This window comes from Camelus dromedarius, chromosome X (assembly GCF_036321535.1).
Source record: "Camelus dromedarius isolate mCamDro1 chromosome X, mCamDro1.pat, whole genome shotgun sequence".
NCBI lineage: Eukaryota > Metazoa > Chordata > Mammalia > Artiodactyla > Camelidae > Camelus > Camelus dromedarius.
The window spans coordinates 80732252-80804340 of NC_087472.1; the positions used below are offsets into that span (position 1 = coordinate 80732252).

Here is a 72089-nt window from a genome sequence, read left to right on the forward strand (position 1 = left end):
CACCTGGAGGTTCAAGGACCCTAATCAGGAGGGACTTCAAATGACCAGAAGATGGCTAAATAGAGATAGAAATAAAATTGTCTCTGTTGGATCCACTATTATTGTGGGTCTCAGTTTCCATGCCCTAAACCATACTGAATATCTTCCGATAAGTTGGGCTGAGGTTCTTCCAAGACAAAATAATTGGGATTCTTTCTGCTTTGCCCAGAGGTAACTTGGAATTTTACAGGCTCTGACCTGACAAAGGAGTCACTATTAGTTTTCTGTGGCTATTGTAACAAATTTCCACAAGTAGTGGCTGAAGGCAACATACATATATTACCTCACTGTTATGTAGGTTAGGCATCTGACATGGGTCTTACTGGTGTAAAATCAAGATGTTGCCAGAGATGTATTCCTTTCTGGAGGTTATAGAGGAGAGTCTGCTTCCTTGTCTTTCTAGCATTTAGAGACCATCCACTTTCTTTGGCCTGCGGAACCCTTCCTCTACTTTCTTCTCAAGGTCAGCTGATTAGCAACCTTAATTCCATTTGTAACTTTAATTCCTCTTTGCCATACGATCCAAGGTATTTAGTTTCCGAAGTTTTGGTCATAGACATCTTTGGCAGGCCATTATTCTTCCTACCTCAGTTTTTTTTTCTCTTTTTTCTTCTGTGCATTCTCCACATTCCAAAAATTCTGCTTTGTATACCTATATGTATGTTTATATGCATATACATACATTTGCTACCTCTGTCCAATGAGAGGGTCTAGAAGCAATGACACTGTAGTAGCAACTGAGTATACCTTGCATATAGCTTTGATTTCTATCTCCAAAAAGAAATCTAGACTCCTTGAAGAAATAGGTGATTCCAGGGATGGGGCAGAGCAACTACAGGATAAATATGGAACATCTTATTTTGCCAGAAAGTAATGAAGTCCTCAAAGAGCTATGGAGACAGGTCAAGAGGACAAAAGAACCACCTTGAGAGGGCTACCACTGGCTAATCTGAGACAATTAGAGTTTAAAATAAACAATGATAATAAAGGATTATAACCCATTAAATAAAAGAAGAATGCATGTGTTCATGTGTCTAGGAAAAAAAACTCTGTTTTCCTTTATTCTCACGCTAAATATTTGACACCAGATGTGCAGGGTTTTTCCCACATTGACCAATTCTCTGACACCAGCTGGGTGTCCTAAAATTCAATTCAGTTCTGATTCTAACCAGAGTTAGCACAGAACCCCCCCCCCCCGGGTTAAGGGCTCAGTTCCACAAGACTGCCCCTACTTCAGAAGCCACTTACACGTAGTGGGTTCCCAGGTTACAACTTTTGTCCAACTTACCTGCAAATTGGAGGTTCCCACGACCCCCTCCTCAGTTTCCATAATTTGCTAGAATGGCTCACAGAACTCAGGAAAATTGTTTACTTCCTATTGCCAACTTGTTACAAAGGATATTTTAAAGGATACAAAAAACAGCCCGATGAAGAGACACATAGAGTGAGGTCCAGAAGGATCCCACGCGTAGGAGCTTCTGTGCCTGTGAAGTTGAGTTATGCCACTCTCCTCCAGTATGACTTTCCTGGCTTCTTCTGGCATTCTGGGTCAAACAGGATATTCCCAGCTCAACCTTCCTTTGTTTGCAATCTTAGCTCCCAGTATAATGACCAGTACCTCTGAGCCTCAATTCTATATTCCTTGGAGAAAGTGGTCCAGGTGAGTCAATTATGCAGCCTGGTCCAATGAGCAGTGGTCAGGAGGGCGGAGTCAACTAGTATAAACATCGTCCACAGGGCCTGTGTGTGTGCGTGTGTGTGTGTGTGTGTGTGTGTACTGGAGGGGGAGACGCCTGCATGTGTGGGTGTGTGTGCATACATGAACATGATGGCAAACAGATACACTAAAAATAACCCTATAACCCAACTCATCTAAGCAATACTAACCTATTTGATCCTGGTGGTGTAACTTTGAAGACAGTCAGAAGAGCAGGACAGGTGGTCCCAGATGCCGGAACCAGGAATTTTGGGAGCACATAGCCAGCTACTCATCGAGGGAAAGCCTGAGTCAGAGCACGGGCTCCTGGGATGCTGCTTCCTGGAACGTTCACACCCCACCCACTCACACTCAGATCGGGAAGTCCAGACCAGTGGGACATTTGGGGCATGGGCATTCAGGAAGCTGAATGTGTGGTGTGGGTGGTGAAGAAATAGACAGACTGTCTGTGTTTAATCTGTCTCTAGACAACACACTGTCTTGTGTTTCTCTTCTCCACCTTTCCTAACACATGTCTCCATTTGAGGAAGCGAAACTCCCACACCCTGTTAATTGTGATTACATCTTCAAAGTGAATTAATTACTGTGACCATAGTCAGATTTGTAATTATACTATTGATACTTCCTTTTTTAAGTAAACATCCCTCCTGGAGATTCCGATACATCTCTCTGGGAGAAAGGAGTGCTCCCTCCCCTGCACCACCCCCAATTGAATCCCACCCCTGGCTACGGATAACTGATTTCGATCATAAAATTGTCAATTCCATTCTACAGACATTCTTACTGGTGGTAATTATTATTAAATCAACACTTTCAAAATCTCAGAAATGGCTTTCGAGTGAAGATTCATGAGGCTGCATTTACTTGCAATGAAGAAATAGCCTTGGGCCATTTCATTTTATTAAATTGCCATTGTATTGGACATTTTTATATCTGCTATTAAAAAGTCAGTTATTTTAGATGTGCCCCCATACTGTGTCATATTTTCTGAAGTATATATAAAATGCAATTTGTGCAAATGAATAAAATCTCAAAGCATATGGCCAGCTGATCTATATACGGCCGGGATAATAAGTTTTCCTGGTGTGGCACGCCTGCGTACAAATCAAGTGATAGTCAAGATCAGGATTGTCTTTATTATTACAACATCTCATCATTCATTTAGAATTAGGTTTATTACAGTCATCTATTGTTGTCTTGAGCGTTATCAAAAGACTTCAGAAACCATGTTAGATCTGCTCGAAAGCTAAGTGGTTTTCAGCAAACACCCAGAAAAGGTTGTTGTGTAAAAAGCTTTTTCCTAGAACAATTAAAACAAGAATGGGTTGGAGTGTTCTCTTCTTGGAAAGGTCTGGAGTATTATTTCCCGAAATGTGTTCTGTGCGATGTTATCAGATAGGATGCAGAGAGCAGGGGATGGGGGTTCTTGTGTAAACAAACACTAAGAGGTTTACCGCAGGACCATTCTGAGCCTTTAATACATTAATGCAGAGCAGGATAGCCAAGAAGAGAATACATGTGCACTGCTTCAAAGCAAATTGGATCAGAGAAGTCCTTTTTGAGGACTATGCTGGGAAACTATAATTCCATGCGATATAAGTTTGAAGAAGCCCATCTATTGTATGGTGGCTTTTTCAAACACTGAGGTGAAATTCACATAACATAAAGTAAACTATTTTAAACTGAACAATTCAGTGGCATTTAGTACAGCGACATTGTTGTGCCACCACCATTTCCATCTAGTTCCAAAACAGTTTCGTCATCCCAAGAGAAGACCCCAATTCTCATAAGTCAGCCTTTCCCTATTCCTGCCTCCCCCAAGCCTCTGGCAATCAGCAATCTGCTATTTCTACAGATTTAGTATGGTGGCTTTGTTTTTTTTTTTTTTTAATAGATTTAACTTTTTAGAGCAGTTTTAGGTTCACAGCAAAACTGAGCAGGAGGTACGGAGAGTTCCCGTGTACCCCCTCCCCCCCCCAGCACGTATAGCCTCCCCCACTATCAACATCCGGCACCAGTGATACATGTGTCACAACCATATGTTGGCTTTTTAATGAGATATTTTAAGTGGTTCTTTAAAGCCTTGTTTTCATAACTCAGATTTTTTTTTTTAATAAGCAGATATACATGGCAAATTTCTACGGAATTGTCCCCAGTGATGTCTACTCATCTGTGTCAAAACATTGTACTGCATGACTGTGATGATGAACTGAAAAGCTATGCCCTTACAGGTGCTCAGATAACCCTTTGGAATTGGGGTCTCTCATCTCTCCAAAGTTGGCATTACGGCTTCCATAACAGTAGAAGACATCCTTCAGTGTACATCACATCTCCTTAGCTCCCTGAAACAAGAAGTCTGGTTTTTCAATAGAGTAATGAATGAGTTGTAAGAATGGAGAACATCTCTTGTAATAAGCATGCAAATGAAAAGTAAGGACTAATAATATTTGCGTCCGAATAAGAACTGGCAAAAAAAAAAAAAAAAACGTATGCTCAAAATCAACCTTACTTTAATCTTGTTTTAACTGGGAGTTCTACAGAGCTGTGTTCAACCATTATTTATTTACTGGTATTTTAGGTGAGCTCTTAAAGCCGTATGTCTACAGAAGAAATGCACAAAAGGATTAGCAGAGAACCAAGCTGCAGTATTAAATTTTAAATTGCATGGCATATTTATAACATCCTTGGATCTCTTTTTTTCTTTTTAAAAAATTCCTTTCTGTTCACCTTATCTGAAAGAAAAAAAAAACTTTCATGAGATTACTAAAAAATGAACTTTGGTTCAACTAGAATGAATGTCTTGAAGCCATTTTAGTCTTGTCTTTGTACTGTATCTAAAGTGAATACAGAAATCTGCTCAAAATCATGAGTTGAAAAAAATGTATAGCTTTAAAGGGCCAATCTAGTTGAATTTACTTACTGAATGATCAATTGGATACGTGATGGAACCTTAAACAACATCAATTTTGAAGGAATTATGTGGTGGACATTTGCTGCTAACCAAATAAAAATTGGGGGGACTTGGTAATAAAAATAAAATCTTTCTCTGAGTCAGGACATGACTAGAGCTAAGTACTTCAGGTGATTGGGAAGCAGATCTCAAAGCAAAATGAGGTGGTGTGTCCTCAGTGACAGAAAGAAGAGGACTATGTAATTGAATGAGTGAACTCGAATGGTTGGTGGATGACTGTGAGGACATGAACAGAATGAAATTTATTTAGAGACGTTCCCAGGTGCAAACTTTCATCCACACATGACCATGGGGTCACAGCCTTTCTGCTCACTCTCCTTAGGCAAAGTGCTGATTTGGTGGCCACATTCTTTCGTGCATTTTACCAGATCAGGCAGTGACCTAGAGGTTTCAGAGACACCAAGAAAGAGGAAAAGGGTTTGAAAAGTACAGCAAACGAGAATTATGGAACACCCCTTTACCATAATTAAGAATGAATTCTGGAAGTTTTTCTATTCTCATCACCAGGCTTTCTGGATTCATGTATCTGTGACTGAAAAGACTTATTTAAATAATGGAGGACTCGATTAAGAAATCAAGACAGTGATAAGTGACAGATCCCAGAACAGGGACTGAGGACTCCTTACACTTCACCACGCCTGTTCGAACACAAGTGACAGAAGACTCTGAGTGGGTTCTGATGTCTGTCGCCAGTGCCTTCTTATAGGACCTATTCACCCTCACTTGATTCTTGAGTTCTCACACCAGCTCAGTCCCTCTCTGCCATGGACCCACACGTGGGGAGGCATTTCCCCTTCTCAGGTCGCTTTCCTTCCTATCCTTCAGCTTGAAGCTCAAACTGTGCTTCCTCCCACCCCACAGTCTTCCCTGGGTACTTGATCTGGAGACTCCACAATTTGTAATTATTTTTTGTTTGCCTGTCCCTTATCCCCTTGATGGGAGATGATTTTGTTTGCTAGGACCACTGTAATCAAGTCCCACAGAGCGGATGATGCTAGTAACAGAAATGTACCGTCTCCCAGTTCTGGAGGCTGGAAGTCCTAGATCAAGGTGTGGGCAGGGCTGGTCTCTTCTCAGGGCTGTGAGGGAGGGATCTGTTCCAGGTCTCTCTCCTGAGCTCATAGATGGCCCTCTCTCTGCGTCTTCACATTGTTTTCCAAATTTCCCCATTTTTATGGACCCCAGTCATTTGGATTAAGGCCCCCACTAATGATCTCATTTTAATTTGATTATCTCTATAAAGACCTTATCTCCCAATACCATCCCATTCTGAGGTCCTGGGGAATTAGAACTTAAACAGATGAATTTGGGGGGAGTGGGTGAAAAAACGCAATTGATCCCAGAACAGCAGGGATACTGTAATTTTCACATCATTTATTGTATGGCTGCCCAGCCCCTAGAACAGTGCCCGGCAGGCACATAACAGACCTCAGCTAATGTTAGTTGAGTGAATGATCTACTCTTCCCAATTGTTTAAGGAACGAGTTCTCTTGCAGGTCTAGCACTGACCCTTCTCTGATGGGTCCTGGGGTTCTTGCATGCTGGCAGAATTCTCTTATTGCTTCAGGGCCCTTAGTGGGTGTACTTATTACTTTATACAGATCCTTCATCTTTCCTGGAAACACTGAAGCTGACATCAGAACACACAAATTCCCAGATGACAATGTTCTTAAGTGTAACAATTGCATGTTACATAGATTCATACCCTTGTTTACAGAGGTGGACATATGTTGTCTCCAGGCTCTCAAGTTTATGTGGTTCATAGGGTCCATCAGATAAAAACCGGTCAACTGCCCAGGACAAGAGCAATTATCATTATTTGTTTGTGTCAAGAATGGACAAGAATTTCTCCTGGGTGTCACCCTGAAAGAGGCATTGTTAGCATGACAAACACATGTCGATAACATAAGGTCCATAAGTTGCTTGTTTCTCTTTTTTGACTTTTTTTACAAGCTAATTTTCATGTATTGATAATTTCTGATCTTAATAGGATGCATTTTTATTGAAGAAAAGAGGAGACTTGCAGGTAAGCGGGAAAAAAGACATTATAAATAATTTAAAATCCTAGCATCTAGGGAAAAAAACCATTGTCAACATTCTGGTGTGTGTTTTTCCTGTTTTACATTGTGCGTGAATAAAATTTTTAACAAAAGGTTCAAACTGCACATTATTTTTCAATCTGTTTTTAATTAAACCATATATCATGCACATTTTCCCAAGCCATTAAACATTCTTTAAAAATATTTTTAATAGCTTCTATGTATTCCATTAGATAAAGGCATTTACTTATTGAGCCAGTCCTCTGTTGCTGCATAGTTAGTTGGTTTCCAAGATTGGCTACTATAAGAAATGATGCTATGAACATACTTACAGATAAATCATTGCAAAAATTTAGACTTATTTCCTTAGGATAAATTCCCAGAAGACCAATAGTCAACATTTAAAAGTTTTCAAACAGAAACGACCACTTTTCTATATAGAATGTTATAAAATTTATACTCTGGCCAGCTGTGTTCAAGGGTACCAGTTGCTTGCACCCTTATCAAACTTTATGTGTCATAATTGTATTTAATTCTTGTCAGTTTGATACACAAAAGGTGATACCTCATTGTTGCGATAAGTTGCAGTGTATTAATAAAGCAGCTAAACTTTTCTTAAAAAATAAAATGATTGGCTCCACAATTTTGTGAATCACACTTTCATGGCCTTTCCCAGTTTTATTTATTTATTTTTGATTTGTGAAAGCTTTTTATTGCATATACTTATTTTTTTTTTAATTCATATGTAGTAGCGAGGTTTTCCTAATTTTGTTTGTGCTCATCCAATAGAAAAGCACTATATGCTTAAGTTTTTAATATATACTGTTTTTCCTTTATGTATAGGAGTGTTAACATTTTTATATGGTCAAAGAAACTATTTTTTTAAATGATGTTGCTTTCAGTGTCATGATTAGAAAAGCCTATTGCACTCCAAGCTTACTTAAATATGTATCTCTATTCACTTCTGGAATGTGCATGTGTTTTCTTAAAATTTTACATTTTTAGCCCAGCTGAAATCTATTCTGGAATATAATAAAGTTAACTTAATTTTTCCACCAATATTTAGTCAAATTATATAATGAGTCTGATTTAAATGACACTACTATCACATGCTAAACTCTTAAACATTCCTGCGTTTGTTCTGAACTATTTTTCTTACCTTGAATTGTTTGTCTAGTCCTGTGCATGTACCAGATTATTCAAATTATTGTGGCTTTATATTATGTTTCAAATTCCTTCTCATTTTTCTTTTTAAAGTTTTCTTGGTTATTCTTGCATGTTTATTCTTCTGGATAAATTTTAAAAGCATTTTGTCAAGTTGCAAGAATGTTCAGTTGGTATTCAATTAGATTAGAAACACCACATTTATAAACCAAACTGGGAAGAATTAATACTTTAATAATAATGGATTTTGCTGTCTAGAAAAACAGTGTCTTTCTCCATTTTAAACTCTTTTTAAAGTATGTTTTTTATTTTCTTTACACATTATTGCACATTTCTTAAGATCATTTGAAAGTATGGTAGTTTTGTTCATTTTGTGGATGAAATATTTACTTTTTAATATGTAAAAGTCATTGATACTTGTACACATATGTTGCTATCCACCACTTCCTAGTAGTTTTAACATTTTCATGAATGATTTTTCTTGAGGTCTTGAAGTAGGTAAAAATAATTGAAAATAGCATTAGTTTAATTCCCTTTCTAATATTTATACCTCCTATTTCTCTTCTTGTTTTGTTATATTGTTTGGAACTTACGAGAAAAAAATGAATAGTGATTATCTCAAGCATCTTTATCTTATTCCTGACTTCAGCTGAAAAGACTGTCAGAATGATGTAAATTGTTGGTTTGCAAAATATACAATTTATCATGTTAAGAAGGTGTTCTTTTAGTCCTAGTTCACTAGACATATTTATAATTCATGGATATTTAATTTTACCATCTATTAATTAATTTGGGAACATCTATTGAAATTCTGGTTTTCCCCCCTTGATGTGATAAATTATGTTAGTAGATTTTAAAATGTTAAATACCCCTAGCATTTTTGGTATAAACTCTTTTTCATTGTGGTGCACAATTCTTTTATTTTCATGCTGGATTCAGTCTGCCAATGCTAGGTTGAGGATTTTTGTTTCTATATACTCACCAGACTATTTAATAAGCTTTCTTTGAGTGTTTAATCTTTATCAGGTCTTAATATTGGGTTTTGCTAACTTCATAAAATGGATTGGAATTTTTCCATCATTTCCTCTACTTTGGAATTATTTAAATAGCATTGGAATAATATGAAAATGAAAATAACTCAATAATTAATTTTTGACAAGGTTTGTGATTTCTTCCAGTTTCTGATCTATTTCAATGTCTTACGTCTTCTTGAACCAGTTCACGGGACTCTTTCTCAGAAAAGTGCTTCTGGAACGTTAATGTGCATGCAAATCTCCTAGGGATCTCATTGGTATGTAGATTCTGATTCCTTAGAATGACACCAAGTGGTCCAAGTATTCCACTCTCTAGTGACATTCACTCACAGAATGATAGAAGAATATCTAAAGAGAAGGATTATGTCTTACGTCTTGTTCTCCAGAATCAGACTCTAATTTGAGGACTCATGTACATGTGATTTATTTTAGGACTATTCCCAGGAGAAACTGGCATGGGAGTGAGCGGAAGCAGGATGGAGGAGGGGAAGAAGCTGAGCAAGGTTGTGAGTCCAGGTGATGTCCCAGCCTCAGCTTGATCCCTGACTTCAGACAAACATCAAGTGTAAAATAGGGCAGCAGAGAGTTTAAGATTGCACTCTCTGATAAGTTGTGACAGTCGACCCTTCTATATTGGGATACTGATACTTCTGCAGATGATCGATTGATTAGTTACCTAGAAGTAGGGTTGATACCCTTATGTGAAAAACAAAGAACCATCTAACAGGAATGTGTGCCTGAATAGAAAGCCATAGTACCTTTGCTTTCAGAGGAAACATGGGAAAACCACGGGCAAGGCCAAGATTCTTCTAAAAAATTGTTTTTCACTTACTATGGTGCATAGACACATGGGAAATACAAGCCTGAAGCTCCACTTCCTATCATTTCACAAAAATGTCTTTAGCCTGGAATTTTTCAAGGCTTTGAACATTAAAAATAGTTCAGTAAAGGCCCTAAATGATTTCCAACAATATAACTAAATAAAACAATGCATATGGAAATTTCATCTATATACTAGATTGTCATTTGAGGAAATTCTACCAAAAATGATGTCCTTAATTTTAGAAAAGATTGTCTACTGCATCTCTTCTTTATACAATCGTTGCGTAGAGCCTCAGCAGTCTGTTCAAACCATAATATCTGTATATAAGGAAATATTTGTTATTCTCATCTCTGTAATAGGAGGGCATACATTCTGCTTATCCAGAAGTGGTACCAGAGCCTTAACAAACAATCATTTGCACTGTGGCAGGTTGTATTTTCCAAAGATAGCTGCTATTTATGTGTGTGTGTGTGTGTGTATACACATATATATACACACATACATACATCTATGTCTTTATCTATATCTATATCCCATTCTTTATGCCATTCTACAATATCCTGTTGACATTTCTCCATCAAGAAGTAGCATCCGTGTTCCCCTCCTCAAACACAGGTAAAGCTTTCTAACCGCCTTGATCAACAGAAGATGGCAGAAGTGGTGCCGTGTGACTTCAGAGGCTACGTCACAATAGGCAATACAGAGCTCCTTTTCTTGCTATGTTCACCCTTAAAAACCCAGCCACCATGTTGGGAGGATGTTCAGGCTATGCGAGAGGCCACATGTGGGTGTTCCAGCTGACAGACCCAGCTAGACCCCAGCCCACAGCCAGCATCTGTAGCCTCAGACATGCAAGCGAACGAGCCTTCAGAGGACTCCAGCCCTTGGCCTTTGTGCTGCCCAGCTGAGGCCCTAAACATCATGCATGATGTGAAAACAAGCTTTTTCTATGATGTTCTGTCAGAATTCCTGACCTACTCAATCTACAAGATCATAAATGATTAGTGTCATTTTAAACCACTAAATTGAGCGTTGATTTTGTTAACTGAGATATGCACCAGTCAGCCATCTTTCCCCACTGATTTAAGATGTCACTGTCACATATTAAACTTCCAAATCGACATGGGTCTATAATGAACCCTTTTGTGTTTCATTGATTTGTCTAGTCACATCTGTTGAGGAAATTTTCTCTTTGTATCAGTATATACATAGGTAATGCTATGGTAAAACACAAATTCCCAAATCCTTGATGTTTAATACACCAAAGACTTATTTCACAGTCACACGAATCCTACCAAGGGTCAGACAACTCTCCAGATCAGTTGTCTTCCATTTGCAGATTCAGTGACACACGCTGCTTCCCTGTTGTGTTGCCACAATCTCAATATATGACCTCCAGGTCACTGAAGCATGGGAAGACAGCACTGAAGAGTTTTTTGTGCCCAGGATCTTCAATGGTTTGACCCAGAAGTGTCACTTTTTCTGCCCATTGGCCAGAACTAGTCACACAGTCCCATGAGCAACAAGGGGGCTCAGAAAAATGGAAGACTCCATGAATATTGGGTGAGTAATAGATGTTTTGCCACAGCCTTTATTATTTATAGTTTATTTTTTCCAGAAATTTCTTGACTATTCTCATACATATATTGTTCCTGACGAATTTTAGAATTCAATATATTAAGTTTTTTAAGCTATGTTAGTTTCAGGAGTACAGCAAAGCAATTCAGTTATACATATACACCCACATATATATTTTTTTTTTCAGATTCTTTTTCCATTGCAGCTCATTACAAGAAATTGAATATAGTTCCCCTGTGCTATACAGTAAGTCCCTGTTGTTTATCTATTTTATATATAGTAATATGTATCTATTAATCCCAAACTCCTAGTTTATCTCTCCCCTCCTTTCCCCACTGGTAACCACAGTTTGTTTTCTATGTATGTGAGTCTATTTCTGGTTGGTCAATAAATTTGTATTTTTTTTTTTTTGGTTCCACATATAAGCGACATCATATGGTATTTGTCTTTCTCTATCTGACTTCCTTCAGTTAATATGATCATCTCTATGTCCACCCATGTTGCTGCAAATGGCATTAGTTCATTCTTTTTTATGGCTGAGTAATATTAAATTTTAATTAAGAAAAAACCCAACTCTTTCTATGTTGGGAAGAGGAAACAAGCTAAAACAGAGAGGGACTAGAATGTTTCCCAAATTTTTACTGTTATATATTTGTTACTCCATTCCTACCAACCAAGACTCTTTTGGTTCCTGATTCATTGCTAATCAAAATTTAATGTCTAGCTCATTTAGCTTAGGCCATAACCAATTTCTGGCTCTAGATCCAAAAGTTGAGGAAAGGTTAATGGTATTTTCAGATTTCATTGATAATTTCTCCTCAGAGTAAGAATGAATATAAGAGTGATATGCAGTTGGAGTCACTGTATCTAAAGCATCATTGCTCTGTAATTGAAACATTAGTCTTAGAAACTTAGACATGAAACAGACAATAGATTTATCACATGAGGGGAATGTCCAATAATTTAATAGTTCTATAGTTTGAGGGGAGGACAGAGTAAAATATAGCCCTATTAAAGACAGGATAAAATGTTACATTAAAAAAAAATGACAACAACCGCTCCTCAAAAAGCTTTGGAATGATTATATAATTTGAATTGCAGTCTCTGAAACAGTAAGCAAAGTATGGAATTTTGTCAATTTTTATATTGAACTGATGGATAATTCTCAGCAGAGTGAAAAGAAAGCCATGCTTTTACATTTTTAAGTTCATGATGTTTTGTATGTGTGTAGAAATATTTACTCATTACCTTGAAGCATGGCACCTCAGGTCTCTCTTGGACCTGCTTTATGCAGTAAATCACAGGTAATATTTTGAGATTGCATCGTGCTTGAATGTTCTTTCTTTTCTTGATGGAGGCAACCAAGAATCTGCCTGGAGAAGGGGGCATTAGGTTTGCCCAGGCTTCTAAAGATTGACATAACCCAGTCAGGGTTCAGTTGGCCAGTTTGCAGTCCTTCTTTCTCTTATATTTGCTCCTAACTTGATCCAGTCTCATGGCTTTGTAACAGAGAAGAACAAACCTGCCTCCATATTGGGTCTATTCCTTTAGCTCTAACCCTTGTGCTCTGTTGCTTGTACTTAGTCATTCTTGGCATGCAACTTTGTAAAAGAATGTTGCCTGTATCTTGAAATATCCACCCTAACTCATTGTCAAGGCTCTGACCTTTAAAGGTACAACATTTTTCCATTCATACAGAGATAAAAAGTTGCAGAACAGAAAATGACATTTGTCTTGTTGGAGGCTTGTAGAAACATTGTGACCAGATCTCCATGGACAGCAGCAAGAACAAAAGATTCCTGCACCACAAAGTTTGCAACAACCAGCCACATCCCTTCCCCTTTTAGTATAAAAGAAGCCTGAATTCTACCTCAGGTAAGATGGTTCTTCGGGACACTAGTTCACCATATTCTTAGTCTGCTGGCTTTCCAAATAAAGTCACTATTCCTTGCCCCAACAACTCATCTCTCATTTATTGGCCTGTCATGCAGTGAGCAGTAGGAACTTGGACTCAGTAACAGCTTTAAAATGCATCTACATCCTGATGATTCCAAAATTTATATCCTCCATCCAAATCTCTTTCCCTAACTCCATGTGCTGTCCACCTCTCTACTTGGGTTTCTATTAGGCATTTCCAAATTCGAACTCTTGATTTCACCCCCACCCCCACTACATGTGTCTTCAACCTTCCTTATTTTTGTCAATGACAGAATGATTAAATCAGCTGTTAGGGTAAAAACCTATGCATACTTCTTGATTGCTTTTTTCTCTTTGAATCATAAAATCAACCCACCAGCAAGTTCTTTGGGAAATCTACATTCAGAGTACTACTAGAATCAAATCACATTTCACCACTCCACTACCACCAACTCAATCCAAGTTTTTCCTAAGAGGTAAGTGTTAATTTGCTCATGAATTATCCCCTGTAGAGAAGGAATTGGCCTCCTGAAAATCTCCATAGAAATTGGCCAAGGCTAGTGCTTAAAGCAATCAATCCTGGTCAAACACAAGGCTTGGACCACAGCCCTCCCAGCATGCCCTGATAGAGGCTGGTACTTCTCCAATCATGAGCACTGGTGTGGCAAATCATGCTGTTTGCTTTCTTTGTCATACAGCTGCAACAGGTAGCTTGGCTCCTCCTCTTACTTCTACAATGTTAGAAAAGGAGCTGGCAGAATAGGGATGGAAAAAAGTTCTGCTATATCATATTGTCATTATATCCTGGTCGTGGATCACCCCAAAGGAGGGGCTGGCAGAATAGGGATGGTGTATGGTTTTACTGTGTTATATTACTATCACATCCTGGCCCTTCATTATATCAGAGAAAAATCTGGTCCTTCCCTAACCATTCAACTTAAAAGCCTCACATCCCAAAAGCCACATCCCTCTCCCACATCTGGTACCTGTGGTAAAGCTACCCCAGAGTGTGAGAGGCAACGGGGAATTCACATGTCTGCCCTGGTCCTGTCTCCTTGAGTTTTTCCCAATGAATGATGTCCCTGAAGGTCTGGTCCACGTGCCAGCCGATCGTTTGTATTTTTTGCACAATAGATGTTCTATTATCCAAATCAGAACTCCTGATTCTGCTTCCCCCATCTGCTGTGTTTAGCCTCTAATCTTCCCTATTTCAATTCAATGAGAATATCAATCTATCACCAGTCATACCAAAAACCTAAGTGTCATCGCCAATTCCTCTTTTACATCCAAACCATAAATTCAATCCATTATCAAGTTCTGCAAGAGCTCTACTTTCAAAATAGAGTCAGAACTCAACCATGTTTCACTGCATTGGCCTCCTAACCAGACTGTCTGTTTCCACAAAAGACCCAAGGTCATCTTTTATGAACATAAATCATGTCACCCTCTAGTTCTAACCTCCCCAGTGGCTTCCCATTGCATTTAGAATACACTCTAAATGCCTTATCAATGGCTACAAGGCTCTGCATGATGTGGTCCTTGCCTCGTTTTCTTCTACTCTTGCTCATGCTCATTCTGCTCCAGCCACAGTGGTCTCCTTCCTTCACTTGCTTTGCTTGATCCCATTCCAAGGCTATTTCCCCTGCCTGGAATGGTCTTCTCCTAACCCTTGCACAACTCTCTTACTTTACCCATATCTCTGAGTTCAAACAGCACTTCCTCAGGTGCGTTTGCTGACCACTCAATCTAAAGTAGCATTCTCCTTCACTCTAGACCCCCTTATCCTTTTTTGATTTTTGTCATTGCAGTGATCATCACCTGAAAGCATACTGTGTGTTTCTTTATGAGATTGTCTCAGATTCATGAGAGCTGGGATCTTGTCTGTCTTGTTTCCTCCTCTGTCTCCAAGGCCTAAAACCGGGCTTGGCTCTGCTCAAAAATTATCTGTTGAATAAATGAATGAGTGGCACTAAAAAAGTTCTGAAAATTATTTCTCAGTTATCTGGGTAAATCAGAGGATCTTTCTGAAAATATAATTATTCATCAATTAGGTAAGGAAAGACAGGGTTTTCTGCACCCAATAGCTGTTTAATAAATATAGATTGAATAAATAAATGGATAAAATGAAGCTTCCTTTATTCATAGCATTGAACAACTGTGGAATACCTCTATGCCTGTTATTTTTTTTTTTTCTTGACTCAAACCACCAAACATGTTTCTAAAATTACATTTTAATTGAAAGAGTCATAAATTTGGGGAAGACAAACTGTTCAATATATGAAAAAATTCTTTGGGGAAAGATAGTGTCAAATATGATGAGTGGTATAATTTTTGTGTTGGTGGGGGGAGATCAAAAAATGTAATCTTTCTTTGAACATCCAGTCAGTGACTATTCATCCTTTCAAAAGCATACATTAATTACAAGCTGTCAGTAGAAACTCTTACAATAATTCTTTCTGTGTGAAATTGACCTTAAGTAGGACTAAAATTGACCTAACCTGAATTGGTTGAGTTACTGGTGACTGTAGTTTGTCCATGATCTCTGAGACATGCAAATTTAATTTTTAAGAATTCCTTATTTCTAAACGAATGTCACATTTTACACTACAGGAGGTGAATATTTTTCAGTACTGTGAAATTTAAGAATTTGAGAAAATAAGATTTGCGGGTAGAGTCTATTATTTTATGGCAAGTACATAAGAAATTGAAGTTCAAATATGACTGAAGCCATTCTGTTTCACTATGAAGAAAGTTATTACTTCATAGCCTGCCAGTAGTTTTATAAGCATCACAATATGAGAGTCAAAGATTTCAGGCCTGTTTATAGCTGGGGCTGAGTTCACCGTCTCCTTAGGTGATCTCCAACAGAACCTTGTCTAACAAAGACACGGGGCAATATTCTTTGAAATCTAAAGCAATGTCAGTTGAATGTCTCAAATAACTTTCATGCTGAGCCTCTTAAATTGTTTTTCTTTACCCATAAAACAGATGAAGTAACTGAGGTTGTAAGAAGTTAACAGCTTTCCCAAAATTGCAGAGTTAATAAGATTTTCCAGGCTGGGGCCACTCTGGTGCAATTGAGTTAAGGATGCAAAAAAAAAAAAAAAAAAAAAAGGAACAGCATGAAAGGAGAGGATAATCAATTGGACTTGGTAACACAGCGAGAGGTGCCAATGAAATATTTAAATGGTAAGTTCTCGGGAATAAGTGGAAATCCTTGTTTTGAAGTTCAGAAAGCAGGCTAAGAACAGACATTGACCTCGAGGTAACAGTTGAGCCAGGAACTAGATAAATTACTCAGGTGGGTTTGCGGAGAAGAAAATTGAGGCCTGGAAAGAAAGGATGCCAGGCTAGGAGTGGATCCTCTGACATGATGAAGACTAAGAGAAGAAAGAAGTTTTAGGAAGAGTTCCTCACTTGTGTCAGATACTATTGAGGGATTCTGTGGGGTGAGGAATAAGACCTGTGAAATAAAAATGGACATTGAAGTCCTTACCTCTAGCATGGAGCCTCCCCAGTGGTTTGGCAGCGTCCTGATGAATTTAATAGCCCCATTTCTCACCTAATTAAAGTAGTGCTAATTTTAGAACCATAATGAAGCAAGATAACACATTTTGTTAGAGGATCTGTTTCCTCCTTAAGTATAAGTCCTTTTTTAATCTCAAACATTCTTTGGATTGCTTTGAATCCTTGCCTTTTAAATTTTGTGTGTAAAATAATTTTTCATTATCTTTATGGAATAATTCATAGACAGAAGGATGTATGTGAAAAGAAAACGGCTAGATAAAATCTTAGTTTTTCTATTATACTAATAATGTTGCTCTTAAAGTGATTTTTATAAAGTTCAAAAGGTGCTTAAATTTAGAGCTGGGAGTCTTTTTTCTGTCATCATCTTTTTATAAACCAAAGATTGTCCTGAGTTATGCCTTTGATGAGATCTACAGTATGTTGTAAGAAAAAGATGTCCTCTCAATGCTTTGAAGATGCTCATAAAATGGTGGTAAAGATGCCAAAAAAGATTATTCACTAAAATTAGCACATATCTAGTGGTTCATTAGCTTGAATTTACATTATAAAATTGTTTATTGAATTCATTGACAGGGGACTCTTATAATGGCTAATGACTGGTTCTTAACTCTAACTACATTTTAGAATTGCCTGGAGAGATTTTTTTTTTCCCCCTGAGGCTGTCTCCTTTAATCCGGTAATGTTTTTGTGGGGAGAAGGAACATGCCGTGTTGTTGTTGTTTTAAAAAACAAACTTATTTTTTAGAACAGTTTTGAAGTTCACATGCATAGCTTCCCCCAATGTCAACATCCTGCACTAGAGTCTACATTTGTTACAGCTGATGAACCAACATTGAAAGTCTATAGTTTACATTAGAGTTCACTCTTGATGTTGTACATTCTATGGGTTTGGACAAATGTATAATGACACGCATCCATCATTATAACATCATACAGAGTATTTTCCCTGCCCTAAATATCCTCTATGCTCCGTCTATCCATCCCTGGCAAATACTGATCTTTTTACTCCTTCCATAGTTTTGCTTTTTCAAGAATGTCTTACGTTTGGAATCATACAGTATGTAGCCTTTTCATTTTGACTTCTTTCACTTACTAAGATGCATTTTTTAAAATTCAGCTTGACTGAGATATAATTGACCTATAAAATTGTAAAGAAATATGCATTCAAGATTCCGCCATGTCTTTTCATGGTTAGATAGCTCATTTCTTTTCAGCACTGAATAATATTTCATTGTTTGGCTGTACCACAATTTATTTATTCACCAACTGGTTGTTTCCAAGTTTTGGCAGTTATGAATAAAGCTGCTCTAAATATCTATGTGGATGTAAGTTTTCAACCCCTTTGGGTAAATATCGAGGTTTGCAATTGCTGGATCATATGGTTAGAGTATGTTTAGTTTTGTAAGAAACTGCCAAATTGTTTTCCAAAGTGGCTGTTACTGTTAAATTCCCACTCATAATAAATCAGAGTTCCTGTTGTTTCATATTCTCACCAATGTTTGGTGTTGTCAGTGTTCTGGTTTGAGGCTATTCTAATAGGTATGCAGTGGTATCTCATTGCTGTTTTAATTTCCATTTCCCTGATGACATGTAATGCAGAACATCTTTTCATGTACTTATTTGCCATCTGTATCTCTTCTTTGGTGAGGTATCTGTTCAGGTCCTTTGCCCATTTTTAAATCAGGGGGTTTTTTTGTTTTCTTCTCGTTGAGTTTAAGATTTCTTCATGTATTGGGGGTAAAAGTCCTTTATCTGATGTGTCTTTTGCAAATATTTTCTCCCAGTCCACAGCTTTTCTTTTCACTCTCTTAACATTTTCTTTTGTGGAAGTTTTAATTTTAATGAAGTCCAGCTCATAAATTGGACAGTGCCTTAGATGTTGTAAGAGAAGCTTTATTTATGTATTTACTTATATTCCTCATCTTCTTATTTTTTCCCTTGCTTTACTGAGATATAATTGACACATAACATTGCATAAGTTTAAGGTGTATAATGGGCTGATTTGATATGATGTACTTACATATTGCAAAAGGATTTTCACCATAGCGTTAACTAACACCTCCACTGTGTCACATAATTACCATTTCTTCTTCATGGTGAGAACATTTAAGATCTACTCTCCTTGCAACTTTCAAGTATATAATACAATATTGTTAACTATAATCATCATGCTATAGTCAGATCCCTAGTACTTATTCATTTTATAACTAGAGGTTTGTACTGTTTGACCAACATCTCTTTATTTCCCCAAACCCTCAGTCCCTGTTAACCACCACTGTACTATGCAAGAATTTGGCTTTTTTAGATTTCAAATATACATGAGATCATACAATATTTGTCTTTCTATGTCAGACTTATTTTACTTAGCATTATGCCCTCAAGTTTCACCCATGTTGTCCCAAATGGCAAGATTTCTTTCTTTCTCATGGCTGAGTAATATTCCATTGTGTGTGTGTGTGTGTGTGTGTGTGTGTGTATACACACAACATTCTGTTCATCCATTCATCCATCGATGGACACTTAGGTTGCTTCCATATCTTGGCTATTGTGAATAAAGCTACAGTGAACATGAGGATGCACATATCTCTTTGAGATTCTGTTTTTACTTTCTTTGGATAAATACCCAGGAATGGGATTGCCAGATCGTATGATAGTCCTATTTTTAATTTTTTGAGGATGTGAGGGGAGCTTTTAAAATCATTTAAAGCCCAGTCTCCACCTCTGAAGAGTCTGTTTTGGTTAACCTGAGAGGGGCCTGGGTATCAGCATTTGAACACTCTCTAGTTAATTCTGAAGTTGAGAAGCACACGTTTAGTACCATAGTTTCCTTTCTCTATTTTTAGGCAATAACTTTCTATAATTAAAAACCAACCAAACAAAAATTATTATTTATTTTTCTGGTGACAACCCAATATCCTGATTTTCCTCTTACCTCTCTGATTTCTTCTTTTCAGTCTCACTCAATGTAGGTGAGCTCCAGGGCTCTATCATGGTTCCCCATCTCTTCTTTAGCTAGATTCTCTTCCTCAGTGATCTGAATTAGCTCTAAATACCCTCCATAGGTTGACAATGTCCAAATGTCTTTTCTCCAGCTCTGAAATAGCCCTTGCCATCTGAACTTGTATATCACACCATCTTTTCTACATTTCAACTTGAATGTCTTATAAGAACGTTAAACTGAACCCATTCCAAATGATAAATTGGATCTCATAAACCATTTAAGATCTGATCTTTGAAAGACACCATCCAAGAGATTTGCAGATACTAACTACTATATATAAAATAGATAAACAACAAGTTTCTACTATAGAGCACAGGGAACTATATTCAATATCCTGTAGCAAACTATAATGAAAAAGAATATGAAAACGAATGTATGTATGTATATGCATGACTCAAACATTATGCTGTACACCAGAAATTTAACACATTGTAAACTGACAAAACTTCAATTAAGAAAAATGGCTTCAAAAAAAGATAAAATTCCTAAACAAACAAACAAACAAACAAAAAACAACTGAACCCATTCCAAATTGAATTTAATGATTCCAGCCCCATCATTAACCAAACCTGTCCTTCCCTCAGTCCACCATGGGGCAGGAATCATACTGAATTTTTCTTTTTTTCACCTCCCACACGTAATTCAGAAACAAGACTTGTATATTCTATCACACAAATACATCCAAAATCTGTCCACTTCACTCCACTCGAACTACTTCAACCATAGTGCAAGCCACCGCCTTCTCTGGCCTGGGAGACTTCAGGGACCGCTCTCCTTCCACTCTTTGTCACTTCCAACCTCCTCATCTGCCCGTGATCCATCTCTACATATAAGCCAGAGCAAGCTTCTAAAACAATGTAAGTCATTTCTTTAAACCCACCAATGAATTCCCATTCTTTTGCAAACAAAACTGTGTTAGTTTCCTAGGGCTGCCGTATCAAAGTACTAAAAACTGGGTGGTTTAAAGCAACAGAAATGTATTGTCCTATAGTCCTGAGGGTCAGAAGTCTGAAACCGAGCTGTCAGCAGGACCACGTTTTCTCTGATGGCTTTAGGGGAGCATCCTTCCTCATCTCTTCAGCTTCTGATGTTTGTTGGCAATTCTTGGCCTTCCTTGGTTTACTGATGCATCACTCCAGCCACATGGCCATCTTCTCCCTGTGTATCTTCACATCTTCTTCCCTCTGTGTATGTCTGCTTCTGTGTTTAAAATTCCCCCCTTTTTATAAGAACACCAGTCATATCAGATTAGGACCTACCTTAATGACCTCGTTAATTTGATAATCTCTATACAAACTCTATTTTCAAATAAGATGGCATTCTGAGGTGCTGGGAGTTAGGACTTCAACATATCTTATTTGGAGGAGACACAGTGCAACCAACAACAAAACCCCAAACTCCCTATACAGGCCAATAAAGCTTTGTGTAATATATATGGCCTTGCTTTCATCTCTGACCACATCTCTTACCACTTGCCCTTCTCACTCTGTTCCAGCCACCTGGGCATTTCTGCTTATTAACCTTCACTCTTTATTAAGCATTTTGAGTTTAGCATTTAAACTCAAATGTCACACCCACAGAGAAACCAAGTCTGATCGTTGTATTCACTCATCCCTCTTCCTGCTCTACTTCAGTTACTCTCTAGCTCATTCATTACTGTTTCACTTTTCTCATGGCATTCATCACTCTGTGAAGTCACCTGGTGTTTATATTGTCTCTCTGACTGTGGCAGATACTACTGGTTATCTACCCCTACTATTCATCCTCTTTCATCACTAAGAATCTGATCATGTCTAGTCCTAGGGCATGGATCATGATTGGGCCAGGCCAGTCATGGCAACTGTGTTTCCCTTTGCAGAGATTACTGTTGGGGTGGGAATGTGGCCAGGTTCTGGTCAATGGGCTACAAGGGGAAGCCCTTGGGATTTCTGGAAAGATTTTCCTCCTGATTGAAGAAGCAGATGGAAAGCAGGCTCTTCTCTCTTTCCTTCTTGACTCTTGAATTTAGATAGGATTTCTAGAGTTCTACCAACCATCTCATGTCCATGAATCAGTCTGCTGGGGAGAACAGAGGCCAACAAGGTTGAGCAGGATGGAAGTGGGAGGAGCTTGAGTTTTTGATGATACCATGGCTACTGTACCAACCCTAAAACTAATACATCCTGATTGAACACCATAAATGTTCTCAGGTTTTTAAGCCATTGATGTTCAATTTTTTTGTTATTTGCCTTGAAAGTGTCCTTACTCATATACTCCTCCATCATTACCATAGAAACTTTGTCTGTCTTACCCAATCCTGGGGCCCAGTGAGAACAATATCTGGCAGGTAGGAAACACTGGGAATATGTGTTGAACGAATGTATGAATGAATGAAATTACCTATTAGCATCCCTGCCATGCTACCCACCTTTGCTCCTCTGACTCAGTCTTCTTCTTCCACTGCTTTGTCTCAGACTGCCTTTCCACTCTATTCTTTCCTTTTTTAGCCTCATCTGGCCCCCGCTCCCATCCTGGCTCCTCCTCTGCTCCCCATGTCCTCCTGGCTCCAGATACTAATGGTTTATGCCCAGCCAAAAATCTGACTGTGTGTTGTTTCATCCTCCAGCTCCCATTCTGTGGCTTCAAAGCCCAGACCAAATGGAGTTCTCCTGGATGCACCACCCTGATCACATTCTATCTTGCAGTGTCTTCATAAGTGAACATTTCTCTCTTCCTTACAGCATCACAAACACCTTAAGAACTGGATCTATGTCCTATTTTTACTTGCAACTCTCACAAATAACAGAGCATGATGATCAAAGCATCGTTCAGTGAATTTCTGTTAAATGGGGGCAGCATGGCATAGTGGTTTGAGCTACGGTCTTTTAGAGAGAGGAAAGCCAGGGCTCATATCTGCTTTTTGCTTGCTTTGTCAACCACAGAAAAATCACCTATCCTCTAGGAGCTTCAGTTTCTCCACTTACAAAATAGAGAAAAAGGGTGTCTATCTTATAGGATTACTGTGTACTCCCTAAAAGAGATAATGCATATGGAATATTTGGCACAAAGCCCAGCAGAGAGTAAGCACCCATTCAATAGTTGCTATTATTATTTATAGGTATTTTTGCATGAATAATATTATATTCACGAGCACAGTAAAGATTAGTATTCTTATAGATAATTGTAAATCATGTCCAGCAGACTATGCTGGTATTTTGAGATTTTATACCCCTCCCCCAACACACACACACACACACACACACACACATCTATCTGTATCCATATAGATATGATGTCAAATGTTATTGGCTTTTAGTGGGTGTTTTGATAAATACATATATATATATATATTTATGGAACTATGATTCTTGTTATATATCCACATAGTTATTTTCTACTTTTGAAATGTTATAGCAGAGATTATAGTCAAGTGAAAAATGAATCTGAAACCATTTGTTTGTTGGGGACATTTCCATTTGTACATTAATGATAGATTTCCATTTGTATATTAATTTGTATTTGTATTTCCATGTGTATATAAATGATATTAGTCTACCTAAATTTGGAAAAGGCAGTGTTCAGTGTCAGGACTCCAGGTTGCCAACCTCGAAAACTGTCTCTAGCTAATTAAAACAGAAAGGAATTTATTGGCAGGATCTTGGTGGGTGCAGTGACATGGGGCAGTTCACAGAATCACCAGGAAAGCTGGAGATCCAGGCTCATAAAATGGTGACAAACACAGATGCAGCCCAAAAGGCCAAGACTGCTCAGAATGCCATCATGAACAGAGCCTGTGTCCCTGGGACACCCGTTGTCCACATCGCTGGACTCTGTTGTCCTTGACACTGGCTGCCTTAACCTCCGGCCTCTCAATTCCAGTGTAACCAGAGGCAATAACCTCTGCAAGTCTGCAGACCTTGGCCAGTCCTCCTGAATGGCACATCTGCTGAGCCAGGCTTGGTCACACCTGGCTCCCCAGCTGCTCTGAGGAAGGAAGCAGAAGCATCTGTTCCCTTCAGATTCTGCAGGGAGGAGGCAGGTCCTGCCTCCCATTAGCCTTGGGATTCTCCATCCCTCCAGGGGTCTCTGGATGCTGGGTGATTCTTGTAAATGTCCCCTAGAGCGCTACCAAGAAAGAGAGAGGCAACCTGAAAACAGTACGAGAACTAAAAGGTTCAGGAGGGTCCCTTGAAGAACTCCCCATCCAGCTGATAGACATCTTCTCCAAAATCTTCCCATCCTGAGTGCATATGAAATAACAGCAGGAGTATTTTCATCCCCTTTGGCATAGACAGAAATGTAAAGAGAGCCCTTCTTTCTCAGGAACATGAATAATGGCTGGTAAAGTAACCATGCATGGCACAGTGACCTTTCTGAAAAGCATGATGATGTGATGAAAAGAGTTGCTGGGGCTAGATACCTATTGATAGGCTCAGAAATGTGTCCCCTGGAGCCCAAGGGGCGGAGGCGAGCCTCCCACTTGAAAGGGGCAGCAGATGGTATATTCTTCGCCACCCCTGACAGTCTAACGGCTGGAGGAAGCAGTGGGGCTCCATCTGGGAGACAGCCTGTCTTCCCTGGCCAAGCAGTCAATGTGTTTGCAATTTTTACACTTTCTGCAGTGCTCATGCAGAAGGGCAGCTTGTAGAAGGCTGGAAAATTCCAACCAGGAAGAACCACACCTTTTCATGTCACTTCAGAGCAGATAAATTGACTCTGAGAACCCAGAGGCAAGAGATAGCAGGATGGAGTGGGGGACATATGTTGAGAAAAGCACAACTTATTAGGAGAAATGAAAAGGTGGATGGATGTCAAGGTCTGATATTTGAAAATGTTGGTGGCCAAAGGGTTTATCCACCCTCTGAATCCAACCCACAAAATTAGGCCAGAAAATGTGTTCATTTACTCAGCTACTAGTCATTTCCCCTTTCAGATTATTTCCATTTCTAAGGTCCAATTTCCATTTGCTTTTTGATCTTCTGCTTTTAAGACATTTCAGCCAAGATCATCATTGGCCAAGTGCCAGGTTTTCTTTCAAGGCTCTGAACTTGTCATTTATCCTATATCTTTGTAGGTGGATTCCGTTTGTGACTGGCTGGGCCCAGGTAGACAGGGTTTTCCTGGTAAAGCCAAAGAAAAAGGGGCTTCTCACTAAAGGGTGGAAATCAAACTGAAAAATTTAAGACACCTCTTGTAAATGTCAGGGACTGGAGTGCAGTTCGTGTGGAAAGGTAATAATGTGATTATCAATTTATGAATGAATAATAAATTATGTGATCTAGATGAACCTGAGAGCTTCAGTGTCAATAATTATATGGCAATCCCATGAGAAATTTCTCCTTAAGTTTTATGATATATTTACTCTACTCCTTTTTTTAATATTCTCAGTTTAATTCTTCATCAGTGTTAATAAAAATATTCTGGAGTTGGGTCCATCGGGCATAAAAATTTTTATAAATGGTTCAACAGTTTATTGTGCTTTCCACAAAAATTGCTGATGGTTTTCTGTCTTGATTTTAAATTTTAAGGGCAAGAATTATGAAATATTTCCCTCTGTATTCCCCCAGCTCATAGCAGTATTATCCAGTTAGGAGGCATTAAGCCCACACACATAGTCACCATTGTCACTTTTCCACTAGTTGCAGTGCAGTGGGTTGGCCTTACCTGTTAGTCTCACACTCACGTATCTCAAGGAGTCAAGGACTGCCACTTTCTCATTGCGTCTAAATCCCATCTAGAGTTTTATTCTAAATGATGCCAAAGAAGGTGCTTATTAAAGTACCATTGTGCATTTCATCATGGGTAGGCTGCGAGAAATCATTTAATGGATGAACAACTCAGAAAAGAACTCTCACCACCCACACACATCGTGACAAAACAGGGCAGCGTCTTTGCACTTGCTTCAACAGCATAGCCTGAGAAGTAGTTCTGATTTCCATGTTTCTCCCCACTGTCTTACTTAGAATTTCAACTTCATCCCGGTCAGCTGCTGCATCGTTAAACAGAATGCCGCTCTGTCTTTGTATTTCCGAAACTCTCTTGTCTTTCCTGCGGACGGCACCTCTTTATGGCAGCCACATGCTTGCCAAAGAATTAAATCCCCTATGTTGCTTAGCCCCTTATTATTATTTTCAAAACACCAAAAAAAAAAAAAAAAAAAAAAAAAGAAAAAAGAAAGAAAGAAAGAAAGAAAGAAAAGAAAGAAAGAAAGCAGAAGTGGCGCGGGGCGGAGGGTGGGGGCGGTGTGGGGGGGGGACTTCCTTGCCCTTGTTCTTCTCTGCTGTTCCCATCGTAAGATGCTCCGTGGAAGGGAGCCGAGCGGTGGGCAGCGGCTGTGAGTCCCCGATAACGAGCGCCTCACATTTCCGTGGCATTCCCATTTGCTAGTGCGCTGCTGCGGCCGCACGCCTGATTGATATATGACTGCAATGGCACTTTTCCATTTGACATTCTCTCTCTCTCTCTCTCCCTCTCTCTCTCTCCCTCTCTCTCTCTCTCCCTGTGTCGCTTAAACAACAGTCCTAACTTTTGTGTGTTGCAAATATAAAAGGCAAGCCATGTGACAGAGGGACAGAAGAACAAAAGCATTTGGAAGTAACAGGACCTCTTTCTAGCTCTCAGAAAAGTCTGGGGAGAAGGGAGCCCTGCGTTTCCCCCAAGGTAAGCAAGGAAAACAGCGCTGACGGCTTGCCTAGGAAATTACTTCTTTCCAAACCGAGCATTTCATCCTCCTCGCAGACAAAGAGACAACCTTTAAATACCACTTAAATTTGCATTAATTTAATTTGCATTAATCTGTAGCTTGCTAGCATTGTGTTTTTTTAAATGAACGGGTCTTTGAAGTCTGTGACAGAGCAGGGGAGCCTCACAGAGCGGCTGGAAAATCTCTTTTGGTTTGACTGAAAGAGATTTGATTTTCAAACTCTCTGCGTAGTTAGATGTAACTTTGTAATGGTTCTTATATTTGACCCGGTGCAAGGAGAATGAGAAGCAGCTACTCGCCGACATGGATTCGTGGAGCCCCGGTATCTTTCCCACCGCCCTCATCCCTGCTACAGTGGGGGCACTATTAACGCGGGCAAGCCTTCGAGTTTAAAAGCGCACTGTTTACTTTTATTACTACTTCTGTATGCTGCTGATCGCCTGCCAGGGCTCTGCCGGAGTGCTTAGAATGACTTCAAACAATAGGCAACATTTATTTCTAGCTTTCTGTGTCACGCTTTGCAGGAATCTGGTTCCTTTGCACTCTTCTCCCAACGTGCAAGGACTCCACTTCCATAGATGCGGTCAGGAGCGCTGGGGAGAGAGGAGGATGGGTTTACTATAGGATTTTGATTGGGCAAAAAGTCTGAGGAAATGCATGCTGTTTGACTTGGCCTTATTGCAAAGGGTTATTTTTAGTAGTCAGCTTGTCCCTGCAGCCCGACCGATGCTCCCCTGTCCAAGCAGTGACCGGGAAAGGATGCACAGGGACCAGGACCTGTAGCAATGGCTTCTACAAACACCTGAGGAATAGTCGGAGGGTTCTTTCAAACTCCTGAATACAAGTTCTCTCTTTAAATGAACAATTGGGCTGTAGGAGGCCTGGGCATAACTCTTTCTTGGGGAACGGGAAGTTTGACTGTGTACAGAATGTTAATGACTCAGAACGCCCTGTAACTGAGGCTCATTGTAATCGAGGAGCCGAGGTTAACCTGCCTGGTCTCTGCTGAGATTCAGGTGCGGGAAAGGAAGCTATTGGGCAAGTTGGGAGTCCCACGTTCTCTGCTTTGTAACAATCATCAATAGCAGATACGGTTGCTATGAAACATGTCTCTTCGTTTCTGTTATTAGTGTATTTTAATTCCAAGGCGTTGGCATTGGCAAATTGCTCCAACAAGTAACATTAAAGATACCAGGCGCATTTGAAAACTTAGAGATGCCTAAAAGGCGGAGTTGGCTGGAGGTGCCTACCAAATACAGTGGGGACTGCAAGATGCTTCTCAATTGTGTGTGTAGACCAGAGGCAACCATCTGCCCATTTTCTTCTGACTAGTCTGGCTTCTGAAAGTAAATTCAGGGTCCTAGCCACCAATTTTCATTGTGGAGTGGGAATGTGGTTTAGGAGGTACTTTTTTCTGATTTTCTCCAGTAACTAGCCTGATGAACCTCGTTGAATGAAAATTGGGCTTTTGAATTGAGCTAATTTACAACTTTGGGATAGTCACTATTTGAGAAAGCTTGAAAAGATACCATGGATTCTATGGTTATACAATTTGAAACCACTACTGTTAAACGCAGCATTTAGCTGCATGAAAACAAAACTGTCTTAAACTATTATTCAGATCATTATGTGAGAGGGTCTGAGCACAAAATGCAATGTTTTGCATCACTTACTTTAAAACACATTTGGTTCAGGTAAAAGGCTCAGGTCTTCTTGACCACTGTGTACCAAACAGCTGACACCCACAGATGGAAACACGCCTGTGGAGTTTTCAATCTTAATTTGAGTTCCAATGACACTGTCAAGGGGAGAATAAATCATTTTTCAATACATTTAACAATTTCCAACTCATTTATTTTCCTCAGCCCTTGACAAATGTGGTGAGTTTCTCGGAATTATAGCCGCCAATGGTGGTCGGCAATTTTTACTGTATTTTCAGGACTCACAATTCAGGTATACTATTATTCTTATTGGTTAATTATTCATGTCACCGTTCTTTGGATAAATTATGCTAGTCCTGATTTTCAGTCTACATGCCATCTCCAGTTAGATGTTGGAACTGAAATGGACTCTGCCAATGGGTAAACTGATCAATGAGTTCCTTGTTAAAAAGAACCATTTCAAATGACTGCTGGGACCTGGATTGACTTGAAATGATTGTCGCTTATCAATGGGTTTTATTTCCATTTCTGATTAAGGGGTTCCCCTTAGACCTGTGTCACTGGCTCTTGGGGACACGTCACTCACAGCTAGCACAGCCCGGATCTTTCCCACCTGGGTAGGAGAAGCCTGGAGAAAAGACAGTTTCTTCTTTCTCTGCTCCCTTGAGCACCCTTTGGAAAGGACCACGTGCTGTCTCTGTCAGGGATGGCTGTGAGTCATCTACTCAGCGGCTGCCATCAGGGCCACTTGATGAGTCATTGAATTAGAAACACGCACAGAGGAAAACGCTGTCACCATCTCCCACCACTTACTTGCCCCACCCCCGGGGCCAGAAACCAATGGCCTCTGGGCCTGGCCTCCATTCAAGGGGCCCCCGGGAAGAGGTTGCCCAAAGTCATTCCCCAAACCCGGTTCTCCATCAGAGCCACTAACAAACAGGGTTGCATTTAAATCATCTAGTCTTGGGGTGTCTGACTTGGGTGGGTTACTGAGGAAAAAAAAAAAAAAAAACAAAACCCTGAAGACGGCATCACAAGAGTCCTTGATTTGGTCCTTATCAGCAGCTAATCCGCCATGGTTGGATTAAAATGCCTCTGACTCCCCGGGGTGCCTGACTCACCCTAGCCAGCCCTCAGCTCCCTGGCCAGTGGCCTTCGAGCCCATCGTCACCTCTTCCCATGACAGTCAGCTAAGGCGACTGTGTCCAGGCCCCCTGGCGAGCCGGTGGGAGCAGAAGGGATGGGGCGGCAGGTGGCAGGACTGCGAAGTGATAAAGCGGAGGAGGGAAGCTAGGCCCTGGGAGGGTGGGTGAGCTCTGAGGCCGATTGCTGTGGCCGGCCCTGGCTGTGATCAGCTGTCATTTCCTCTTCGTGTATGACACTGTGGAACATATTAAAATTTCTCTGGGATGGTATGTTTGGAATTCCTCTGATGCCCCACCTCACCAACTTACCCAGACAATAAAAGCAAGGTTGTAAGCCTTTGAACAGCTGGCAGGCTATATATTTCCCCTCTTTCTTTCGCATAATCTAATTCCGAAAAGAATCCAGCTAGACTGGCAGTGCCATGTCTGGGCACTTGTTTCCTGCAAGTCCTTCCTCCACCACCTCCTCCCGCCCTCCCTGGAATCTTCCTGGGTGGCATGTGGCTTTTCTTTTCTTTTGCTCTCCGCCACTCCCACCCCGCCCCCTTCTCCCTTCGCCTGAGCTCCTTCCATTGTGCGCCTGCTCTTTGCTCTGCCTGTTTTCCAGGCAGCCTGGGTCCTGTTCCATCCGGGGACAAGAGCCCAGGAGGTCTCCCCATCTCCATAGTATTCCCAGGATGTCATTCTTGGCAGCGCCTCGGCCGGCCGGGCTGATAGGATGGGGGGTCTTTCTTGGAGCGCCCGAGCCTGAACCCCCCTCGCAGAGAGGAGCAGCCTCATGGCTCCGCTGCCCTTTAGGCGGCTGGGAGCAGGGCTGGAGTGACCCGGGTTGGCGGGGACAAGCATACCATCACAGTGACCCGCACATCTCCGGCCCAGGGCTGGGGGTGGGGGCGCTATGGGAACGCCTGGATGCACTCCGGCCTACATTAAGAGAAATGTGGTGATTCTCTGTTTCAGGGAGAGAGACAAGCAACTTGGAAACAAAGCTCCCTGGGTCCTTGGGCCCTCCCCCGCCCCCTTGCTCGGTCAGTTCTTCCCTTCCCAAGGAGAAAGAAGGAGAAATGGGACTTTTAATTTGGTTTGCGCAGGCCTGAGTGTCTTTATGAAACCCATTTCGTGAGGGGGAAAGGGGAGAAATGGATCCTGGGCTGAGCTGAACTAAAAATGCATGGGGCTGGGGAGACGGGGAGGACTTTTTTCTTTTTTTCTTTTTTTCCCCCCCTTTTCTTTAAACAGTAGAACAACAGATTGGTTTCTGAGTTGCAAATGGAAGGAACTGGACTTCTCAATTAGACGTTCCCATTTAAGAGCCTCATGCAACCCCCTCTGTGCAGCATCCTTCAGAGATGCTGCTCATGTCCTTGGGACCAAAAGGTATTAAGGAGCAGCGGACAATGCAGCTTCCTATTCCTTTTCTTTTCCTGGGGGATTTGGTCGTCTTTTCCAAATTAACTCAAGTTCATTAAAAACACCCAAAAGGAAAATTTTAACACAGCTGAATTAAAATGAGTCTTTTCCTGTTCACTTGACAAGAAGTGGGGTTGGGGGCGGGGGGGAAGAAAGGAAAGAAAAGAAAGAGAAGAAAGAACCAACTCCCCTCCTCTGCCACTTCTTGGGTTTTAATATGAATTATTCCATACAAGTCCCCAGGCTAGAAGATCTATTTAAAGACGCCTGGCAGCATGAAGGGAGAGGGTAAAAATACAACCACTCTTTTGTCCATCAAAGGTTTTCTTTGGGAGGACATTAAGAGCATTCCTATTTTCCTGTCTGCCCCTGCCAGTGGCAACATTCCAGCTGGTAGTGCCCACCATAAACTTCTGTGTTTAAGTCCAAGAGAAAACAAAGGGTGGGGAATCCTGCTGAAGCCCACTCCCCACCCCCGTGTGTGTGTGTGTGTGTGTGTGTGTGTGTGTGAGCGTGTGCGTGTGTGTGCGTGCGCGTGCCCGCGCATGCAGCGGGATGGGAGAGGCTGGTACCACAGTGAGTGCTGGCTTGGCTATGCGGGTTGCATGCTGCAAATTCACACACCCACACATTTGGGTTTCTGAGGAAGATCTTGCCGATGGCATTCTTCCTGGTGCCAGCTGCTCTCACATCTGCAAAGCTCTTTTCTCGTGGGTCTGGTAATAGTTTGCCTGGTGCCATTCATGCTTACTGTCCCCTCCTCGGAGTCTGAACGGGTGAGCACATACTGCTAAGAGTCACACCCCCAGACCCATTTTCAATAGTCAGGGCCTAACACCCTGGATGGGGTGCAGAATCTGGGACAACTCTTTTTTTGTTAGAAAGACTGCTGACTCAGAAAATTCAAAGAATGGGCAATTTATCCCTCCTGCTTAGAAGCAGGAATTCATCCCGTTAGAGTCCATTTCACCCTGATGTCCAAATCGGCACGTGAACATTGACTACAGCTTTCAACTCAGCTCTATCAGATTTGCAGTAGATATGTTTTTCTTTTTGTTTTTTGACAAAAGCGAAGACTTTTTCATACTCTTTTCTCTCTTCCAAGGCCTGGCTCAGTCCCAGTTTTTTCTTTTAAACTGTGATCCAACCAATTGCAATATCCTTTAAAAATGAAAGGGCAACAGGTTAATACATTCAAGAAAGCTGATGAACTGTCAGAAAATGCTCAGGGCTGACCCTTCCGCAGTGCCACCAACCAACAATAGCCCTAAAGATGGAGTTCCCTCCCATCCTTCCATCAATAGGGAATACAAGTAGGAACAGAGCAGGCCATGGGAGAAGGAACAAAAGAGAAGGAAGAAGGATTATTTTTGATGTTCAAAATCTGTCACTGGAAATTTGCAAATAGCACAATTTCAGAAAGGGAAGCTTCCCTTAATTTCACCTACTCCCTCCCAGGAAGAGGGGTTTGAACTCTGAGGTTGCCTCCTTTACTTGACGTAAGAAAAGGAGGTCAATCCTTCCAGTGAAACAATATCCCCCTTCCTTAACTCTAAGACAATGTAGGCACACCCATTCCCCATATGGATGTGCAGAGTCAAAGAAATTAATCAAAGTCCGATTTTTCTTTACGGCGCCAGGCAATATTTAAGGACTTGATACATTTCTGTGATTTTCCCCTAATTATGGGAAATTACTTCTTTTCAGAATTTGACTTTTTCTTGGAGGTTGGAAATCCAAAAGTGACAGAATCGAATTGTTACAGGAGAACTGGTGATCCAAAGATGTAGCTTGAGTGTGCATGGTTTAAGTAAAGCAAAATCCAGACAGGAAACCAAAAGCCCGCTAAGTTTGGAGTTATTAGTAATATATTACTAATATAATTACTAATATATTATATTATACTAATATTATATATTAGTATAATTATATTATAATCATCATTTACTATATCACTAATTACTAATATAATTACATTATACTAATATTATATGTTAGTATAATTCTATTATAATCATTATTATAATATATTACTAATAACACTGAACTTAGTGGGCTTTTGTTTTTCTGCCTGGATTTTGCTTTACTTAAGCCGCACATACTTGAGCTACGTCTTTGGATCACCAGGTCTCCTGCAACAACTCGATTCATTTTTCTGTGATCTTCTTCTAACCGTGCCCCTTTGACATGAGTCTGTGTCCACAAGTGTTCCTTCTGGATGGCAACAGGATTGAATTCAGTGTTCAAGTCCCACCATTGGGCAGAAAAAGGCAAATTGAATGGGGAATGGAAAGACGGAGTTGCGCCTATGGTTTATGCCCCATTTCTAACTAAGGGAGCTACAGCTGTTAGGTGAGATTACTACCCACCATTCCAAAACGTTCTTGTGGGTGAGGAGATTCAAATGCAGCTTTGGAAACACTTTGCTGGACACTTTGAAGAAAAACCAACATACTCATTTGGCTCCAGGGTAAAAGGGAGCTTGCACCCTGAGCTAACGTTGGTCACCTCCCTTCTCCTAAGGCCATACCACAGCCAGCAGAGCCAGTGTCAAATGAAATCAGCACCAGGGTCCCCAGGACACCTGGGCACCTTTTCTTTTCCATGGGAAGAGGGTACATGCATGTTTTGGCGAGACTGCGTCCCCTGGGTTGGGTATCTCCGAACTGTCCTGCTTTCTGTCCAAAGGGTCTTACACAAGGTGAATAGTAGAGTGTGTCTCATTCTTCACATGAAACCCCCTTCCTAGGAGAGAGTGGATGAACTGAAGGGACCCTTCCCTTTCTAGAATTGTGCTATTTGAAAGGGCAGTGGCAGATTTTAAACATAAAGATTGTCCTTCTTCCTTCCCTTCTGTGATTTCTTTTGTGGCTTCTTCTCTCTCTAGTTTTATTCTCTGTTGATGAAAGGATGGAAGGGGACTCCATGTTTAGGACTACTGTTGATTTTTGGTGCCGCAGATAGGTCACCCGTAAGCATCTTCTGACAGCTCATCACTGTATCAGTCACAGCTTTTAGTGAAGTGGTAGGTTTATAGAAATAATCCAAACCCCCAGAGGAAGAGACTTCAGCCGTATCCTGCTGCTTGACACCTGGGTAATCAGACTTGGTCATTTGCAATTTATGTAAGGCTTGTTCTCTGAAAGTCAGTTAGTGATGTCAGCCATTAAGAACTCAGGAGTCCTTCCATAGAAACTATAGAAGCCCCTAGAAGCCCAGCACAGGATACCAGAGCCATACCCAATGGGCAGCTCTTTTAGACCCAAGTCTGTGTCATCGTCATCATCAAATGGAGGAAGTTTTATTCTACCATGGTTTAGCCCTTCTCCTCTGTCCATTTGGTGGAAACTGTAAAGGAACACTATACATTTTAAGACGGTTTTAAGAAAATAGGAACTGGTTAAATATCCTTGCTAACTGCTTCCTGTTATTAACAAAACGTTATTAATTTATAAACCATATTAGTACATTCAAACACCAAGTTAACTGGTTATTAAGGGCTATTTTTATTTCAGGGCACCAATACAGCCTCCTCAAGGGGCAGATTCCTATAGCTTGGCCTTCAAATTTTGGCTCAGGCACCACATTAGAACTCGTTTGGACTTTTCTGTAATTGTTAACTTCTTGAGTAAGACAGGAACTCTTCTCATAGTATTTCTTTGGGGAATAGATAGCCCCGAAGCAGGTGTGTACTCTGAGAAGCGTGGGTAGAGTGAGTGAATGTTAGAAGTGGGTAGACCCATAGAACCATCTAGACCAATCCGTTCATTTTGTGGATGAGAAAACTGAGTCTCAGAGAAGGCAAGTGACTTACTCAAGATGGCACAGCCAAGGACAGGAACACAGGGCTCAGAGCTTGCAGCTCCGTGGAGCCGCCTTCCTGTCACCAGAGCAGACAGCAGTAAAATGCTCCTCCAGTTCCAGAAGGTTGTAGAATAGTGATCCAATATTTCTGACAAATGGGTGCAAAATACCGGGACACTAACAACAGAGGCTAGAAATGGGTTTGGGGAGGAAGCGATGAAAACTGTAGATAAGTGGGTGTTTGGATAACAATGAGCAGTTCCTCTGGATTTCCTGAAAGATCAGAATTTTAAGTTCCAGTCAGTCTCAAGGTCCAGTCCTCCCACACCAGTCCCTCCCCAGACACTACAACTATTCAAGCCAAGGACACACACACAGGTGGGGCCACTTGACAGGTGGCCAGAAATTACTTCTATTCCCAGTCCTTCTTTTTCACAGCCCTCTTTATCCCAGGCTTGTGATTTATTGCTCCTTTCCCAGACTACACTTCTCCTTCCCTTTTGCTTCCCCCATCTCTTTTTTTGCTCCATCACTGTCACTGCTGAGTTTGGCCACACTCGCCTAGTAAATGCAGGCTGGGAGAAGACAGACTATCCCAGACTGGAGAACTGTTATTAAATCACAACGGTGTCGTCTTTCTCCTCAGATGGCACTATGGGGGCAGGCTTTGCCTCCCGCGCTCCCCCACCTCAGAACAGCTCCCTCCCCACTGACCTTGTGTCTGCCCATCCTTGGAGATACCTGCGGGCCCCCCCCCCCCCCCCCCCGCAGGCTGGAGGGCTGGCAGTGTTCACGGTCAGGAGCGCTGCCTCTCAGTCAGCCCAGGCTTGGCTTCTTGGCTGCTACTGATGTACTGCCAGATAGAAATAATATCAAAAACCATTCACTGAGCGCACGGGATGCTTTATAAAATTCAACATTGCTGTTTACAGTTTATAAATTAAGTGCCTTGGGAAGAGGCATCTGACTTATTCTCCCAGGCATTTCGTTGACTAGATCCAGTTGGAATTCTTTAAGTTCCTGTGAAGGAGCTACTTAGCATTTCACACTCTCTGATTAGACTTCGAGTTTCTTGCTTTTCTAATCTTAGTGTGACGTGTTATCTAGGGGCAAGCTTTCTTCCATCTTTAAGTCTCTGGGGGTTTTTGATGTTGTTGTTTTGTTTGTTTTTGCAAATCCTTGGAGAAAGGCTCTGTGTTCTGCCATCTTTACTTTACCCACGCCTGATATGATTGTTCTAAATTACAGTAAATATCAAATAATTCTATCTGTCACCCTGACGTCATTCCAAAGTCATTATATTTGATTTGCTTAACTTGATCTTCTTAGAAATGATGCAATGGTTGTTGCCTATGAATTAGATGCTAAGGGAGTTCACCAGTGTGTCCTCAAAATCACCCAGGCAGACAACAGGCCGAGACATTTTGCTTGTGGATGCAGTGAGCTGGGAGAGGGAACTAAACTAGACCTTTTTTCCCCCCTGGCCGTTAATGTTTATCTGCTAGAGCAAAAGGAGACACATAGTAGGTGCTCATTGAATATGTGTGAAGTGGATATTTCTAGAAAGAAGCCATGGCAGAGGGGTGGGGCAATACCTGTATGTATTATACTGAAAACAGCCCGGGACTGGGGCAGGGGGTGATGTACGAATACCGAGCACTGCCCTCCCCTGCCTGGCAAGCAGGGCAAGGATAAGGCCACTCTTGGCACATGCCACGTGTCTTAGCCTGTTGCTGGAATCACTTGTGTGAAACCAGCACTTTCCCCTTTACCAGGCAGAAGGTCAGCCCAAGAGTGAGCTGATCTGTGGACACGACACAATCTCTCACCCAGGAGGCTGGGCCCACTGTAAGCTCTGCTATATTATTTCGCTGAGGATGACAGGTGGGGAAATCTGGGCACCAGTTGTTCTTTTCCACTGGTATCGTTTGGAGGGTAGCTCCAAAGTCGGGCACGCCAGCCTACGTGCCTCTCCTGCCGGCAGAGGCTCCACATTGAAGCTATTAGAATGTGGGCTCTGTACATCGGCCAAGTCCATGTCTCGGAGACTGTCCCCAGCACACGGAGCAGCCTGGGTCTATTGAGTTCAGCAAGAGAGTTGCTTTTCTCTCTCAGTCCATCACTAGCTGGGCTGATGTTCCAAGTCTTGAGAGGCAGCATTTGATTTTGATGCTATGTGGCTTTTTAAAAAATTAAAGCAAATTAGAATTAATTTTGTCTTGAGAACAGTGACAGGAGCTCCTGCAAGGCAGACGTAGATGCTCGTAGGCTGCCGTTAAACGGGGATCTCGAAGGGATGTCAATTTCCTCCATTCCTGGTTTTCCTCTTTGTGAGCACTTCCCCGGGCTCTCTGCTGCGCACATCCTGACCAACACAATGCTAAGGCAACTTGACTTAACATCACTTTTTTCTTGAGCATTATATTTATGTCTTCTTCAGCACTGCAGTGTTGGTTCATTCCATTTGAAAGCTTAAGGCATTAATTCCAATGTTATCTTGCAAGGATCACGCCTTCATGTCTTGAGGGTCTGTGAGTTCTATGCCGTATTTACATGATTGCTTGCATTCTCATTTCAGAGTTTAATATAACAACTGAACAAAAAACATCCTGCTTTATGAGTGTGTTGAAATGAAAAATCTATTTCTTATTAGTGGTGAAGCAATATTTCTTCTGTCATTCTTTTATACTTTATCTTTATTACTACTTCTGGGTTCAGCTTATCATCCCTAAAGAGAAAATCAGATATTAAAGTTTCATTTTGTGTGACACTAACTACCTCTTTATCAGTATCAACATCATAACATTTGCTTGCGAAAGTAAGTATTTTATTCACCTTTCAGGAAAAACCATTTTTCAAATGTGCTTGCAATTCAGAATTTTGCTACTAGGTGGCAGTAGTGCACAAGAACAAAATGGTCCACTTGGAGGACTATTTGACCAAGACACAAGGATGTCTTCCCATATTTATGAGGGATAAAAGCATATACTATTAAAATGCTCAAACTGGTACAAACATTAAACATCTATTAACTGAATTACTATTTTTAAGCCAAGCTTTCAAAAGAGAAGGTATTATTTTTTTAATGAAATTTTGAATTGGTCATACATTCACAAGTTCAAACATCTACAAATTTTTAAAAGGTATACAGTGAAAGGTCTTTCTCCCGTCTGTCCTCCAACTCCCACAGGTAACTAACTGTATAGTTTCTTGAGTATCCATCCAGAGCTTTTCCATGTAAATAACAAATTAACACAAATATATATTCTTGTCCCTCCTTGTTTTAACACAAATCAGAATAGTTTCTGCATCCTTCCTCACAGAGTTGCGTGGTATTCCATTGTATGAATGTTGTAGATTTAATCAGTCCCCGACTGATGGATATCTTGTGCTGTTTCCAAGTTGACGCTCTGACAACCAGTGAATAACCATATGCTTGTGTGATCTCCCATGGAGCCTAGTTCTCAGAAGTGAAGTTACTGCATCTAAATCATACGCGTTTTCAATTTGAATAGCTGTTGCCAAATTGGCTTCTACCGAATTTGCACCACTTTTCACTGCACTCTCTCCAACATGAACCTGTTTTCCCACAGCCCTGCCAACAGGGTGCACGATCGATCGGACTTTGTAATTTGTGTCAGGTTGACTGGTTGCACAAAGTACCTCAAAGTACTTTAATTTTCATTTCTCTCTGATAAGCGATGGTGCCCATCTTCATTTATGTTTCTTTTTCTTGGGAGAAGATGCAAATGCCGACATGTACAACCATACAGACACACAGAAAGGGTTTTCCTGTTGATGATGTTGTTTGTTTTGACCATTGTGCTGTATGCATGCTTTCCTTTCATTTGCTTTGCTCATTTACCCATACCCCCCACCGACCGTGGCTCTGAAAAGAAGTTGCCGGCAGTGGGGAGGGAGGGTCAGGACTGGAATGTCTGCTGTTTCCCTTCATCCCTTTGCCATTGGCTCCTGGGGGAAATATCTGTCGACTGGAGTGGTGAAAGGAGAAATCTAATAAATTCTTTTCCTGAGACTAATTAAGGCTTCAAAGAGATAGATAACCACTGGGGAAAATATAGTCATATTGAAACCAGGAAATGGTCAGTAAAACTGCAGCCTCTCAACATGGAACCCAAGAAAGCACTGGCTCTTTGGGCTGAAGTCTTGCTGAGTTTCAGGGTCGTGTGCATCGGAAAACCTAGGATACATAGCTGAACAGAAAACAAAAATGCTCTTCTGCATCCTTTGCTGATTTGGAGCTTTAGGCTCAGGTTGGATCGATTTTCATGAGCTGTTGCCATGAGCAGACATGTGAAGGAAAGTAGTGCAAAGTTGTATGAAAATATAGTCTCCTTGACTTTGGGATTATCTCCTACCTATGGGGATGATGGTACCTGGATCCATAAGGATCTAAAACATTGGCATTTTAGAGCACGAGGGGGCTGCAGACACTGTTCCTTTCCAACCCCCCTACTCATCAGATGAGGAGACTGGGGCTGGAACAGTTTAAATGACCTGTACAAGGTCCCCCAGCTAATTAATGGCAGTGCTAGAGTCCAAGTGGGTCCCCTCCCCTCGTTATACTGTTCCCTGCCCTCCCTGCAATTTATAAGGCTTCCCTGCAACACACATGCTGAGGTTTTGCCATTGCCAGGGATGCTCTGCTCTGAAACAGCCCTACATCACACACCCTCTTCCACTTGGGATCCCCTGCCTGACAATCGCAAGACAGCTAACTGATGTTAAGGGGGCTGGGGTCACTGTATTAGAGCAAAACTCATTGACTTATATGGACTTGAATGTCTAATCTTCGTCTTATCAATGCTTTGTCCTCTGTATTCAGACTGTCCCTGAGTAGGAAGTTTTTGGTTTTTTTTTTTTAAAGTTGTACTAGGAAGCAAAATAATCACACTTTTATCTGAAATATCTTTGAAAGTTTTTTCTGAAGCTTTAAGTATCATGTTCTTTTTGTTTTAGATGTAATGGCATCCCCCAATTTTCCTACATGGTTGAAAATATTTTTGATACTCTCTGTCTTCCTGTGCGATCATGGTGGTCATGCCTGGTGGGGAAGGTGGTTAGGGAGGTGATTTGACGAGATCTCTGGACTCAAGTCCTTTCTCCAAGAGGTATATGGTTAAAAGAACAAAGCAAATTTCAGGTATGGCATGGTCCCACTTTAATGATAAGTCTCTGTTCCAACAACCAGTTACTTTTTCAAATTATACCATGTGCCGGGGCTTTACAAAGGCTCTTCAGAAATGCGTGGGTCTGTTAGCAAATACACATGTGTTGCCTTAACCATACTGGAAGCCAGTTAACAGAATGTGTATTTCAGATGCAGTTTGTCATGGATTCTGGGAGGCACGGGGCTTCAAACAAAAACAGGACGAGCCTGGAGTGCAGAAGGGGAAAACTAGGTGGATGGGTGGGCTGGACTTGGACTTGGGAAACGTATTTCCTTCCTGTGGGACCTGGCCTGTGTTCGTTTAGTGTTGACTTGCCTCCTCTGTAGCCCTGTAAGCTTACTGAGAAGCCAAATAGACCCTCCCGCCCCCAACAGCCAGGGATAAGGATGAGACCACCCAATTCAGTTATGCTGTGGCCAGAACCACATGTTTAATCTTTACTATGGGTTCAAACTATCCTTGCTCCTAGGAACACGGACTCCAGCAATTAAAGTCAACATGTGCTTCCATGAAACCATTGTGTCCACCTCCAAATGATTATAAATATGTACCATAAGCTATGGTGGGGGGGTGGAGCATGAACTGGATGACGACTTATGCTAATGACACTGCAGAAACCAATATACGCCACTCAAAATGACATGGAAAGATTCTACTCGATACCTCCTGGGTTCCATTCTTTTTTCCGGGTGTCTCTGGGGAAAATAATTTCTGTTTTCATTCCAGCTGTGCAGCAGATACTGGGATGATGGATGGCAAGTGCGAAGAGTAAGACCAAACTCCGTCATACAAAGGACAATGACAACCAGAAAGCTCCAACCGGATCCTGCCCTTTCCTTGAAAGGAACTGGATCCTAGGAGGCGAAGGCATTTCCAATTTTTAGTCCTCTGCCTCCCTCTGCTGTTCCTCTTGAGAAGTTTTCCCTTACAACAATGAGAAATCATGTACTAGCGGCATCCTTTTCTATGCTATCCCTGCTGGCGCTGATGGGAGATACGGACAGCAAAGCAGACAGCTCATTCATGATGGACTCCGACCCTCGACGCTGCATGAGGCACCACTACGTCGATTCTATCAGCCATCCGTTGTACAAGTGTAGCTCAAAGGTAAGATCAAGCATTAGTTCCAGAAACAGGAGAGAAGCCATATTCCTTTGTCAGGGGGATGGAGAACTCTGATCGCAGCCCAAACCTGAGGTATATGGCCAGCCCCGCAGAGAATCATGCCTTTAGGGTTTCCCACCAGGCTTTGAACTTTTGTCAGTAAAACCGCCTAATTGACCGTGGGGCACACCAGCCAGCTTCTCTCTTTTCCGGCTGCTCGAAATCAATAGGAAAGGCTGGAAGGTTCTCACAATCAAACTGGTGCTAGACACAAGGTGAGAGGGATGTGTTTCATTGCGGGCTGTGAGATTTATAGGCGGTAGTGGCCTTTTTCAAGAAAGAAAAGTGGAGTCTGCAAGTGGAAGGGAATCCAAGAAATATGACTGAGCAATGAAACGTACTCTTCTAAGAGTTTCCTGGCAAAATAGTTGGTCACCAGCCTTGTGGTCCATGCCTTTCTCTACCTGCCATGTTTATGTCAAAATGATTTCAAAAGATAAATGACAACTTGATAATTGATCAGTTTTACCTTGATTATCCAAGTCATTCTGATTTGGAATGGGTTGTACATTCCTGGCACAGGAAAATGATGTCTCAGGGTTGAGACAGGGTGTATGAAGGAATGCCATGCTTCAAAGGCCGCCAAGAGTGGCCAGCCACATGGACCACCCAGAAGGGAGGCACGTAGTAGGGAGACTGTCGCTGTCCCCAGTCACATAAGTGAAATTTGCCCACATTTGGCAAATAAGAATTTGTTTAACCCAACCTCAGAGATTTTTTCACTCTCAGTCTCGAGACTAAAACCACTTAAACATTCTCATATGGCAAGTATTTTTTAAATTACCAGTATAATTAAGAAGTTCTGGTAATATCAACCACTAGAATTGAGACCATAGAAATTAATGTTTCTCCCTTCCATTTAAAAACATGACTTCCGTCCGCCTTTAAAATTTCCGTAACTCCTCTGATTATAGCTCAATGATTATGGCTTCTTTTAGTTTAGGGGGATCAGAATTTGGGGTCAATCACTTTAACCGAAACTTCCTGGCTCTTTATTTGTACTTGCAGAACTAAAAAAAAAAAAAAAAAAAAAAAAAAAAAGATACATTTTTGCAAGACTGCAATCCCTTCTTAGAAAAAAAATAACTAAAACAAATTGAGAAGAAAGATAGGACATGCTTTTACAACTGTGATCGCTCAGAAAATGTAGGTCTGAGCAAGGCTGACTGGAGCAATTATTAGCTTCTCTTCTGCTCCCCCTACAGAGAGCAATGTGTCAATGTGATGAACAGAAAAATTGGAGCATCTGTAAAAACGAAAAAAAAAAAAAAATCTGAAAAGATTCGGCAATTAATTAAGGAAAGGTCAAATAAGAGATACCATTAACTGGAACACAACAAACTCACAGTGCTTGAGAACGAATCCTAGAAACAGACTTTAGTCTACCTTTGTTCACCTCTGTTTCTGCCAGAATACCGTGATAAATAGCACAAAATTGTGATTGCAAAGAGATGTTTGTAATTTCATGGGAACAATCTGTTTTCAAACATCCCAAACTATCCCGAATATAGCAATAGTTTTATGTACATGGTGCTTGTAATTATAAACTTTTCTTCCCTGGCCATAAAATATGCCTGGCAGAATCTCAACTACCCAGACCTTTTCTGGATTAGAGTTTCTCTATGCATCCAGGAACGAGAACTGTTTCTCATTTTGAGATATTCTATAATTCTTCATTCTCACAGACTCAGGCTGGTCTTCTCTCTAACGGGTCTCATTTAACGAAATTGTACATCTTTACAGAGTTGGGATAAAACATTTAGCCTGTGTCTCAACAATAACCCATGGAGGTTTTTCAAAAGAGGAGACTAGGGTAGATTTTTCCTCTAGGCAAAAAATTTCCCCTTAACATGATGTTCAAAGGCCATTATTTACTAGATGATGCCTACTGTTTGCCTGTCGATTGTTAATGCTACCCGACTCCCGTTTATCCAGTGTCTGGCTTCGGGGAACGTGTGATCCAGGCTCAGGGAAGGAAGAGCATGTGCTTAGACACCTAATATGTGTCAGGCACCTCATACTATATGATCTAATCATTGCTGACAATCCTGTGATGGAGGGCATTATAATTCCCATCTTACCGATAAGGAAAACTGAAACCTGAAGGAAGTATTAAGTAGATTCCTCAACATCGTTTAGCCCGGAAGTGGCAATGTCTGCCTTGGAGCGTTCATCTTTCAATTCATTCATCTTCCACTTGGCTCTTCCTATTGGAGAAATGCAAATAGAATGTAGGAACCACTATTTCGAAGTCCAGGCTCAACTTCTGGTCTGCTGAAAATAATGATTTCTACTCAGCAACCTTTGCAGAAAATAGAAATAATAGTGAAAGTTTTTCTGGGAGCCTTCCATGAGATTGTCTGTTTCCCCTAGCTCTGAACTTGCAGCTGGCCAGCCCTGGGGTCCTGTCACTCATCATCCAGCAATTCAGGAAAGGGTTGAGATGGAGTCAGGCAGAAAAGACTGGTCGCAGTGGTCCTTAGTACTAAGGAGGTCAGTGTGGCCACAGATTAAGATGTGCCCAGTTTTCAGTGGCAACACTTCATAGGATTGGGTACAAAAGATGCTAGGAGTGGCAGCTTCGTTGATAATCTCCCCTGAAATTTTTAGTAAAGGTAGAAGAGCAAACAAAAGAGCTCTCTGGCATATAATAGACATTAATAAATGATAGGATGATCTTTTTCTGTTTTTTTAAAATTTTTATTGATGTATAGTTGATTTACAATGCTGTCTTAGTTTCAGGTGTACAGCATAGTGATTCAGTTATACATATAGATTTTTTTTCAGATTCTTTTTCATTATAGGTTATTACAAGATATTGAATATACTTCCCTGTGCTCTACAGTGGGTCCTTGTTGTTCATCTATTTTTTTATATAGTAGTGTGTATATCTGTTAATCCCAAATTCCTAATTTATCCCTCCCCCAGACCCTTTGGTAACCATAGCTTTTTTTTCTATGTCTGTGAGACTATTTCTGGTTTGTAAATAAGTTCATTTGTATCTTTTTTTTTTTTTTAAGATTCCACATATAACTGATGTCATATGTATTTGTCTTTGTCTGACTTAAATGATAGTATGATCTTGACGATGAAGTTATAAACTGGACAGGTGTTTAGACTTACTTTTCTATTTCAGTCACCACTGAAACCTCAGTAACTATTGGGATCTCCTATAGCCTTAAAGGATTAGGAAAATGAACCTCACTGCGGTTCTTGTTAAACACAGAAACCTGGCAGGGGTTGGGAGCATGCAGAAGGGCAAAGTAAGTGTAAGCCACTGTGCTGGATGCTTGGGGCGGGGTGGAGAGGTCAAAGCAAAGAGAAACAGATCCTGCTGTCTGACCTCCCTTCCCAGGTGAGTGGAAGAAGGGACCAGAAGTGGTGTGTTCTGGATTTGGGCCAGGGACGGGCTTTCAAAGGACCGAGGCTGGGACACTGAACTGGCAGGGCAGGCTTGTGAAGTCTGAGTTGGGTGAGGAGTGGGAGATGGTGGCCCCCGAGCCAGGAGAGGGGAACCAGGGTATGTGGTTGCCTGAACTCTGCAGGGCCACAGGAACAGGTGGGGATCCCAAAGGGGGACCACAAAGGAGAAGGAGGAGGAGGAGGGTCCTGGGGACAAAACGTGGGGAAATTCCTTGAGGAAAGGGGATCTGTCATGCCATGGGCCAAGCCTTGGGGTTGGGAGGGGTGTTTAGGACCCCAAGCCATCTCCTGGTGCTGCCCCTGAAGCTCATAGCTTCATAGAAGAAATGACGGGGGTGGAGGTCGGTAATATTGAGTTTATAACCCAATTGACTACCTGGCAGATATGACTTGATTTTTTAGAAAGCAACACATTTATACTGAATGCCTACTAATGCAGGCACTGAGCTAGGACTTGAGGCACAAAAGTCAAAGAAAACACAGACTACGTTTTGGCCCTCATGGTGCTTACAAAGTAAATGGAGGAGAGAGGGAAGGGAAGCATTCTGTGTGCAAAAGCCTCTTCATGTCAGTTTGAGTTGTGACCAGAGTGAAGGGACCAGATTCCAGTTGGGGTTTGCAGAGTTCCCACCCACCTTATTGGAGCTCTCACCTCCTCCCCCGACTGCTTCATTCCCCTGGTTGCCATTTTGCAGATGCCCTCAGCCTGGCACAGACCCTTCAGGGGTTGATCTGGGTCTCTGGAGATGAACTGAACTGTCATTTATTGAGGGTACTGGTGAGGTGAAGCATGGGAGAAGCAGAGGTGAATCTTGTTCCTGAGGAAAAAGAGAGGTGATTCAAGGGATGTCACGGAATAAGGGATACACAGTGTTCAGTGCTGAGAAAAAGGCAGAGTATATTTCTCACTCAGCTGAGATAAAATAGCCAAAACTCTATTCTAGGATGGGACAGGTGGGTGATTATTCCGATTTTGATGGAGACCATGGCCTGAGCCAGGAATTCACAGGGCTCCACATCACAGGAGAGGAAAGTGGCTTTGGAGATGGTGAGTCTTTCAACAAGGGATGATGAGAACCAGCTGTGTTTGGGTTTTCTCTCACTTGGAAGACGGTTGGGTATTGCAGCAAAGACAAAACTGTCTAAGAACTGTGGTAGGTCACCAAAGAGAGCGGGAGTCTGAGGTCTCTGGGTGTAATCCTTGGTCTGGACCCAGGAATCACAGCTGGCTACAACCCTCCCAGTGTAGCCTGAACTTGCCCATGACCGACATTAGCATCTTCGGGAACTCAAGGGCTCGAAAGGCTGACTTTCATGGCTTAACAATGTAGCACCACGGTTAGGAGAGAGTGCTCAGAAACCAGACTGTCTTGGTTCAGAATTCTGGCCCTTTATGGTATAGCTATGTGATTTCAGGCTGGTAACTTATCTTCCGCCTTTTAATTTCTTAATTTGGAAAGTGGGGAGAGTTTACCTTTTGAAATCGTTGTCAAGTATTAAGTTGCCTATGAAGGGCTTGGCTCAGTGCCTGGAGCCTAGTAAATGTTCAATACGTGTTATATATCATCATCCTTACTATTCTTTTATTATTGCCCAAGGTCCTTTCACTTCTTTTAGCCTCAGCACGTGGAAATCAGATTAGAACACGAAGGAGCCTATCCTTGAGCAAATACTCTGGACCCAGCAGCTCTGTTCATGTTAGAAGGAACTAGATTTCACATCCGACCGGAGCCAAGTGACTCCAAGTTTGGGGGGATCCAAAGGGGGTTCCTGGAGAAGTTGCTTAGCTTTCTAGCATCAAGCCGCTTGTTTGGGGAAACATGAGATAGCAAAAATTAAACTGGACCCAAAGCAGATAACGTGTCTGTCACCCACCTGAACCGTGAGAAGTCATGGAAGGTCATATGAACAATAATCACCTATTGAACCCACTCTTCTAATGGTGTGGCTCCACGTGGGTTCTTTGTCCAAAAAAGTTCATTTCTTGATCTGATAACAGAGCAGTGTGGATGCTCTCCATTAAGAGCAGTTATGTGCAGTGCAATGTTAATAAAATACAGCCAAGTCACCCACGTGTGAGGAATGTGCATTGACCGTAAACTGGGGGCCAGTGTGTTTTGGCAGGTGAGCTGATATTTGAAAGTTTCAAAGGTTTATTGAACTGAAGGGTGAACTGGCTAAGGAGTTAGAAAGTGTGTTGTACCGTCCAGTGAATTGCCGGGAGTCCCTAGGAGTCCTGAAATCACTGGAGGATGGAGCTGGGCGAGGGTCTCGACAGTGGAAGAGATACTTAGGACTGCCATGACTCTTACAAGATTCAGCTCTGCTTGTTTGATGATGTGTCCCAAGAAGCCCATAAGAGATAGGTCAAACTTGTGTGGTTATGATATGGTTAGGACTCCCAGAGGCAGGTCAAAATAAATTAGAGTAGGGTGTGAGTTGACCCATGCCTCGGGAAAACATCTTAATATCAGGAGGCAAGATATTATAATGGTTTAGACCATGGGATCGTTTGAGACAAACTTGGGTTTGATTTCATTTCTGCATTTTACCAGAGATGTGAGTTTGAGCAATTTACTTAAACTCTCTAAAGCCTCAGTTTCCTCAAATGTAATAACAGTACAGATAACAGTAGCCCCTTTTGCAAGGATTGTCATGAGAATTAAATGAGATTAAATATTGTATGCACTCAATAAATGTTAGCTGCCATCATTATTATGAGCTGAATGGTCGCTATCTAGTGATCCACCTAGAGTGGAGCCCCTCAAAATTTAAAAGGTCCAGAGCTTCGCTACTCAAAGTGTGGATTTTAGCCAGCAGTACCGGCATCAACCAGAATCTTAGGAGAAATGCAAAATCTCTGGCTTTGCCAATAACTACTTGAGCACTATCTGCATTTTAACAAGAGCTTCCGCTGATTTATACACACATTACAGTTTGAGAAGCTCTGGTCTGGAAGAGGTCAGAAGCTGTTCATTAAATCTGTAACACAGGTGAGGCATGGCAGAGACTAAAATGTGAATATCAAGAGTAGAACCCCTTCTATTCCTTAATGTCACTCATTTACAGATCTTATCTTCCAAACTCCCTGCTTTCCCCCTTCAACACACATACACCACACAGGGCCAGAGTTTGATATAGTTTCTAGCTTTGAGATGGGCTCTATATACAGTTGACCTTTGAACACATGGCTTTGAACTGCGTGAGTCCACTTATATGTGGATTTTTTTCAATTGTAAATATTACAGTACTGCATGACCTGTGGTTGGTTGGGACAGCCGAGTGTAAATTACTTGTGGATTTCAGAATATGTAGAAGGATGGAGCCCTTGACCCCCAGCATTGTTCAAGGGTCAACTGTACTAGGACTCTCCCAGAGAGGAGATTTGCATATATGTTGAGAATGTCAAGGGCCAGATAAATTGCTTCATAGTCTCTTCTTTGAGGAAAGGGCATTTGAATTCGGCAATGGAGGATAGTTGGGAATTTCATTAAGTCCAACCAGGAGAAAAGGGCATTCATGAGGGAGGAAAGACGTGAGCAAAGACAAGAGGCAGGGAATTTCAGGGCAGTTCCATCGACTCCTAAGTAATTAAGCTTGATCTGAATAAAGAGAGGGTGATGAGAACAGTTACTTCCCAACAGTAAGATTGGAAAAGACCTGATGAAAACCAGGTCACGGAGGAGCTTAATGTCTGCTGAGGATTTTGGATTTTATTCTGAAGGCCGCGGGCAGCCACTGAAGGTGTTTATTGTACATGTCTGTGCATTTTCCTTGCCCAGAAAGTCTAGCTCCTGAGGAAGGGGGACTTATTGGAGGTGGCCCCAGAGTCTTCAGTGCTAGAGCTTTTTTTTTTTTTTTTAAAGTTAATTCTTTTTTTTAGGCTAACTTATTTATTCATTTATTTTTATTTATTATTTTTTAAAATGGAGGCACTAGGGATTGAACTCAGGACCTTGTGAACGCTAAGCATGTGCTTTACCACTGAGCTATACCCACCCCCACCCTGAGTGCTGGAGTTCTTTTCCTTCAGAATGAGCTAAAGATGGGGCTTGAGACCTTGAAGACTTTTAGTGAAATCACAAGTGGGTTAGTTCTACAAATGGCCCTAGGTTGCTGACTTGGTCACATTACAGACAGTGCTAGTTGCCTGGTCATTCAAGGTCTGCATTTGGTTCACCCGTATGTGTATCATTTGGGTACGATGCACCACCATGTCTTTGCCCTTCTGAATTAAGTATGTTGGCACAGGTTAGCTATATCCATTCAGACTCAAACTGGATCTCTAAGGACTCCATTTTGGGAGGTGATTCTTTGACTAACTGCTGAATCCGCCTAATAGGTGATTAGAGGTGAGCAAATTTAAAGGTATTCCGAAGAGAGATGTCAAGGAGTTATTTCCATGTACTAGCAGGGGTGGGGAGAAGGGACTGGGAGGACCTAGATCTGTCTCTCTCATTAGAGTGATGGGATGGTCACCAAGGACTGGCCCATGTGATATAGACCTGTGGCATAATCTCTCAAAACCTATTTCTGATCATGTTTGTTTCCCCTATCAGTGTGGAGAGCAGGCAGGATAGAATCAGACTTTAAGAACTTCAAAATGGCTTCCAGCTGCCATTTTCTCCCTGTCTCTGTGATCTTTCAGAAAATAAATCAGTAGGTCTAGTCCAACCTACTCTTCCCTAAGCCCTGCTAATTGTGTCCCAGTATCTCATATTTTCTTGACGGTTGCTAAGAGATTGTTAGATTCATCCCAGCATCTTCTCAGATAATGATGCTAATGATCTATAATTACTGGAAGTCATCTTCTCTTCATTTTGGAAAATGGGCAGGCCATTTCTTTCTTTTAATTCTTAGGTATTCAATTCTGTCCTGCAGAATGATGTCCGAGATAATAGCTGGTGAGTTTCAATAGTAACTGCTAATTCCTAAAATGCCACGAGGTAAAGATTTCATGCCTATTTATGTATCTTTTAATTTTTATTTGAATGGTTGCACTTTGTCTGTTCTTACTGTGGGGTCTGGAATTATAGCACAACTTTTTCCTCCATCACTTAATATGAAATTCACCAAGCAAGACCCTCCCATATAAACGTAGCCCAATAATCTCAGGTTTCCTCCACCTACTGTGCCCCAATATATAAGGTTATATAGTTTAATGAATCAACCTGCTCACCATATCCCGCCCATGACAGCCACTCCCAGGATACCAGGATTTATGTATGGGACATATAAATCAGCCCCTGCTCTGTCCTTTTATTCTGTGTGCAAAATATGGAGTGTGTGTTTATGTCCATTGCTTTGGGGATAACTTAAAGGAGTCTGTTTACTAAAGCCACGTTAAGAGCCACTATAAAGAACACACAGCCTCTCCTACTGCAGCCCAAGCTTTATTTATCATCCTGACCTACCTTTGGAAATGGAGATGATCAGAATGAATGCATCCTAATGTTTGCCCTAAATGATGCTGAAAATGCCGTTGTGCAAATCTCAGGCTCCTTCAGTGTATAAGCCCAGAAGTGTGATTCCAGGGCCCAAAAGGTATCGTTTCTATTTCAGTCTCTTGTTTCAAGTTGTAGTGCCCAGAATATTTCTTCTTAAGTATCACATAAGTTAGCCTCTTTTCCTTCTTCAGTAACAATGTTCCTTTTCTTTAATAATTCCTGGCAGATAACAAATTCCTTTTTTTTTTTCCTGTAGTCATTTCTTATTTACCCCCTGATTGCAATTTGGAGTGACTTTCTACAGTTTGAGACCACTGGACTGCTGGTGGACTACCACCTGTCTGAAGAAATTTCTTTTATTCTTTGGTTTTTACTTGCATATCATCGTGTTGGTGGGTCTCGTCTAGTGGTTCTCAACCCTCAGTGCACTTCAGCATCACCTAAAGAGCTTTGAGAACCACAAAAGCCTGGGCTATACTCCAAAGAGTTTTAGTTCAATTGGTCTGAGATGGGACCTGGATGTTGACATTTTAAAAGCAAGTTTGCCAGGTGGTTCCGACATGCGACCAGGGTGGAGAGCCACTGGTCTCATCCAGCTAGAATTGGCAAGGAGTGTTTGAGCCTTTTAGAGGATGCTGTGAAGCCTGGCTAAGGTTTCGGCTTCCCCCGTGGGGGTAACTGCTTCTTTTCTCTCCCTAGATGGTACTCCTGGCCAGGTGTGAGGGGCACTGCAGTCAGGCGTCACGCTCCGAGCCCTTGGTCTCCTTCAGCACTGTCCTCAAGCAGCCCTTCCGCTCCTCCTGTCACTGCTGCCGGCCCCAGACCTCCAAGCTGAAGGCACTGCGGCTGCGCTGCTCCGGGGGCATGCGACTCACCGCCACTTACCGGTACATCCTGTCCTGTCACTGTGAGGAGTGCAGCTCCTGAGGCCAGCTGTTGAGTGGCTTCTGGATGGGACAGCCTCCCCCCTCGCTGAGGCAGTTCAACCGGCCATGAAAGGACTGGCAAGAGAAGAATTAAAGAAAAAAAAGATGTAGCAATTCCCACGGGATTCTGCATATTCTAGTAATAAAGACTCTACATGCTTGTTGACAGAGATACTCTGGGAACTTGTTTTCCATTCCCATCTCCTTTCCCTGGTACAATTTCTTTTGGTTCTTTTTCGGATCCAGGCATCTTCCCCCTTGGCACTGAGTGCTGTTTGGGTTCCAGCAATTCAGCGTTACTGGGAAAAGTGGTCCCCCATGCAAGAGTGGGTCAGGCTGTCACTGTTTGGTGCAGATTTAGGGAAGCATTTGCTTTGGGAAACAGGAAAGCTCGATTTTTTCTGGGACATCATCTGGCTTTTTTTTTTTTTTTTCATCTTGTCATTTGGTCTAAGGTTGCCATTGATGCTAAAGGTTACCGATTTCAAATTCCAGGCACCAAGCATGTGGATATGTTTAGCCAGATTTACTCACAGCCAGCTAACTGACATTAAAATAACTAACAAACAGATTCTCCTGTGTAATACCAGAACTCCTGATAGCCGTAATTAGTATCCAGAAATGACTCTGGGGAAGTAAAAGTGGCATAAAGAATTTGTCACCTTGAGACTCTCTCAGCTAAATTATGGTAGAATTTTGTAAGGGAGCAGACTTTTAAAGACCTGCACAAATACAGATCCTGCACTGACTTCGAAAAAGGCATATACGTACTAGTGGCATGGAGAATGCACTATACTCATGCATGCAAATTAGACAACCGAGTATGAATCTATTTGTCGGTGTGCTATAGCTTTAGCCATGTCGTGAGCATCATTCTCTAACATCCACTCCTCCATGTGAAGCTTGCTGCCAAAATGGCGGCCTGGCTCATCTTCTGAACATTTGGTTCCAATATAATTTGGTCCTTGAGGCTCAAATTTTGAGTTATTCCCATGTTTTGAAATAAAAAGAGAGTATCTTCAAAATTTTGACTGTGTAAGGATTGTTTTTTCCCACTCAACGTCCTACTATGATGCATCCCCTATGGTGTGTGGGGGGATGCAGAAATAGACGGAGATTGGGTTTCAGAATGCATGATGGGAACATTTTTTGAAATCAACATACTAGGGTGGTGGGGGCTTCTGAAATTTGGCTTTTAGTCTCAGAATTTAGCTTGTTGAATGGGCACAAAATCTGATGCATTCTGGTTTTCTTAAGCACTAGTCTCAGACAAGAATAAGTAGCCATCAGTGAAGCTGAAAGAATCCGAAGGAGAATAGTTCATGAACAATGGTTTCTGCACCATTGACTGTCCAGTGATCCAAGGCCAATGGTACTCCTGAGCATTATGGTGCTAGCATAGCGCTATGTCCACTTCCGGGATCTCACCACTATCCCGTTTCCAAGGCAACCTCAACACCATGCTGTCTTGGTTCACCAGAGATGATGGTGTATACCCTGCTGTTCGTACAGCCAACCTGTGAATTACTTTTCCTGTAGAAATGATGGTTTTCTCCATTCTTTGGCATAGATTTCACACATTTTTTAAAAGAAAGCCAGCAGGGTTAAATTTGTATTTGTGGCTTTGGAATAGAATAAAACTAATACTATTAAACCTTGATCTTGATCATAACTTTCATGGTGACAGAGCCAGCCACTCCACTAAATTAGAGGTTCTCCACATTCCCAAGGCAAACGTGAAAGGGGCATTTGGATCATCACGTGAAGGGAAATTTTGTCATAAAAAAGAATTAAATTTAATGCCTAAAGTTAAATAGTTATAATTCTTAACTGATAATGAAAGTATTAACTGCTGGTCACACTTATAGTTATTCTTTCATGTCACTAATCAAAAAGTGGTAATAATACTTCTAATCTTAAAATAGCTCTTCCTGGCTTGGAAAACACAATTGGCTTTGAGAGTTGTATGCTCCAAACTCCCATCTTTATTTCCTTACTACCAATTTAGTCCTGGAGGGGGCAGTTCTATGACTCACATTTTCCAAATTCTCTGGAAGCCATAGAAAATATTCCCTTCAAATCCTATTTCATGGTCTATTGTCAAAACTTCCCCCATGGAAAAAAGCAGAATGTGCTTGGAACATTAGAGAGTCATAGAATAGTGGCACTGGGAGGGTCATTCAAAAGCTTCCATCCTCCTCTCTCCCTAAATAGGTGAGCAAATGGAGGCCTGTGGAAACCCAGGAACTCACCCAAAGTCACACACTTAGTCTTGGATTTGGAACTAGAACCCAGACTTCCTACTCTCCACAGTCAGGGGGGGTCATCCCTTCCCCTTGTCAGGGGAAAGGAGTCTCACTCTTCTCAGGATCTTGGATGCTGAATCTGGTGAATGGACTGGAAAAGAGTGCAGTGAGCCAGAGTACCGTTTAATGGGGCATATCAAAGCTGGGAAAGTAGGAGAGGGTATAGCTCAGTGGTAGAGCACATGCTTAGCATGCACAAGGTCCTGGGTTCAATCCCCAGTACCTCTATTAAAAATAAATAAATAAATAAATAAACCCAAGTACTTCCCCTCCAAAAAAAAATTTTTTTTAAGGCTGAGAAAGAGGAAAGAGTTACAGTTTTCCTGAAGACCTAAAAATAGCCTTGGGAACTGAGACAATTTGGATATTATTGGATATCAAGTTACTATGGAATTTGTATTATACCTTTAAAAAATTAAACATACTTAGCCTGACATTAATGTCTACCCCTAAGGATTGAGAGAAAACCAAATGAAAACATTGATCAGTTAAAAACACTATTCTTGGAATGTCTAGGGAATGTTGACCCGCCTTCCCCATTTGCTATGCGTGAATAAAGGGAAATTAAAATATGTTATAATCTTAATAGCTTACATCTTAAAAACCTGTGTGATAATTCATAATGGTGAGAGCAAGCCTCTTGTAAACTAATCTTATCCTCGCAATTTATAAGCATGTAGTAATAATGAGTTAACACTGCAGTGGAAAATCAAGAGGTTAATGGACTGGATTTATTTTCTTGAGATCTCAGTTTCCCAGACCAGTCTCTTCAGTTTTATTCATGGAACCCCCTGAACTTTTCCCCAGAAACTTAGCATGAAGGACAAATCAACTTTTTCTGGTCCTGGGGAAGTAACAGTTGGTTTTTTTCTAAACCCAAGTGTTTGCTAATCCACTCAACACGTTATTTTGTAATAGGTAGAACAGGCTGCCTACACATGACTGGGGAACTGTTTGAGTAAGTTGATTTCTTCCTGGTGACCTTGGAGAAATTAAGGTACAGATTTGCCTTTGATCACTTCTTCAGGCCCCACTGAAACATACATACTCGAGCGAGAGAGCTGCCCAAGATGGAACACCAAATGTGTGGGGGACAGGGGGTTGGGAAGGCTTAGATCAGAAAGGGAAGCCATATCCTACTGATGCTGCCCTCCTCATCACCCCAGGGCACAGCCACATCGTGCTGGACAGACATGCCATTCCCTTCAGGAGCTAGAATAACGGAGAGCCTTGGATCTGGGAAGAGAGGTTCCACCCATAGCTGTATCATTACACCCCGGGAGGAGCACTTTGCTTAGTCATGCCTGTTTCAGTGTGCAAACGGGTACCCAGCAACTACTTGCTGAAGGACAATATTTCACGAGAAAATGACATCAGATGCCCACAAATCAATGTTTTTCCATAAATCTTCACTATATTAATGAAATATTTTGGTTTTACCATAAATCTATGAAAATTTGCATAATTTCTTTAGTTCATTTATAAACGAAATTCCAAATTTCTCATTGATTAAAGACATTCTGGGCCCTCAAATATTAATGTTGTCTCCTCACGGGGTTGACAGAACACGTAAAATTTGGTGACCTTGGTGAACGTGGACATGCAGGCACCAAGGGAGGATTTGTTGCCCCAGCTGTCAATCCTTTTGGGGACTGCCTCAGCTGCAGAATCACCTTGCCCAAGGGCGTGCTCTCCCAGGGGTGGCCCACATCCAATGACTGATGTAGTTGGGGTAAAAAGAGCCTGGCTATGTTGGCCTAATGAAAGACAACTCGAGCAGGCAATCCTCTCTCTGAAGCTGTCCAACTGAGTTGGCTGAGGCGTGTCAGCTCTACCTCTCTTTCTGTCCAAGCTTGCTTCCCTCTTTGTCTTCCACAGGCGCTAATTTCTAATAAATACCTTGCATCACAAGCTCCATCTCAGCATCTGACTCTTGGGAACCAAACCTGCAGCAATAACTTTTATATATTTAATTGGCTTGTAAAAGGAAACAAGCGCATTTATGCTATCTTGTCTTATTACGTGGCCCATAATATCTAGGGTTGAAATCAATGTTTCTTTCTGCTTCCTATAAATGCATAGCTTAAACATATGCGCCAGCACCAACTGTGTGTCAACTAGAATGCTAAATGGTGGAGATATAAGGGGGAAAAAGCATTAGCCTTGCTTTTAATATGTGCGCAATCTAGAGAGAGTGAGACATGACTATAATAAGTACACTGGTGACGTATAAAGATAATCCACAAAGCAGATGATCTTGTGTGCTTGGTTTTAAGGTGGTGGTTTTAAAAATAAGGGGATATGACTTTCAATAATAACATTATGTTTGCACAGCACTTGCACAGATGGTATCTCATCCTTGTAGGTTAATTATTATAAAAATCTCACGGATAAGAAGCCAGAGGTTATCTTCTGATCTCACAGTCTATGCTTTCTTTGCTGTTCCCCAAAACCTTCTTTTTTCTATTTTCTAAAGCTTGATTGAGCACAGAACGAAAAGACCACCAAACCATCTTGCGCTGGTATCTGTCAGTTCTCGTTAGCAAATGAGGATCCCAGAATGTGAGGATCTTGTTGACATTAAGCATACAGGGCCTTGACACAACAGAACTTTACAGAATGTACAATTTGATTACAGCTTCTGGAGAAAACAAATACATTTCAAATTATATATGAAGCCAAAGCTGTGCTCCTGGGTTTAAAACCCTATTGTATTTGGCTACAATGTTTTGAACAGCTTAAATGTCCTAGTGTGATACATACATGTTAAATTGAATGTTTTATTTTTAAATTGTTGCCAGTTAGACATGGCTCCCTTGGAGCAGTTTGATTTGTGTGGCATGTCACTGTCATCGTCATCACCATCATAATTTTTCACCTTGATTAACAGAGTATAATGAAGCAGACATTGTGCTTAGCACCTTCTGTGCTTTATCTCATTTAATCCTCCCAACAGACTTTGAGGTTAATATTATCCCCACTTTACAGAATAAGTGTTTATGGTTTCTAATCACTCAGACTATTTATTTTTGGTATCCCACAACTCTTTATTATCTTCAGAATGATCACCAAAAGTAATATTGCCACCACAAAGTGTATATAAAGTAACTATCCATGTATATGTGCTATGGAAATAAATTTAAAGAGGTAAAGCTCTTTCCTTGTAAGAGCTGACATTCTAAACCCTGCATATGGTTTTAAATAGCTAAATTTTTAACAATGTGTCCTCTTCAATTCTGGTCTACACCAGCAGTGTTTCTTTTTTTTTTTTTTTTTCCGTAATCTTAACATCCAATTATTTCCTCTTCCCATTGGAACAGTCTCCTTCACCTTCTCTTATTCAATTCCACAACTTCATTTGCGATTCATGACTTTTTAGGTAGCTGTTGTTGGAAGAAGCCAGGAGAAACCATAGTACTGACAGAATCATTGCTCCGAAAAAGAAACGTGGAAGGCATGTCGTCCAACTCTCATTCTGTAGAGGTTTTTGATCTTGTGTCCCCTGACTTCTCAACCAACGCTCATGCCATTGGCCAATGCTATATTCTTGATTCTTCCTGCATGATGGTTTGCCAAGAACCATGCAAGTGAATTCTCCATTATTGTTGTTGAAACCAACATTCTAAGGCTTTCTTCAACTATTTGCCCACTTTTAGCCATTAACTCATAATGCTAAGCACACGTATCATTGTATGTTAAGAGCGTGAACTCTGAGGCCAGACTGCCTGAGATCTCTCCATCCCCCTGCTTGGTTGTTTATTAGCTGTGTGACTTTTGAACAAGCTATCGGGCCTTTCTGTGCCTAATCTGGATTTTGCATCTATAAGATAGGATGAATCTATGTATAGGCTCCATGGTTCTACTATGAGGATTCAATGAGTTAATAAACGATGTGAGGAAACCCAGAACCATGCCTGGCACTGAATAGCAGGTATGAACATTAGCTACCATTTGCATTATGCATTCAGAGTTTGAACAAGTCATAACTTCTCAAATACTGCTTTGGTTAAGCTGAATGTTATTCTTGGCCATATTTTTTCCCAGCAAAAATTATGCATTCTTAAGATTTCTTGTTATATTACTATACAATAAAAAACGCTTTCATTTTTAAGGTTATAGCACTAAATTGGTAGCAATAAATCAGAGCTGGTTGTTATTTTATAGCTTAATTTTTAGTTTGTGTATTCTGCCTTAAAAATTACATTCGTCTACTGGCAGAAGACACGTATTAAGTCATCTGATTTGCCTTCCTCCAAGCATGAATCAGGCTTAGATGAAAACACGGAAAGCAATGAAATGTGTAAGTTTTTCAATATTTTTCCTGGGCAATTAATTTACTCTGAAATAATGTACGACCTTCTATTTTTCCCATCATTCAATTATTCTCAAACATACCGTCTTTTCTCCCCCTGCCCCACACCCTCCTTCAATAATAACTCATAGCTGTGAGCTAATGAGCATATTGTCAAGTATGTTCTGAGTAGTGATCTACTGGAAGAATCTCTTTTTTAAAATTTTTATTTTATTGCGCTATAGTCAGTTTACAATGTTGTGTCAATTTCCAGCGTAGAGCACAATCTTTCAGTTACACATGAACATACATATATCCATTGTCACATCCTTTTCCACCATGTGCTACCACAAGATCTTGTATATATTTACTGGAAGGACCGCTTGAAGGCACATTTTGGATGGGGGAGGTAGCTAGGTTTATTTGTTTGTTTGTTTGTTTGTTTGTTTATTTAATGGAGGTACTGGGGATTGAACCCAGGACCTTGTGCACGCTGCACACCCACTCTACCACTGAGCTCTACCCTCCCCATGAAGGCACATTTTTAGTTCAATTTAAATTTAAGAACACCAGAGAGTCAAGGACTCTGTGTTCCAACACACAGAAGGGAGGATTATAGCAAATAGTAAAAATTAATGCATCTAAATCATTTATTCTTTATGTTAATTTTTACTTTTCCAGAATAGTACAAATATTGATTATCATAACATACATTTTTTCAAAACAGAACAATTATTGATTAGCAGAGTTTAATACATCTGAATCATTTATCTCTTGCATTAATTTCAATTTTTCCAAAACAGCAGTCATTTACCTGGAGCCAAAAACCTTAGTTGCAGGTCTTAGATTTGAACAGAGTAGAATACCAAATTAAAATTGGAAAATTACAATTCCGTATGACCTAACATGTAATGTGAGCCACAAAACTCATTTTTAATTCCATAGTAGCCACACTAAAAAAATAAAAATTAACAGGTAAAATTAATTTTAGCAACATATTTGACTTAATCCAATCTATCCAAACTATTGTCTTTTCAACATGTAATCTATACGAAAAATTATTCATGAGATAGTTTATGTTTTTTTTTGTGATATCAAGTCTTTGAAGTCTGGTGCTTATTTTTTCAGTCACAGTGCATATCAATTCCAACTATATATTATTTTTGAAATTTTATGATGTACTGAAATCCCTGTCTGAAAAGGGCAAATATGGCAGACAAGTCTAAGAACAAGAGCGAAGAGGTGGAGACAGCAAGTTATGGTTGAACTAGATTAGCTCTTGGCAAGCAATAGTTTCTTGCACATTTCAGAGACTTTATTCTCAACGTGGCTTTGCTCAACAGTACCCTCAGAGTCAGGAAATCCGAATGCACTCCTGGCTCCATCACCAACCAGCTGCGTAGTCCAGAGCAAGTCACTTGTCACTTATGCTTTTACTACTCAGTTTTTTAGACCAGATTAAAAAGATCTCTTCCCATATCACGAATATTCTTCCTACACACACACACACACACACACACACACACACACACACAAACACAGCCCTGCTCTAACACTTACCTATTCTCAAGGTAAAGGGACTTCTAAACAATCTGTTTCTGTTGTACTTTCACCGCTAAGAAACCTTAACTTTTTATTCATTGAGTGTCTCCGTTTTTCCTTTTCTTCTTTTCAAGAGTTGTGCATGGGTGATGTTTTTATATATGATTAAAACTAGAAGTGAGCTCATTAAAACATTGCTTTGACCAATCTCGAAACAGAATGAATTTCTAATAATGCATCATTCACTTTGAGAATTTTTTTTAATTTTAATTTTTTTATATGTCACATTTCATGAAAAAATGTGTGACATTTTCATGCTCTTTTCCTCCTAGCTCACTCTTCATCTCTTCCCTTCTAACAAAGGCAGCAAGCAGCAGATGGAGAGAAGGGATGGGGGGTCATTCAGTAGTGGGTGAGTGGGTCAGTCATCCCTTTGCTTTTGTGCATTGAAGCCCTGGATTCATGCCAGGGGTATTTGAGGGGAAAAGGGAGCAGCGTGAGCCAGGCTTTTAGGCAGAGTGCTCATTCATAATTAAGTTGCTTAGTTGCAGGGCCATCAAAAGGAAACTTCAAGTACCCTGACAGCCAAGCCACCTGTGCTAAAAGCAGAAGCAAGATCATGGCCGGGAAAGGCAGAGCCCGTGGCAGATACTCAGGAAGCACTGAGCCAAGAGGCCATTTTGAAAGACAAAGCCAGAGCCTGGGCTGTGTGTCAGAGGAACCCGGCGAGCATCGTTAGATCTGAGACCAGAATCTATGACCTGTGTTGTTGCACAAGGACCTTAAGCCTTTCTTTGTTGGCTTTGTAAACCTTTCTTTGTTGTATTGTCTCAAACAGGAGAGTCTGATTTTAAAATCATGAGCCAATGACAGCCTTCACAGAATATTTACTCTGCATTGAATATTGTGCTAGACACAATGGGTACAGTACCTAATTTAATCCTCCCAACAAATTCGCTGTTAGGTGCATTGTACAGATAGGGAAACCAAAGCTTAGAGAGGTCGGATGGTTTGCCCCGTGTCTCCCAACCAGTAAGGCCAGAAGCAAACTAACCACAGATCTCTGCCTACTAAGCTTCAGATACTTTTTATTGTTGCTCTGGCCACTCTCTGTTCCCACATCCACCAAGGTTTGATCCTCAGAAGACACATTCCCGCTGGATAACTGAATCAGAGGGTCGGGAGCAAAGGTCAGTCTGTTCTAAAAACTTCCTACCACTCAAATCTTTTAAAGACCAGCTTCTATTTCTAAAAGGTTCTTAGTAAATTCTGGGGAATCTGGGGACTCCAACTTACACCCCGGGGCCTTGTAACCTTTCCAAAGAAACATTAAGTCAGGCTTCCCTTGGCCTTGACTCCAAAGGATTTGGGTAAAACTCAGCTGGGCTTAACAAAGGACAAACCTGCCTGCAGCATTTCACTTTGCTCCCGGCAATGACATACAATAGAGGTATGGGACCGGGTTATCTACATCACGTTCCCAGAACCCAGGGCCACACTGATGGTAGAACAGGAGAGGACCCTGATAATCGAGCTGAGCAGCCTTGTCTTATGTATGAGAGGATCAGAGAGGTTAAGGCCACTGACCTAATAAACCACAAAGCAGGACTGGAGCCACAAGGTCTCCCATCAAGGCTACTGGCTATTGAATAACTGCCCAATCCTCCCCGCCCCTCAACCTCCTCCCCCACTGCACTCATGGCCAAGTTCATGCCCACTGGCAGTCTGAGCTAAGGAATAACAGGTACCTACAATACAGCAAGACAATAGAGCTTCTGATAAACATGACCTACTCTTTCAAACCAGCAAGAGCTATAGATGACACATGCCTCTCGGGGATATAACCATCACATAGCGTGCGATGGGGGTCCACTGCTTCTTTCTAGGCAGGCAACATTTTTCACAGAGTCAGTCCCCCAAAGAATTATATCTTAGCAAACAGCATTTTGAGCAACAGTCACAGTGGCAAGACATTTGGTATGTAGCCTTTAGATGGTGCTAATGTTCTACTGTTAACACAGAGTCTGCAAGAACTCTTTATGCTCAGAATCAAGGAGATGGAAGGGACCTCAAGAAACTAGGTCTATTTCAAACCTCCTGTGCCAGGACCTGAGAACACACCCACAAACATTGTTTGGAGGTGCTGTGCTAAAAGTCCATTTCTGGGGCTTTCATTGCTAGAGCAAGGTTTTGGTAATGTTATTAAATGTGCCAACTACTCTATGCAGTCTCACGCGACCCATGCCATCAGTCAATGCTTTAAACGTGAATACACATCCTCAGAATTCAGATTCATCTTGTATCTTTGTGCACGGACTAGAGCTTGCGGCGATCTCGGTTCATAATGTCTGATTGTGTCGCCAGATTGTGTGATGGGAGCCATTCACTTTGTGAGACCATTTTCTTCAGGAAAGCCTCATTCATTCACTGAAGAAAGAACTAGTGAAATCAACATCATTCATTTTTTTCTGCCTCTGAAAAGCAGAGTGGGGGCAAAACACATCACACCATAGCAACCTTTCTACAGCAGGCTTTTATGTCTTATTTCTTCTCTTTTCCTCACATTGTGAGCTCCAGAGGCTCCATTTGTCTCATTGTCCTGCCAAAAGAGACAATGCTTTGCGCGTTAGTTTTTTTCTTTGCCAGTGCAGCGAGTGACAGGCTGTGTCACAGTTGCATTGAGAAGCCTTTGACATTGTGGAGGTTTTTTATGCAGGGAAGAAAAATAACTCTTTGTCCACTCCCATGGATGGCTCTGCACATGTGGGAGCTGACAGAGGTTCCCAAAGTAGGATGTCACACTTAGTATATATACATGGTGCTTGTGGGTACGTGTATGTTTATATCCGCCCTGAGTGGAGGAGACAAAAGGACTGGGGAGCAGGGAGGGGTAAAGGTCAGGAAGGAGGTAAAGTTCCCATTTAGATTATCTGGTGAGAAAAAGTTTGGGAGAGTCATGATACCATCATTCTGATATCTGAAATGCTATTATAATAGAAAAACCCGAGTTTGTCCAGAAAGATCATGTAAATGACAGAATTAGATCCAAAGAGATGGAAATCTTTCGGAGACAGAATTCAAGGCAATTTCAGCAAGAGCTTTTTTGTTTGTTTGTTTTTTTGTTTTGGTTTTTAAAATTAAAAAAAAAAAAACTTACAGAATAGTTGCAAGAAAAGGACAAAGAACTCTCAAATGCTGTTTTTTGCTACATTTGCACCCTCTCTCTTTCTCTCTTTCATGTATTTTTTCTTCTCCCTGAATCATTTGAGAGTAAATGGCATATGATATCCCTCTATGCTTAAATATTTCACCATGCGTTTCCTAAGAATAAGGACATTGTCTTGTATAACCTGAGCCAAATTATATACTCCATACTCAAATTTCAGCAATTATACCAACGATAGCCTTTATAACAATATTTTTTCCCCTCTGATCCAAGATCCACTAGGATACATCTCTGGTGATGTTACTAAGTATGAATTCTTTAAGATTTACGATTTTCAGAAATGAAAGGGCTGCCTCAGATATCAAAGTTTAAATATCAGCTTGTCAAGTACACCACATAGAGCTTACCAGCTCGAGGTACGTGGCAGAATAAGAGACCCGCTTAAATAAATAACCAAAACAACCAAAAACCTTTGCGACTGAGACTTTTCGTGTTCTGTGTATGAAATTCACCTGCTCCGAAGTTGTGAAAAATATCCTCTTATGTCTTCTTCTGGAGGCTTTATAGTTTATAAGTTTTACATTTAAGGTTTTTTTTTAAATTTTCTTTTTTATTGTAATGAAATTTTAAATTATTTTTAACTGTGGTAAGATACCCATAAAATTTACCATGTTAACTATTTTTTAGTGTACAAGTACATTAATTATATTCATTTTGTTGTGCAACCATCACCACTATCCATCTCCAGAACTTTATGATACATCCTCGAATAAATTTTTTTTTTTTGCAAATGGAGTGAAGTAGGAGTTGAGGGTTTTTTTTTTTTTTCTCCTATATAATTGTACCAGTTCCATTTCTTTAGAGTATTATGGCCCTGCTAATCTTCAGGTATCTTTCATAGATGAAGAGATTTGGTCAAAAGGTTGGACCCAGACGAAGAGCTGAGCAGAGAGGGTATAACACTGGGAGGGTGTGGTCATAGGAGGGGCAAAGGGATTGCATCCTTTGCCTTGAACATCACTGGTTGGGGGTTAGTCCTGGGGGTCTGAAGTGTCACTTGTGATCTTCTTGCTGAATTTCAGAAGACAAGAGACTTGCTCGTTGCTTCAGAAATCACCTACCAGTGACCTCGCTAAATGGTTAAGTTACCACTCAGGGGAGGTTGTTCCTGACCAAGAACGGGGGTGAGAGAGAGGTGCCCAAGAACAGCCCCTGAGGGTCCAGTGGTGCTAACTTGCCTTTCCAGGAAATTTTCATAGTTCTAATGACTTTAGACTTGATTGTAGGTGCATTGTGAAGCCTTGGAAAACGTTTAAGCGTTAATGACTTCTCTACCCAAAGAGCTCTCATGCATAGAAAAGTATTTTTAGAGCTACTTGTGTCTTACCATTTAATTTATCAAAGTAATAAATATAAAAACCTGTATTTTTAAGCTTTTAAGGTCAATTTATAAGTTATAGTTATAACCTTAGTGATTTTTGTGTAAGAAAAAAAACCCCATCATTTTAATTGGTTATTTGATTAATGTGCACTTATTTCATAAATTTAACATATCCTCCTCTAAATCTAACACCAGTTCAACTTCAATGAGTCGAATTACCTTAGATACTTCAAACTACGTTTACGAAGTTAATGCACTTGCTTCTCTGACATTTGCAAAGGCAGCTTCCCAAATTGGATGCGAAAAACGTTCCTAAAATTTAGTAGATCAAATTCTCTTATGCCTTTCAAGGATCTTAAAAACAGAAAAGAGAAGCCTGCTTGTAGTAACACAAGACCTCACCACTTGTCAGTACCCTTGTCCAAACACAACGTACCCAAGGTGCTCCCGTTTTTAATACTTTTCCTCGTGTTCCTTAGTCAAGCAAAGGAAAGACATTTTACCAATTCAGCTGAGCTGAGATTTCTTAGTTAGAAATTCTGGCCTGTGAAAGTCTGACCAGAAGCTTCCCAGACCCTATATTTTAAAATGTCCCTGGGGTTTGTTTTACTCAAGTAGAAGACAGGAAGACATGGAAATGACTATGGTGAATCCATCAGGTTTTACTGACAGGTCCCTAGAATCAGGAGGTACGCCAGACCATATAGGGCCATGTGAGGAAACACCAGACTCAGTCAGGAGGCAAAAAGAGTGAGCGGGCTATGTGAGCAGGAGCCTCTATTGTGCTTTTTGTGGGAGGGAATGAGCGAGGCGGGATAGGCAAATAGAGTAGGCTTAGGGAAGAATAGTTCGAATAATTTTACAGGCTCTAGGCTATAAGGAAATTCCTTAGTCATCTGGTACCCGGCCCTGCAGCAACTTAGGACAGAAGGATAGTGTCTTGGACTGTAGGATCCTGATAAAAAGAGGTGGATGGTGGGTATGGACTCAGACTCAAGTTGTTTGCTACTTTAAGAAATTAGCTCTCCCAAAGAGGGGTAATCCTTCCGAAATCTTCAAGACCCCAAGATGTCAAAGCATCGTAAAATATAGAAACTAAAAAAATATAATGAATGTATTCTGGAAGTCCCACTCAAGATGAAGCAGGAAACTATTCAGAAGGCCTCCTTTTGGTGTTCAGTTTTTGTCTACCATGTCATGTGGGATTTAACCAACCACACAAATTCCAAGTTCTAATAATATGATATAATATAGTATTTCTGATCCAAAATCATTCATGTATTATATTAGCTGGGGCCCATTTAGGGCCCTCTGATTCTAATTCCCTTTTGCATAACCACTGGCAATACCCTACGTTAGGGCCTGTGACATTATACACAGGTGGAATTTTGGTCCATGTACTCTGGCCTCATTTGCATCCTTTGTCTGTTCTCTTTCTGATTCTCATATGACTCATGAATTGCCCTTCTGTTATTGCTTTATTCACTTATTCATGCCAAAACTAATGATTGAAGGCCCATTATGTGCTGGGCACTAAGGGCAGGGGAGACACAAGAGAACAGAACTAAAACCTTCCTGCCCTTATGGAGCCTGAATTCTAACAAGGAGACAGACAACAGACAATGCACAGAATACATAAGTTAATCGTATAGTACATCAGAAGGTGGTAAGTGTTCTGGAAAAAATTAAAAGTAGGGCAGGGTAAGGGGAGGTGGGAATGCTGGCAGTGAAGTGAGAGACGTGTGAAACGGGGTGGACAGATTAAGACTCACAGAAGAAGGAGCACTGGGGCAAGGTCTTCACATTTACTAATGGAGTGAGGCGATCATATCTGAAAATCAAGGCTGTGGTTCTGTTGGCTACACCTGTCATCCCCTGAGAATTAGATGGAGGCATAATGCGGGGAGGAGTAGAGAAAGAAGGGTCATGTGACTTGCAGATGAGATGTGGTGCTTAGATGTCAGAGGCGGTGCTGGGGTGGGCTGTCTGTGAGTTGCCCTGTACATTCTTTCTGCAGGGGGTGGGGGGCTAGACCCTTAGAAGTCCTTGCTGGGCTGGGCAAGATTGAGGCCAGAACCAGATGTGCACACACAAGAAAGAAAGGAAGAAAGGAAGAAAGAAAGAAGAAAGAAAGAAAGAAAGGAAGAAAGAAAGGAAGAAAGAAAGAAAGAAAGAAAGAAAGAAAGAAAGAAAGAAAAAGAAAGAAAGAAAGAAAGAAAGAAAGAAAGAAAGAAAGAAAGAAAGAAAGAAAGAAAGAAAGAAAGGAAGGAAGGAAGAAAGGAAGAATAGAAGGAAGGAAGGAAGGAAGGAAGGAAGGAAGAAAGGATCTAAATAAAATAAATTGGTTGAATAAAAAGAGTTCATAGCAAAAGGGAAATTCATATTACTGTTGTTGGACTTTCTCAGAAATATTCCCAGACTGAAAACTACAGCTGTAAACCCCTATAGTTATGGAGAATAATTTTACTTTCAAATGATAGAAAAATGAGTCTTAATGGAAATAGTTAAAAGGAGAATGGTAGAAGTGAATTAGATCAATAAAAACATGGAAACTCATTTTAAACTTGCCAGAGGCAAGATTTGGGTACCAGCAAGGAATCGTGGTAGCGTGCAAACACAGGTATCGTGGTCTTCGGCCCAGAAATGGTAGTGGAAACCATGAGAACAAACAAACTTCAAAGGGGACCCTGTGAACGCCCACATTTAAGGGGCAGGTAGGAAAGAGGAAAACGATAGAGACATCTGACTGGTTTCAGTCAGAGATGCTGAGGCAAAACTGGGAAAGGAGTTGAAGAAGTGGAGGTCGAAGAGGAACCAGGTAGTGGTCAGCAGCGCATCACCCACCCAAGGATTGTGTGAGGACCAGGGGGATTGGGTGGCATTATGGGGAGACTTTGGTGACTTTGGGCCAGAAACTTTCCATCAAAGTTCACAGGAAAGGGGCTTAATTGCCAGGGAAGGTGGGCTGTGGCGATTGGAGGCTGCAGAGATGACACCAGTAAGGCAAGTCTACTGGGCTTTTTTTCAGATTTCCTGGGCAGGGAAGGAGGAAAAGTCCTGAGTGGCAAGCTCCCCTGGCCTGCTTTGTGGGCTGGGACCTGCTGACTCATACCGATTCTCCTCCACTGCCCTCAACTTCCTTGTAAACAGCATGTATTGTCTTATATTCATTTGCATTGTCAGGAAGACTCTCCTCTGACCTTGCAGGGTGAGTACCACCAAAGGTGGGAAAGTGACAAGATCTCTGTTATTCTTACTGTTTGCACGCTTCCTCGATTCCTTTCTGGTACCCAAATCTTGCCTCTGGCATCTTTAAAATGGGATTCCATATTTTTATTGATCTAATTCACTTCTACCTTTCTCCTTTTAGTTATTTCCATTAAAACTCATTTTTATCATTTAAGAAGAAAATTACTTTCCATAACTATAGGGGTTTATGGCTGTAGCTTTTAATCTGGGAACATGTCTGAGAAAATCCCACCGTGGCAGTTAAGAATTTCCCTTTTCCCATGAACTCCTTTTATCCAACCAATTCATTTTATTTAGACTTTTCTTCTTTTTTTCCCCTCAGGTTCTGCTTCTGAAATGTTGCATTGATAATTCAAATACTAAGATGGTAAACACTTGCCATCTGTTTCCAGTGTGTAGTTCAATAGTATACCAATAATCATCTGGAAATATACAGGAATTTTTTTTATTGAAGTGTAGTGGATTTACAACGTTGTGTTAGTTTCTGGTGTCCAGCATACTGATTCAGTTATACATACATATATATATATGTATGTGTGTATATATATATATATATACTTTTTGAGATTATTTTCCATTATAGGTTATTACAAGATATTGATTATAGTTCCCTGTGCTCTACAGTAGGTCCTTGTTGTTTATCTATTTTATATATAGTATTGTGTATCTCCTAATCCCAAACTCCTAATTTATCTCTCCCACTTCTTTCCCCTTTGAAAACCATAAGTTTGTTTTCTATGTCTGTGAGTCTGTTTCTGTTTTGTAAGTTTGTATCATATTTTATTCTACATATAAGTAATGTCATATGATATTTGTCCTCTGTCTGACTGATTTCACTTAGAATGACGATCTCTAGATCCATCCATGTTGTTGCAAATGGCATGATTTTATTCTTTTTTATGGCTGAATGGTATTCCATTGTATAAATATACCACAGCTTCTTTATCCAGTCATCTGTCGATGGACATTTGGGTTGCTTCCATGTCTTGGCTATTGTATCTAGTGCTCCTATGAGCATTGGGGTATATGCATCTCTTTGAATTAGAATTTTCTCTGGATATATGCCCAGAAGCAGGATTGCTGGATCATATGGTAACTTAATTTTTAGTTTTTTTAGGAACCTCCATACTGTTTTCCATAGTGACTGTACCAATTTTCATTCCCACCAACAGTGTAGGAGGGTTCCCTTTTCTTTACACCCTTTCCAGCATTTATCATTTGTAGACTTTTTAGTGATGGCCATTCTGACCCATGTGAAGTAGTAATACCTCACTGTAGCTTTGATTTGAATTTCTCTAATAATTAGCAATACTGAACATCTTTTCATGTGGCTATTGGCCATCTGTAAGTCTTCTTTGGAGAAATGTCTGCTTAGATCTTCCAGCTATTTTTGGATTGTTTTTTGTTGTTGTTGTTATTGGGTTGTATGAGCTGTTTATATATTTTGGAAATTAAGCTCTTGTCGGTTGCATCATTTGCAAATTTTTTTCCCAGTCTGTAGGTTGTCTTTTCATTTTGTTTATGGTTTCTTTTGCTGTGCAAGAGCATATGTTTGATTAGGTCCCATTTGTCTTTTTTGTTTGTGTGTTTTTATTTCGATTGCTTTGGGAGACTGACCTAAGAAAACATTGCTACGTGGAAATGCAGGAGTTTTGATTTCAGTGTGTGGTATCTGATTGAACCCTACCTCCGTGTGACTCTGAGCAATCAATGATCATGAAAGTGAGCTTGTTAATGTCTAGTATACGGATGCTGCTTTGAATGTGGTCTAAGCAATGAAAGGACTGTAGCCCCTCTTTCCCACGAGCAATCCAAAGTAACATGTGTAGATTGTTATGTGCTTCGTGCACATTACCTTGCTTGATTTCTGCGATAACCTTATCACACAACAAGGTGGGTTTTATTGTTATCATTTATCAATCTCATTTGACTGAAAGGAATTCTGAGAAGATAGTGATGCTGGCAGCAGCATAGCTTTTGAATCTTCTCATGAAAAAAACTCAGAGTAATTAAGATAGTAACCCTAAAACCAAGTGGCAAGATGCTCTCATCAACCCAAAATAGACAGGTTTGGGGCCAAACACCAACAGCAACAAGACTAACAAGATTAGTAGAGAAGCAGCCACTGTGCAGGGGTAAGTAGAGGAAAAGAATGAGAACTTTCAGTGACTCCCAAGAAACAGATAATCCAAAAACTGACCATCGAGTTCTCCAAAGAAATGAGAAGAGCCCAAATTAGAAGGAGTATTTCCAGGTTCCAATCTAGGAACCATGTTAAAGTAGGGCTATGCTGGAGTGATGTGGGCCCTAAGCACTCTCAAAGCTAACCAACTCAAGGGCCCTTCCAATGCAGGGCCCACATGAAAACACACACACACACACACACACACACACACACACACACACACACACACAATTGCCCTAGAGACAAGGAAAGAGAAGAGTAAGGGAGGCAGCAAAGCTCAGGACAGAATTCAAGAAAATCTTCCTGAAGGAAAATGAAGAAAACTTGAAAAGTCATCTAGGGCAATCCACCAGAACAGCCAACATCAAGACATGTTCTAATAAAACTATTGGTGTCTTCAAGTTGAAAGACTATGTCATTGATAAGGGAGATAAATCAGATTGACGTTAGACTATTTATGTCCATAGATGATGGAATCAGCATATTTATGGCAAAAAAGAAAACGTAAGCCAAGGTTTTTTATAAACGACCAAGCTGACCTTTAAATAGAGAGGCTACGGGCAAACTGTTGTGAATCTATGAAAACTTGGAGAATATTAATTCCCATGAGCCATTTCTTTTTTTTTTTTAACATTTTTTATTGAGTTATAGTCATTTTACAATGTTGTGTCAAATTCCAGTGTAGAGCACAATTTTTCAGTTATACTTGAACATACATATATTCATTGTCACTTTTTTTTCACTGTGAGCTACCACAAGATCTTGTATATATTTCCCTGTGCTATACAGTATAATCTTGTTTATTTATTCTGTCAGTATCTACAAATTTTGAACTCTCAGTCTGTCCATTCCCACCGCCTCTCCTTGGCAACCACAAGTTTGTATTTTATGTCTACGAGTCTGTTTCTGTTTTGTATTTATGTTCTTTTCTTTTTTTTTTAAAGATTCCACATATGAGTGATCTCATATGGTATTTTTCTTTCTCTTTCTGGCTTACTTCACTTAGAATGACATTCTCCAGGGACATCCATGTTGCTGCAAATGGCATTATGTTGTCATTTTTTATGACTGAAGAGTATTCCATTGTATAAATATATCACATCTTCTTTATCCAGTCATCTATTGATGGACATTTAGGCTGTTCCCATGTCTTGGCTATTGTAAATAGTGCTGCTATGAACATTGGGGTGCAGGTGTCTTTTTGAAGTAGGGTTCCTCTGAGTATATGCCCAGGAGAATGATTCTTGGGTCATATGGTAAGTCTATTCCTAGTCTTTTGAGGAATCTCTATACTGTTTTCCACAGTGGCTGCACCAACCTGCATTCCTACCAGCAGTGTAGGAGGGTTCCCTTTTCTCCACAGCCTGTCCAGCATTTGTCATTTGTGGACTTTTGAATGATGGCCATTCTGACTGGTGTGAGGTGATACCTCATTGTAGTTTTGATTTGCATTTCTCTGATAATTAGTGATATTGAGCATTTTTCCCATGAGCCATTTCTGAAAAGTCTACTAGATAATAAGCTTCAGAAAACCAATAAATGATCTAAGACTAAAATTGTGATGAGAAAGTAGTTTGTAATGACTGTCTCTGACAATGTGAATGTAGTATTCAAAACAGTGAAGGAGAAAGAAGAGAGTACATAGTAGGATAAATTTGCTGACTGCCTTACACATACATAATCAAAAGGCATCGAAAGAATATTACTTTAAAATTGTATACTGGGGGAGCAAAGAGGGGGTAAAAAGTGTTTATGAGCTAATTTCAATATCACTCATTGTAGACACTATAAACAAAGATGGGACTAAGGGTATTTATAAAGGCATTAGTATATAGATAACTGTATTAATTTTCGATTGCTGCTGTAACAAATTATCACAAACTTAGCGGCTTAAACAATATAAATTTATTGTCTTACAGTTCAGGAGGTCAGAAATCCAAAATGGATCTCACTAGGCTAAAATCTAGGTGTTGGTAAGGCTACAATTCTCTTGGAGGTGCCAGAGGAAAACGCATTTCCTTGCCTTTCTAGCTTCTAGAGATACCACATTCCTTGGCTGGTGGCCCCCTTTCTCCTTATTACATTGCATCACTCTGACCTTGCTTCCATCATCATATGTCCCCTCTCAGTCTGACTCTCCTGTACCCTCTTCCATTTTTAAGGACTGTTGTGATTACAACAGACCACTCAGATAATCCAGCATGATCACCTTATCTTAAAGTCAGCTGATTAGCAACCCTAATTCCATCCCCAAACTTAATTCTCCTTAGCCATGTAACATAACAAACTCAACAGGTTCTAGGAATTAGGACGTGGACAATTTTGGGGGAGGGCATTATTCTGCCTATCATAGTAACTATATACTATATACATAGTAACTATATACATAGTAACTATATACTAGTATATATACTATATACTAAATGTCAAATATCCTCCTTCCAAAAAGAAATAGAACAAATAAAATAGATTGAAGGAGAGAAATTGAGGCTCAAAGGTAACTATCTAATCATTGGTAGACCCAGGGCTTAAACCTAGAATATCTGATTCCAAATTCCCTGCTCTTTTTATTGCTTCATATCATCAAGTCCAAAGGCTCATCTCTTAGGAGTGGAATTATGACTGTCAATCTGGTCCTTGTAAATAAGGAGTGCCTAAGGGTAAATAGATATATGATTATGATCAGGATTATTGCTCCTAAAGGTTGCCAAAAGCTAAAGGAGGAAGGTAGCAGAGGTCAAGAGTTGCTGAAGGCATCATTACTGTATCTTTAAATCTATAGTAAGATTTTCACAGGAATGAATTGAGTTATTTTTCTTGATTTTCTTAGGAGACAAAAATACAGTAATAGATTTAAACTAAAACTTCAGAAACTTTAAGGGGGGGAAGGTATAGCTCAGTGATAGAGTGTGTGCTTAGCATGCACGAGGTCCTGGGTTCAATCCCCAGTACCTCTGTTAAAATAAATAAGTAAATAAATAAACCTAATTACCTCCCCAATAAAAAACGCACACACACACACAAAAACCCCCAAAAAATAAATTTTAAAAAAATGCAGAAACTTTACATCTTCATTAGAAAGAAATTCTTTTCTTTTAAGAGAAGAAAACACTGGAAGAGGTGTATTATGGAAAAGGTAGGGATTCTTGGCTGGGGAACCTTGAGAAAGGAACCAAATATCAACTTGAGAGAGCTTGAGCCCATTTCCCAGCTTTGAAGTGAGGGCCAGGCAAGATGAATGACTTCGTAGGGTCTCCTTGAATTTTAATAAGAGATGACAAGATTCTGAGCACAGAGTAGAGAG

The 72089-nt window shown here is 40.8% G+C and overlaps 1 protein-coding gene across 1 annotated transcript; it reads left to right on the forward strand.

Annotated features, from left to right (window-relative positions):
- Positions 1-26104: 26104 nt before the first annotated feature.
- On the forward strand, positions 26105-51691 carry NDP (norrin cystine knot growth factor NDP). Its single transcript, XM_010975504.3, has 3 exons — positions 26105-26450; positions 40432-40812; positions 50439-51691. The coding sequence occupies exons 2-3, from the start codon at positions 40639-40641 to the stop codon at positions 50664-50666; spliced, it is 402 nt and encodes a 133-aa protein (XP_010973806.1). The 5' UTR covers positions 26105-26450; positions 40432-40638; the 3' UTR covers positions 50667-51691.
- Positions 51692-72089: the final 20398 nt, after the last annotated feature.

Coding starts and splice junctions, on each gene's coding strand:
- NDP (XM_010975504.3), top strand. CDS start 40,639: ATGAGAAATCATGTACTAGCGGCATCCTTTTCTATGCTATCCCTGCTG. Junction 40,813..50,438: donor TGTACAAGTGTAGCTCAAAG/GTAAGATCAAGC, acceptor TTCTCTCCCTAG/ATGGTACTCCTGGCCAGGTG.